The 68,056-nt window shown below is 46.6% G+C and overlaps 2 protein-coding genes, 1 long non-coding RNA gene and 1 other non-coding gene across 7 annotated transcripts in view; 1 reads left to right on the top strand and 3 right to left on the bottom strand.

Annotated features, from left to right (window-relative positions):
• The window catches only part of GRASP (general receptor for phosphoinositides 1 associated scaffold protein), an 8,578-nt gene extending 6,487 nt beyond the window's left edge, over positions 1-2,091 (bottom strand). Inside the window, exon 1 of one of the 2 annotated variants that reach the window (XM_003906397.3) lies at positions 1,789-2,091. In XM_003906397.3, the coding sequence (XP_003906446.1) occupies positions 1,789-2,034 (246 nt within the window). In that variant the 5' untranslated portion in view covers positions 2,035-2,091. The remainder of the gene's footprint in view (positions 1-1,788) is intronic. The other variant, XM_021922379.2, reaches the window with a different exon arrangement.
• A 10,470-nt stretch (positions 2,092-12,561) lies between these two features.
• ACVR1B (activin A receptor type 1B) lies at positions 12,562-57,666 on the bottom strand. Of its 3 annotated transcripts, XM_021922378.2 has the most exons (10): positions 57,151-57,312; positions 56,539-56,618; positions 33,862-34,101; positions 32,816-33,064; positions 28,159-28,389; positions 25,397-25,600; positions 24,218-24,374; positions 22,630-22,754; positions 17,610-17,740; positions 15,050-15,657 (listed from the first exon to the last, which is right to left on the bottom strand). In XM_021922378.2, the coding sequence occupies exons 3-10, from the start codon at positions 34,034-34,036 to the stop codon at positions 15,532-15,534; spliced, it is 1,398 nt and encodes a 465-aa protein (XP_021778070.1). In that variant the 5' UTR covers positions 34,037-34,101; positions 56,539-56,618; positions 57,151-57,312; the 3' UTR covers positions 15,050-15,531. The 3 variants fall into 3 exon arrangements, with proteins under 3 accessions (XP_003906444.1, XP_021778070.1, XP_009179030.1); XM_003906395.3 differs by lacking the exons at positions 56,539-56,618; positions 57,151-57,312 and adding an exon at positions 57,481-57,666 and having other exon boundaries at positions 12,562-15,657; positions 25,397-25,564; XM_009180766.2 differs by lacking the exons at positions 56,539-56,618; positions 57,151-57,312 and adding an exon at positions 57,481-57,666.
• LOC116269114 lies at positions 21,804-21,910 on the bottom strand. Its single transcript, XR_004176419.1, has one exon. It is a non-coding gene; the product is annotated as a U6 spliceosomal RNA (small nuclear RNA).
• A 308-nt stretch (positions 57,667-57,974) lies between the features above and the next one.
• LOC103875758 lies at positions 57,975-66,181 on the top strand. The gene is made up of 3 exons (XR_634690.4): positions 57,975-58,206; positions 60,423-60,534; positions 65,633-66,181. It is a non-coding gene; the product is annotated as an uncharacterized LOC103875758 (long non-coding RNA).
• The last annotated feature ends 1,875 nt before the right edge of the window (positions 66,182-68,056 follow it).

The raw sequence follows: 68,056 nt of genomic DNA, 5'->3' as shown, positions 1-68,056 counted from the left end.
CACTACTGGCACCACTCTCCAACTTTCTCTACAGCCTTACCTTCATACCTGAGATTGCAGGGACACAACCATCCTCCTGGTTGTGAGATCCATGAACCTGGGTTCCAGATCCATGAACCTCTAAGCCCTTGTTGGTTTCCACACTGGCAGTGGGTGGGGAGATCATCATTCTAGAATGGTCTCCACCCCGAGGGCCCATGTCTGTAGAGGCTCAGGCCATCCAGACTCCCAAAGCTGAGGCAGGGGCTCTTCCCCAGTGGGATTCAGAGGATAGGTGTCCCCTGGGCTCACCTATCAAGGTGCTCCAAGGACCTTCTGCCAGTTGGGTCTCTCCATCTAATTTCTCAGCTACAGACAGTGGCTTGGGAGGGCTAGGGTCAGGGACCCCGGCCTGAAGGGCTGGCAATCCCAGCCAGAATGTGGGGACATAGGTGCCAGGTCTCCTAAGGTACAGCCCGTTTCAGGGACCAGTTGTGGATCCCAGCTGCAGGTGACCAGCTGTGCCCAGCTACACCTGGGTCTCTCTCCATTGTCATACATTTTGTGCTTTCTCGGACAAAACATCTTAGATGTCAAACTTGTCAGTAAGTCTCACTAAAGGAGCGAGATCAGGAGTTCTTTTGGGGGAGGGGGGTGGGGGAAGGATGAGAGATGAAGGTTCCTGTCTCTTCAGGGTCCTTGATAAACTAGTTTCTTACCCTCCCTAACTTTTTGGTCCTTGGAGGAGGTCCAGTCCCAGAGCAGCCCTTTCCTTTGGAGCCTGCACAGCCCAGGGCCTTTCTGGTCTGTGCCTTTGCTAACCCTCCCCCCAAGCTGCCCAAGGCAAGGAAGGGAAGGGTCAGAACCAGATTGGCCTCAGGGGTGGGGACAGTTCCCAAATGGCCAGGGAGGAAGGACTGGGCAGCACAGAGAGACCCCTTTGTCTTTCAACATGATTTTCATAAAATGCAAATTCTCAACAAGCTGTTCATTGTGTGGGGGCTAGCTGGGGGCCAGGGGCAAAGGAGGGTGGCTGGGTGAGGAAAGGCCACCAGGCCCCTCTCCTTAACCTGGTGTTGTGTAGGTTCTGAGCCTCAGGTCCCCTGGGGCCAGAGGAAGAGGCTGGCGGAGGGCAGACTCCGAGGTGGGCGCGGCCCGCATCCTTCCTGCCCCGTGGGCTCCCTGCGACCCCTCCCACTACGTCCGGTTCCGGCAGAAGTCCAGGGAGCTGTGGCCCTCGCGCCCCGCACATCAGACGTGGGGCCAGGCGGCAGGCCCAGAGCCCAGGAATCGGGGAGTCCCCTCGGAAGGGTGTGCTCTCCGGCGTCAGCGGCGCCCCACGCACTTCCTCAGAGTGAGAACGCACGCGGCACGGCCACCGGCCCACCTCTCCCACCGGGGGCTCTCAGACCTTCAACTTGTCTAGGGCCGTCTCTGCCCCTGGGGCGAGGGGATCCTGGGGATTCAGGACACCTGGCCACGAGGAGGCGGGGCATGGGGAGCAGAAAGCCAGATGGAGCGAGTAGGATAAGGGGGGTGCCGGGAGGAGTCAAGGAGGGAGAGAGGGGGCGCGATGGGGCGGCGCGCATGGGGCGAGGAGTTGAGAGCCACCGAGCCTGGGCACGGTGTGCAGGCGAGGGCCACAGCCTTCGGAGCAGCGGGGAACGCGGGGGAGTCGAGGCACCCAGCGGGTAAGAAGATGGGTGGGGGACTCCGCGGACGCCGAGGAGAGGGCACTGCGGGGTCAGCAGGCCCTGTAGGGGGACGGAGTGGGGCTAAGCAGGTCCTGAAGGCGGGCGGGGGACGCACCTTTCGGCGAGGCAGGGTGCCCCCAGACACGGCGAGCGCGCGGTACAGCTCGGCAGGGTGATAGTCCTCCAGCGCTGCGTACAGCTCGTCCGCTGGGGGCCCAGGGGTGGCGGCTGCTGCAGGGGGTCCCGGGGTTGGGGCCGGAGCTGCGGGCGCGACTTCCGAGTCGGGAGCCCGGGCGGCGGGGTCCGGGGTGGCCGCCGCCTCCTCCTTCTGCTGCAGCTTCCTGAGTCGCCGGAGGGTCATGGCTTCGGCGCCGGGCGCCGGGTGGAGACGGCGCTGGCTCCGCTCGGGGATGCCAGCCGGGCGGGCCGCCCGTCACCTCCCTTTATAGGCTCCGAGAGAGGGGCGGGGTTGGGGGCGGGCGGGGAGCGGCCTCGGATGGCCTCGCCCCCAGCACGCAGGACCCTCCCCACGGGGCGCAGCCGCCCTGGAGCCCCGCCCACGGCGCTCGACGGCCAGGGAAACTGCGGGAGCTGGGCGCTCGGTGGGGGAAACCGAGCAGCGGACGCGAGGGGGCGGGATGAGGCCCCCAGGGCGGGGCTCGGGGCTGCGTCATACCTGGAGGGGTCTGTGAAGGGACATTGAGCAAGGTTTGACATTTAGGTAAGAATAGCTCTGGCGATTCATGGAGCGGGGCACGGTAAGAGGTCACTGTAGGAAGCCTGGGGAGTCAGGGAGGTGGGGAGAGTCAAGGAGATCCAGGGGGCTGCAGGAGACTCTAGGGCAGGGAGAGAGGCAGCGGGGCTGCGCAGCAGTAGGGGTGGAGGCCGGACAGAGGAGGGAGGAGACTCCCTGAACTCTGCACAGAAGCCCCCAGGGAGTGAGAGGGCCCAGGATTTTCCCTTGACACAGCTGCCCCAGAAGAGCTGAAAGAGGCTGCCCCCTGTTCCCACGTCTAGGAGAAAGGGAAGAGGTGGAAACCCTGAAAGCAGTAGGCTTAATTCTGGCCTATCCCCTCCGAGGGGCTTGAGTGATCCCTGCTGAACACACACCTTTCCTCAGCTCCTGATGCCAGGCCCAGATCCCCCTTCCCAGCAGACAGACGCTTACTATGGACTTGACTCAGGAGGTTGGGATGAGCCCAGGCCGAATCGGAGTTCAGGGCTGCGGGGGGGATGGCTATGCTCAGCCGTTCTCTGACCCCATGGTAGGGACCATCCCCCAGGCTGTTACCATGGCTGCCAGGCGGTAGGAGAGGCGGGAATGGCCCAGCCGAAGTCTCTGTCGTCAGTGGTGCCCGAATAAGAAGTGAGAGGAGGAAGTGGAAGGCAGCGTCTGGTGTCTAAAGAGCGGCTAGCCACCACAGGGCGTCAGCAGCACAAGCTGGGGACTCCATGTCCCAGCACCCATCGACCAAGAAGCAGAGGCGGCAATGCGGTGCCCCTGTCTGTCCCCTCCTCCCCCAGTCTTCCCAAATCTGTTATGCCTTCACAGTTAACATTTATTGAGCACTTACCATGTGCAATGCACACTGTTTGTTCTGTGTGTCCTTTTACATACATGCATTAACTCACTTGGTCTTCATAACAACCCTACGAAATAAGCACCATTATCCTCCCTTACAGATGAGGAAACTGAGGCCCGGAGAAGATAAGTAACTTGCCCTAAGTCACTCAGCGGCAGAGCTGAGATTCAAAGCCAGACAGCCTGGTTGCAGAGCCTGCAATCTAACCACTCTGTGCTGTTATCCAACATTTAAGCCCTGCTCTGTGCCAGGTACTGGCTGGGCACTGGGGTTACAGAGGCTCTTGGCCTGGTAGGGAGTGGTACCTTGCACATGTGCTGCGTTAGACACGTGGCATAAGGAGCACAGAGGGGCAATGGCCACGTCCACCTGCGAGGCCAGGAAAGGCTTTCTGCCTCCTGCCTGTCTCAGTTCTCGTGCCTGGCTCAGTCTTCTTTCTTCTTCCTTCTTCTCTAGTCTCCTTGACTCTGTGTTCTCCTCCCCACCCCCAGTCCTCTAGGCCCCCATCCCCTACAAGAGGTGTGGGTGGAAGAGGGTGCTTTTCCGCCCCTTAGTGATTGCACAAGTCCAGATGGCAGGATGCTTGTTGGGTGGGGGGCCGGGGTGGATTGAGGACTGCCAGGAGCTAAGAGGTAGCTCTCTTAGTGCCTTCTTCTCCCTCCTCCCACCTCCCGCCTTGGCACCACCAAGTGGCCATCAGCTGAGGGGCCGAGGGGGTGTCGGTGGGGAAACATGGGACTCTATTGTGAAGCATTAGCACAGATGGACCCCGGGACCGTCTGTTGCCTGCTCCTGACAGACGGCATCTGTGGGGGGTGGGAGGGGGGGGGGCGCAAAGTGGAAAGGCAGTGATATGTATTCCATTCATTCCATTGCTTATCCCCAAAGGGACCCAGCAAAAGGGCATCTTGCACAACCTCCTCTGTGAAGGAGCCACTCCAGCTATCACAGAGGGTTACCTACTGGACACATCTTCTTGCCTGAAACCTGGAGAAGTGGATGCCACAGGTGTGGCACAGCTCCTGTGTCTAACAGCCTGTGGAGCCAGTCATCCTTCAGCTGACGTGGAGGCAGACTTCCCCAGTTTATGCAGGACAGTCCACCTCCGGGCCTCCAAGTGAGCAAACACCACCAGAGGACTGAAATTTACGCCTTGTTTCCTCCTCTTGCTAGGCAGAAAGCCCTAGAGAACCCCAGAGTAAAGGTGGACCCAGGAAATGCAATTTTTACCAAGCCCTTTGTGTGATTCCTTAAATCCTGGGATTTCAGAGCCAGAAATGGCCTTATGGTCTGGAAAGGATACCGTGTGGTCCAAGCCCTCATTTAACAGAGGCAACTGAAGCCAGGGAGAGAAAGAATCATAACAGGGACTAGAACCCACTAGAACCCAGGTCTCTTGACTCCAAAGACTGTTTAATTCAGCTGCTGGTAGCTCCCTGAGAGCTCAGAGATCCCTGCTTGCTTCCCCCTCCCAATCTCCCCAGTTTCTCCAAGGAGGGGCCCCCGGAGCCCAGGATGCCACACTGTGGAGTGGTGATGCCCTCTGGTGGCCATGAGTCTCTTGGCGGAAAATCTTCAAGCCAGGCGGAAAGGCTGGAAGACTCCACCTGGAATCCCAGCCCTGTTTCAGGATCCCCCACGGCTCTTCTTCCTCCCAAGAGGATCTGGGCCAACTGGGATGCCAAGCTCCACTTTGGTCACTGAGTTCTGGAATCTCACAGCGTCAGTTAGGAAGTTTTTTGCATCAAAGCTGCTTCTGCTGCAGGTGAAATTCAGCAGGGAGAAGGCAGACTGCTGGCAGGCGTTCTTGGTGTACTAACCTTTGCATGCCAGGCAGTATATGTGAGGCCTCTAAAGCTTTGCCTTCTCCAACTCTCCACAGCTTTCTCCTAAGCCTAAGTCTCTTGGCTAGCATCTGTTCTCATCCTATCTTCTGCAGCCCTTTAAAGCTTGGGCGGTGGGGGAAGCGTTCTGCACACCACCTGCAGCTTCATACCAGGACACATCCCCTCCTCCTCCCTCCAGGAAGCCTCCCCACAAAACCTCCACCGCTCTGGCTCCTCAGACATCTGTACTCAATCTGGACCTTCTTCCCAAGCCAGCCTCTCTCAGAATGAGCTCTCAGTATCCCTCCCTTTGCTCTGCCTGCCCTGGCTCCTGACACTCCTGGCTGGCCTGGGGTGGGGGCTTAGACAGCGGGGGCCCAGCTAATGGACAAGGCCTAGGTAACATCCCTTCTCTTCAGGACAACCCCTCGCCTGGCTATGTAACAGTCAGCGGCCCCCCTGTGGAGGAAATTGGGAGAGCTGAGTCTTCCACTGAGCAGCTTAAGCTCTAGGGTACCATGAGGAAGTCAGAGCACCTGGGGCTAGTGCTGGCCCCTCTGGAGTCTGACCCAAGTCTCAGAGCTCTAACATGGGCCTTGTCCATCAGTGGGGCCCAGAACTGTCAGAAATGAATAGTTCACTGGGAGTTCCTCACTGGCTACTGTCACTGCTTCTAAGCTGGGGAGGTGGGAGGGAGAGGGCCTGGGGCCCTGGCTCTCTGGTCTGTCAGGAATGAGGGGCTGGGCCCCCAGTTGCATGACATCACCTCTTGTGGGCGGTGGACAGCTGGTGGGCAGCTGACTGGGCAGGGAGTCGCTGTTTTTCTTCGTGGCTCCTATTGCCCAACCATTTCCATGGGACAGTGTCTGTGTGTTCGGGGGCCTAGAAGAGAGAATCTAGCAGTATGGTTCATCTGGCACAGTCCAAAGATCTGATCCTGGGGGGTCTTGCAGTAGGATCAAGGTAGTTTATTTGCATTGAATGTAGGTGGTCTCTGGGTCTAGTCCTGTTCAAAGGCCAGGGACCATCTGGCCTCTTGGATGAAAATGGCAGGGCATCTCTGGCATGAACGGGTTGGAGTGGCAGAAGGAAGGAAGGTTAAGTCTCCAGGTTTCCTATAGCATCTGCACGCAACTCCTAAGACATAAGGTATGTGTTATCTTACCCTGCCTCATTTCAGAACAGGTGCACATAGTGAAGAAAGAAAATGGCAGTTCTTAGGGCCCCAGACTGCCCATATCTCTTTCCACTTGGCAAACCACTTGCTCAGCTGTTTCATCCCTGGTTCCCTCTCCCAGGGGACAGTGTTGTGTACCAACTTCCCTAACCCCCAAACACATATGCAAAACTGCCAGGCTAAGATTCTCTTTTTTTTTTTTTTTTTGAGATGGAGTCTTGCTCTGTTGCCCAGGCTGGAGTGCAGTGGCCGGATCTCAGCTCGCTGCAAGCTCTGCCTCCCGGGTTTACGCCATTCTCCTGCCTCAGCCTCCCGAGTAGCTGGGACTACAGGCGCCCACCACCTCGCCCGGCTAGTTTTTTGTATTTTTTAGTAGAGACGGGGTTTCACCATGTTAGCCAAGATGGTCTCGATCTCCTGACCTCGTGATCCGCCCGTCTCGGCCTCCCAAAGTGCTGGGATTACAGGCTTGAGCCACCGTGCCCGGCCAGATTCTCTCTTTTACTCCAAACTGAAGTCAGCTTTCCTCTTTCCCTCACCATTCATATCTGATTATTCAATACAAACCTGAGTATTCTACCCACTGTCTCTCCTGCTGTTCTTCCCAGCTTTTCTTTCTTTTTTTTTTTTTTGAGACGGAGTTTTGCTCTTGTTGCCCAGGCTGGAGTGCAATGGTGTGATCTTGGCTCACTGCAACCTCCACCTCCTGGTTTCAAGCGATTCTCCTGCCTCAGCCTCTCGCGTAGCCGGGGTTACAGGCATGTGCCCGGCTGATTTTGTATTTTTAGTTGAGACGAGGTTTCACTATGTTGGTCAGGCTGGTCTCAAACTCTCGACCTTGGGTGATCTGCCCACCTCTGCCTCTGATAGTGCTGGGATTACAGGCGTGAGCCATCAGTCATACCGCCCCTTCCCAGCTTTCTACTCTGCCACCACTGCACCTTTGAGACGGAGTCTCACTGTGTCAGCCCAGGCGGAAGAGTGCAGGCCGGATCTCTGGCTCACTGCAAGCCTCAGCCCCGGTTTACGCATTCTCCCCTGCCTCAGCTCTCCCGAGAAGGCTGGGACTACAGGGCGCCGGCCAGCCTGGCTAGTTTTTGTATTTTAGTAGAGACGGGTTTCACCGTATTAGCCAGGATGGTCTCGATCTCCTGACCTCGTGATCCGCCCGTCTCGGCCTCCCAAAGTGCTGGGATTACAGGCTTGAGCCACCGCGCCCAGCCTGCAATTCCTTTCTCAAGTCAGCACTGTGATTTTCCCAAAAGACAAACAGGATCACATCACTCCCTTTCTTAAAACCCTCTATAATGGTCTGAATGATGGTGTCCTTCCAAAATTCCTATGTTGGAACCTAATACCCAATGTGATATAGTATTGAGACATGGGATCTTTAGGGGCTGATTAGGTCATGAGGGCTCTGCCCTCATGAATGGAATTAATGCCCTAATAAAAGAGGCTTGAGGGAGCCTGTTTCCCCCTTCCACTATGTGAGGACACAGAAAGCGCCATCTAGGAGAACAGGCCCTCACCAGACACTCACTGAACCTGTTGATCCCTCGATCTGGGACTTCCTAGCCTCAAGAACTAGGAGCATTACATTTATATTGTTTATAAATTACCCAATCCAAGGATTTTTTTTTTTTTTTTTTTTTTTGAGATTGTGTCTCACTCTGTAACCCAGGCTAGGGTGCAGTGGCATGATCTTGGCTCACTGCAACCTCCACCTCCCGAGTTCAATCAATTCTCCTGCCTCAGCCTCTGGAGCAACTGGGATTACAGGTGTGCACCACCGTGCCTGGCTAATTTTTGTATTTTTAGTAGCAATGGGGTTTCGCCATGTTGGCCAGGCTGGTCTCGAACTTCTGACCTCAAGTGATCCACCCACCTTGGCCTCCCAAAGTGCTGGGATTACAGGCAGGAGCCACCATGCCCGGCCATCAATCTAAGGTACTTAGCAGCAGCAGCCAGAGCTGACCAAGACACCCTCCAATGGCCTATTCCCTACATCAAGAATGACAAATGTGTTTTAACTTATGGGACAGTAAGCACGCTGTTGAGAAAAATGTGGAGACCAACTCAAGAGGACAAATTACTGATAGATTAGTACAGTCTGAGGTACCTGTCACAGGGCAAGTGATGGCACTGGTGCTACCTATTTGCCATTTCTGGCCCCAGGATGAATTCCTGACCTTTCAGAACTCAGCAATGGGAACAGCTCCAGCAGGCTCCCTCATCACACCCCTGCCTCCGGTTCTGCAGCCATACTGAACATGTGTGGTTCTTGAGTGGCAATTATTTTTGACTAAAACCCCCTCCTCTCCTCAGTCAGCAGGCCAAAATAGATGTCTCTCTCTTGACCCCAACCTCCTGACTCTCTTGCGTTCCCACAGTATTCTATCCCTGTGGTAGTACTGATCTCATTCCATCCCAGCCGTTAACTCACCCATTCCACCAGGTAGGGAGCCGCTGGAGGCCAGGGATATGTTACTTCTTTCCTGAGACACCTCATCTGTGATCCCATGGTACTTTGCATACTGCTCTGTAATGAGATTTGCCCAAATCTGCCTTATTGTTGCCTGTACAAATCCTATCTGTCTAGATTATAAACTCCTTGAAAGGCAGGGACCATGGATTGTTTAGCTTTATTTTCTTTTTTCTTTTTCTTTTCTTTCTTAAGACAAATTCTCCCTCTGTTGCCCAGGCTGGAGTGCAGTGGTGCAATCTTGGCTCACCGCAACCTGCAACCTCCACCTCCCAGGTTCAAGTGGTTCTCATGCCTCAGCCTCCTGAGTAACTGGGATTACAGGTGTGTGCCACCACACCTAATTTTTGTATTTTCAGTAGAGATGGGGTTTCGCCATAGCTTTCTATTCTACCTACCACTCCATTCATTAAGGTTGCTTGACAAATACTTCTTACAAGAGCCCAAGCTAACCAATTGTTCCTTAAACCACCCTAAGCCCCCATTAATCCCCATTTTGGCTTCCAAGGAGAATTCTCAGAAGGACCCAGGGATATCTTCCATATTCCTTAAATCCCATCCTCTGACCATGGAATCCCCAATAACTTTCATGCCACAGTTGTCCAGTTTCGTCATATGCCATTCCAGATGTTGCTGTGAAGGTATTTTAGACATGATTAACATTTAAATCAGTAGACTTTGAGTAAAGCGTATTACCCTCCATAATGTGGGTGGATTTCATCCAACCAATTGAAGGCCTTAAGAGAAAAGGCTGAGGTGTTCTGAGAAAGGATTCTGCCCTCAGGACTGCAACATCAGTTCTTCCCTGGGTATCTGAGCCTGCTACCCTGACTTGCAGCCCACACAACCATGAGTCATCTCTCTTTCTAGTCTATCTGTCCATCCATCCTATCGATTCTATTTCTCTGGAGAACCCCGACTAGTAACGCCGTTCCTGGCCTGAGCCAGGGCTTCTCCTACTTCCCTCACCTGTGCTGTGCATTTCTCTTATGTTCCTGAGTCTCTTGAACTCCACCACTCCTCATTCTCGTTTGGTTGTGTTTAGCAAGCACGTTCTAAGGCCTGTAGAGGTCCGAAGACATATGGGCTGGGGGACAGAAATTTAAGCTATGTGAAACAATAACCCAAGTGACACAACATTCAAATGAAGTCAAGCCTCCTGTGTCACAGGCCTCACTAAGATGAAACATTGTTGGCAACCTTCAAAGGCATAGGAAGAGGCACTAGAATGGTTGCCATTCTGATTTTCAAAATGGTAGAGTTGAACCTGCAATCACAACCTAGTGAATTTTAGGTCCATGCCTGGCAAGATGACTGACTATTCACAGGATGGCCTGTAAGGAGACTCATTTGAACCAGGCCGAGATTCACCACAAACCACTGTCTTTCCTTCCAATGAACAGGTAGATCGATCAAAAAGGGCCACAATGATACTTTAACAAAGTACTTGGGCTTCTTCTGCTATCTCTGTCCATCTAAAAATTATGGGCCAAGTGAAGTGGTTCATGACTGTAATCCCAGCAACTTGGCAGGCTGAGGAGGAGGTATTCCCTGAAGCCAAGAGTTCAAAACCAGCCTGGGCAACAAAGGGAGACCCTGTCTCTGTTTAAAATAATAAATAGGCAGGGAGCAGTGGCTCACGCCTGTCATCCCAACACTTTGGGAGGCTGAGGTGGGCAGATCACCACCTGAGGTCAGGAGGAGGTGGGCAGATCACCTGAGGTCAGGAGGAGGCGGGCAGATCACCTGAGGTCAGGAGGAGGCGGGCAGATCACCTGAGGTCAGGAGTTCAAGACCTGCCTGGCCAACATGCTGAAACCCCGTCTCTACTAAAAATACAAAAATTAGGCCGCTGGCTCAAGCCTGTAATCCCAGCACTTTGGGAGGCCGAGGCGTGGATCACGAGTTCAGGAGATCGAGACCATCCTGGCTAACATGGGAAACCCCGCCTCTACTAAAAATAAAACTAGCCGGGCGAGGCGCTCGCAGTCCCATACCGGAGCCGAGCGGAGAATGGCGTGGAACTCGAGGCGGAGTCAATTGGCGCCCACCGCATTCCAGCCTGGCGATAAGAGCGACTGGCCTCAAAAAACAAAACAAAAAACAAAAAAAACAAAAATTAGCTGGGTGTGGTGGCGGGTGCCTATAATCTCAGCTTTTTGGGAGGCTGAGGCAGGAGAATCACTTTAACCCTGGAGGTTGCAGTGAGCCAAGATCGCGCCACTGTACTCCAGCCAGGGCGAGAGAGACTCTGTCCCAATAAATAAATGAACAAAAAATAAAAAATTATGGCCAGGACACAAGGACAATTTAATTAGCAGCTGATTAGGTTATTGGCATAGATGCCAAACTTAAAGCAAACTTTTAGGAGTAAGTTACTTGATTTTCTCAGCCCAGCAGAGTCTCAGACTGGGAAAACTCAGGACAATGGAAAACTCTGGGTAATAATCAGGATTTAAAAGTAGTGACAGGCTGGAGCAATGGGCATGGTCTATAGTGAAACTTAATAAAACTGTAAGGTCCTGCACTTGAGTTCAGAACACCAACTTCCCTTATACAGGAAGGAGAGGGTAGCTGGATTTTACTCAATCAAGAGATGAGATGCAGTCCTGGGATGTGATCTGCGGCATCAAGCACACAGTCTGTGGGGTTCTTATTCTAGTCTGTGATATCTGTTAATACCTGGATGCAACATGTACACATCCTTTGTGGCCCCAGACTCTAGCTAGGTTCAGAAGAACGCGGCCAGCCTGGGTGAGGAACATGGAACCAGAGCAGGACAGTGCAGTGGGGGAAGGGCTGTGCTCTGTGGTCAACATCCTGGACCCAAGGTCTTTCCACCCGTGAGCTACGTGATCTTGGGCCACTTATTTGACTTCTCCTATCCTGTTTCCTAATCCATAAAGAGAAGATAATAGTGCCCATCTCATATGGTTGCTCTGAGGATTAAAACAGTTAATATATATAAAGCAAATTTTGGCACATTGCTTAGCACGTGGTGAGTTTTCAATAAGTATTCGCTAATATTAACTGAAGAAACTCGAAGCTTTGCTAGAAGATTCATGACAGCTGCCTTTACATATTTTAAGGGACCTTATAAGGGAAGAGAGAGTAACTGCTTTGAAAACCCTGTAGAAGTCTCATGGAAGTTGCCCAGCTCTACAGAAGGAAGGGTTTTCCACTGAGCCATGGAGCCTACAGATGGAGCTGCGGTCCAGCATTAGCAGGAGGCCACACAGGCACCTGACAGGGACATAGCAGGGAAGTTGAGTGCCTGATGGTGAACCAGGGGATCTTGTGGGTCTCATCTAAACTGGAGACTATGATTCTAGGATTTGTTATTTTAGATCCCCTCAGCCTAGAGAGAGAGGACATTCACACCCACCACACGCTGAGAATACCAGAGGAGTAACCACTGAAGACTTCCTCTTCAAAGTCACCTAAGTATCCCAGAATTCACAATTTCACTTCAGCTTAGGAGGAGGACTGATGCCTCTGAGACATGAGAGAGTGTGACTAACCAGGAGCATGACCCTCTTTTGTAAACAGGAAAAAACGTGAGAAGACAAATTCACAGAAAGCCCAATAAAAGGGTGCTTGGTGTCTTCTGTCCCTTACACGCCAGACCCACCCTCTAGGAACCCAAAGCAACAATCTCAGGAAGACCCAGGATGTTGGGATCAGCATTCCTCTTGCTGGGGTCTGCTACAGCTGGTGTGAGCACCAGACCCCGACCTTAGAACATCCACCCCATTCCCAACTCCCCTGACTAAAGCTGGGTGGCCGCACTACGTATGTGGGACAGATGGCACCAGAGAAGCTCTGTGAATAAAACTTTTAATAATGTACAGCAGAAATTGGACAGGCTCATTCTTATATTAAAACAAAAGATTTCCTATATTACAATTTATTTACATTTGCATACTGAAGAGGTAAAGTGTCTAAGTGGCTATTTTACAGTCCTTTCTAATAAAATGTACAAAAACAAACAGAAGTACCGAGAATGCCGTTCGGGGGCCTTTACGGCGACGTGAGAACGGGCTTGGACTTGGTCTGTGAATCTGGAATCCAGAGGTGCAGGTAGCACTATGGATCAGGGTCAGCCTCGGGGGCCAAAAACACAGCTTCGGTTTCTCCCCAATTCTCGCTTAGTGTTAAAAGTGGCAGGAGTGGGTGTGGGAGCTTCACAAAGACCTGCTCCGTCTTCCCCAGAGGTGGAAGAGTTGGACTGTGTGTGGGGTCAGGGCAGAAGGGCCACCTGGGGAGTGGGCTAGTGGCTTGGGAGTGGACATGTGTTGGCAGATCCCAGAGGCTACCTGTGACTCTGGGCAGAGGAGTCTAAGTTCCATCATCACCTACAAACCGCCAAGGTTCTACTGCAGGCGGGGTAGGTGGGAGGTCAGCAGGGGTAAAGACGGTCCCCCCAATGACACCATGGTATTTAAACGAAATTAGTGGCCAGTAAATTGGCCCAAATGTTAAGGGAAGATCTCCTTTAATGCAAGGACAGAAGCAATAATCAGGCAAATAAATAGAAGGGCCAGGAGCACTGGGGAGCCTGAGGGCAGGGATAGGGCTCTCCTTCCTCCACAGGCTTTGGCAGAGAACTGCTGGGTTGGAGGCAGAGATGCTCCAAGGCTGCATACACAATACACCTCCCCTGGGGACAGGAAGGGGGCTCAGAATGAATGCAGTGATTTGGGGTCTCACCTGGGATTCTAAACCCCAGGTCTCATCACCCTCTGGTCTCTTTGTGGAGGGGGTTGTGGGGGTTCCTCTTTCTTCAGTGATCTTCTGTAAGAACAGTAATTCTAGGCTCAAAAGGGTCGTAGAACCAATTATGAAACCTTCTGGTCTCACAACAGGCATCTACTTACTTGAATCAGTTCTTTTTACAGTGCTCCAGGAGTAGGACCCAAGCATGTCTTGCTCACAGATGTATTCCCAGCACCTGGCACCCAGCAGGCACTTCATACACATTTGTCGAATAAATGCCTGGAGAGGGTGCAACCAGCTGGACAGTGCACGAAAGGGCCTTAGAGCAAAAACCACTCATGGAATTGAGGGTGGGGACAAAATGCGAGAGAGACTGAGCCCCAGGGCAGAGGAACTCTCACTGCTGAGTGGAACAGGCTCAGGTGCAAGGACAAACATTTCCAGTGTGATTGAGCTATGTGCGTTCAATTGGAGAATTTTTTTTTTTTTTTTTTTTTTTTTTAGGGATTTCTTTAAAAACAAATAGATTGAGAGGTAATCACAGAGATGGTTTTCCTTTTACAAAAACTTAATATTTAACAACATTAAAAAAAGTTAAAATCCAAACCCTCCCAATAAAATTAAAAAAAGAAATCAAACCACTCCAGTTAAAAGTTATGGCTTCAAAGTTGTTATATACCTAAGATATGCTGACCAAATCACCACCCACAGCCGCGCTTCCAGGCTTCGTTAAATACTATACTCAGATTAAATAACATGTTTGGCTCAGGCTGTTCCCTTCAGTAGGGCTCCTGAAGTGGATGCAAACCTCTCACCTTCCCTCCACCCTGATCAGACAGTCCAGTAAAAGAAGACCCATGCAGATGCCTCCCTCCCACCCCGGACTCCCTCCCCACTCCTTGCCCACCCTTCCCTTCCCCACCCCAAACCTACCACCACCAAAAATATACACTGCTGTTTCCAGGATCTGGGAGATGAAAGACAGATGTGACATTCCAATCTGAGTCCCGAGATCTGGCTTCACATTCCTCGGCCCTTCCTCGATGCTGCTGAGGATGATGCCCTTGGGCTGGCTCATTTCCCACGGCTGACACTAACACCCAAGACTTCTGCCAGGATTCCTTCCCTGCCCATCCCACCCACCTCCCTCATATTTTGGCCCAAAAGCCTCTTTTGTCATGGACAACTGGGCCAGCTTTGGTTCCACAGTCTGAGATGGAGGAGGAGAGCTGTGCTGACGCTGGGGTGGGCAGAGCAGCCTGCTGAACACAGTACCACTGTGGCATGAGGGGCTCTGGGGGAGGGAGAGACCTCCAGGGAAGGGCACCAGGGAAACTAGATGCTGCTCACTACTGAAAAGAGGCACCAGCACGCACGGACAGCATGACGACCACACCCCCGACCTGCACATGCACAGAAAGCTCAAGCAGGTAAGTGCGCACCTACAGACACACACACACACTCACGCGCACGTGTAAGGGCATGGCACGAACCAGGCACAACGGGGGACGCACCTCGGCACATGCACACACGGCTGGACAGACAAGCGGCAGATTCCGTCTCCACTGGCAGTCCCCCCCAGCGTCCATCCCAGGGAGGGGAGGAACGCGCGGCTCAGAGCTGCCTGTGAGAGGGGCTGCACTTCTGGTTCTTCCGGGCCACCTTGGTGTGCTGTGGGCTAATCCCCGAAGGAAACCCTCAGCGTAGTTTAGCTCTGGCAACACCTCGGCTCCTCCGGCCCCTCTCAGGCCCCTGTCACTGCTCCTGGCCATGTGCCAGATGCACCGGGTTTTGCGGGACTTCCCACTACAACCAGTTCGAGTTGTGGCATCGAGTTCTCCACACAATTCGCTCTCAAGAGTCTCCATGCCATTAGGAGGTAAATAGAAAAGGTGTCTGTCTCAAACCCAACATGGGAGTGAGCGAGTCTCCCGGGCTCTGTCCCTCTTGCGGGCCAGGGCTCCTGGCCACAGAGGGCTGGGCAGAAACGAGAGGTAGGCCTCCATCGTACACTCGACGCGGCAGCTGTACGTAGTTCTCGCTGCCAGGAGCTCCGTGTGGAGAGAGGGAGCAGTTAGATCTTCACGTCTTCCTGCACGCTGAGCTGGGAGAGTGTCTTCTTGATGCGCAGGGCCGTCAGGCGGGCCGCGCCGTTGGCATACCAACACTCTCGCATCATCTTCCCCATCACCCGCAGCGCCTGTGCAGAAAGACCCAGGAGCCATCAGCTCGGCCATGCCCTGGAGAAGCCTTTCTGGTCCCTAGGCTCTCATTCATTTCCCTGCCACCTCCCGCTCAGTGCAGAGTCTGGCAGATCCACCTCCACCCGCTGGCTACCTTAGGGAAATGCTCTGCAAGGCTCCCTTGTCTCCTTGGCTCTTCCTTTTTTTTTTTTTGAGAAGGGGTCTCGCTCTGTCGCCTGGGCTGGAGTGCAGTGGTGCAATTTTGGTTCATTGCAACCTCCGCCTCCCAGGTTCAAGTGATTCTCCTGCCTGAGTCTCCCCAGTAGCTGGGACTACAGGCACGGGCCACCACACCCAGCTAATTTTTGTATTTTTAGTAGAGACGGGGTTTCACCATGTTGGCTGACCAGGATGGTCTCGCTCTCTTGACCTTGTGATCCGCCCGCCTCAGCCTCCCAAAGTGCTAGGATTACAGGCATGAGCCACTGCGCCCGGCGGCTCTTCCTTTTTAAGGGACAGCTTGCACAAGTGAAAGGCAAACGCTGCAGCTAAAGGCCAGTTCTTCTGGTCTCACCTGCCCTCTGAAGCAAACCCTGCCCTGAAGGTTCCAAGGAGTGCGGTGAGAAATGCTGCTCTATGATGCAACACGAATGCATCAGCTAAGATGCAATTCTGTTCTGAAATGCAGAAATGCCCTCTAGTGGTTAGACCCTTTAAAGGCAGGGCCAACCTCTACTTCACTAGGTAAGTTCTGGGGCTCTAATGGACAGCAAGGTGACTAGAGTAACAATACTGTACACCTGAAATGTGCTAACAGTAGGTCTCAACTGCTCTCACTACACACACAGGCAACGACGTGAGGTGACAGATGTGCTCATTAACTTGAGTGTGGTAATCATGTCACAATACATACATGTATCAATTCAGCACCTTCATTACAATTTCATTTGTCAATCACACCTCAATAAAGTTGGGGAAAAAATAAAAGGAAATGCAGAGCCACAAATGAAAAGGAGGTCCATGAGCACTCAGCTAGGCAAAGCCTGTTCCCCTGAACACTCTTAAGACCCTAGAATTCCATGTTTATTAGGACGTATGTCACAAACATGTCCTCATACCAATTATTCCCACCAAATGTTGTTTCCTCCACACCCCGGATTTCATCTGCCAGCTCTTCCAAATTCACATTCTCCATCCCAATCCCAACCCTGTGAAACACATCACCTCCTCCCTTCTGAGTTTCTGGAAAGACCACTTTCCTCACAGGCATGTCCTCCTCCGTCTGGTCTCAGGGCTTCTCTTATGGACACCTCCTCCTCACTCTTCCACGAAGCTCAGCTCAGCCTGGGCTCCAGCACTGCTTTCCTAGCTTGGTGTCTAACAGCTCTGGGTTCAGTTGTCACTTGTTGACCACCTCCCTCATCTGTGTCTTGGGGACAAAGCCTTTTCCTTTTTCTTTTATGAGACAGGGTCTTGCTCTGTTGCCCAGGCTGAAATGCAATGGCCCAATCATGGCTCACTGCAGCCTTGACCTCCTGGGCTCAAGCAATCTTCCCACCGCAGCTTCCCAAGTACCTGGGACTACAGGTGGTGTGTCACCAAGCCTAATTTTTTATTTCTTGTAGGGGTGGGGTCTCCCCACATTGCCCAGGTTTGTCTCGAACTCCTGAGCTCAAGCTACCTTCCTGCCTCAGCCTCTCAAAGTGCTAGGATTACAGGCCTATGCCACCACACCAGGCCCAAAGCCTTTTCTTCTACTAGGCTGTGAACTCCAAATGGCACCCTACAGGGTCCAGGGAAAGACACTGTAGCTCCAAAGGGCTTGGTATATGTATAACAGCACCTAATAGTAAATAATAACTGACACTCTCAGGGGGCCCCTCTGGAGCCTGACCCCATTGTCAAGAAACCCTTTTCTAAGGTGGAGAAATCAGGCTGATGGGAAAGCCACAGGAGGCCAGCTGCTTACCTCATAACTCTGCCACCAGTTGGGGATGTTGGGACGCAGCTTCTGATCACATACGACCTTTCGCATTTCCTCAATGGAAGGGTCAGAGGGCACTAAGTCGTAATATGGCAGCTGATATTCTTCATGGACTCCTGGGAGAAAAGAAAATATCTACCTGAGTTATCAACAGCAGGAAGAGATTACTCAGAAGCCAGTGACAAAACCTACATTGTGCTCTGTAAATACCACTACCCCCTAAGGTTCCTTAGAAAAGTTAGTTAATTCTAAGTATGGAAAAATAAACATACAAGAGGGGCCGGGCGTGGTGGCTCATGCCTATAATCCCAGCACTATGGGAGGCTGAGGCAAGCGGATCACCTGAGGTCAGGAGTTTGAGACCAGCCTCACCAACACGGTAAAATCCCGTCTCTACTAAAAATACAAAAATTAACCAAGCATGGTGGCAAACACCTGTAGTCCCAGCTACTAAGGAGGCTGAGGCAGGAGAATCACTTGAACTCTGGAGGCAGAGGTTGCAGTAAGCAGAGATCGTGCCATTGCACTCTAGCCTGGGCAACAGTGCAAGACTCTGTCACAAACAAAACAAAACAAAACAAAACAACAAAAAGAAATACACAAGAGTAGCCAGGAACATTTCTTTCATAGCCAAAGCAAGGAATCTATCAAAGACTACTGGGGTCACAACAAAAGGCACCAACTTGATAAGCTCCCAACTGGCCAAAGATGGGGACCTTTAAGTGACAATAAGTTGAATAACTTCAATGGAAACAAACATGTTTAAAGTCTAAAAAAGGAAACCTCAGTCACCTCTGCAGGAGGCTAAGAACCACCTCATTATTTTGAAAAATGGTAAATAAGTGGAAAGAATCAAGTATTTTTTCTGTGTCTCCTATTCCAACTATATATCATGGGAACCAAATAGATATGCAGGGGAAGTAATCATTCTCTTAGTTTTGGACAATATCACCATGGCACGTTAACAACACAAAAATAGAGAACCAATACTACGCAACTTGTCACGGACGGAAGGACAGAGGGAACCCTGTGTCCCCGAACCCCCAGAAATGATTCTAGCTGCCAGAACTAACTACCAATTCATAAGAAATACCAGGAAGAGTAGAATATGTGAATTCTACCTAGGCAATCTGCAAAATCTAGCCTGGGAAACTCTACAGGACAAATGACCTGGATTCTCCAAAAAAAAAAAACAGAGTGGGAAGAAAAAATGAGGGGGAACATGTAGACAAGAAGAGATGTAAGAGCTGTATTCATCAACTGCAGGGGATAAAACTTACTGGAACCCTGATTTGAACAAACTGCTTTAAAAAATTAGGAGACGGGGGAAATCTCAACACTGACTAGATGTTAAGTGATATTAATGTTTGCCAGGCACGACGGCTCACGCCTGTAATCCTAGCACTCTGGGAGGCCGAGGTGGAAGGACTGCTTGAACACAGGAGTTCAAGACCAGCCTGAGCAACATGGCAAAACCCTGTCTCCACAAAAAATACAAAAATTAGTACGGCAGGGTGGTGCACCTGTAGTCCCAGGCTACTCGGGAGGCTGGAGTGGCAGGTTCACCTGAGCCTGGAGAAGTGGAGGCTACAGCGAGCTGAGATCGTGCCACTGCACTCCAGTCTGGATGACAGAGTAAGACTCTTGTCTCAAAAAAAAAAAGAATTTTTTTTTTGAGGGTTTCACTCATCACCCAGGCTGGAGTGCAGTGGCACGATCTCAGCTCAATGCAACTTCCACCTCCCAGGTTCAAGTGATTCTTCTGCCTCAGCCTCTGAGTAGCTGGGATTACAGGTGCTCACCATCATGCCCGGTTAATTTTTGTATTTTTAGTAGAGACGGGGTTTCACCATGTCAGCCAGGCTGGTCTTGAACTCCTGACCTCAGGTGATCTGCCCACCTCAGCCTCCCAAAGTGCTGGGATTACAGGTGTGAGCCATGGCACCTGGCCCCTAATGTTCTTTTTTTTTTTTAAGACAGAGTCTCCACTGTTGCACAGGCTGGAGTGCAGTGGCGTGATCTCGGCTTGCTGCAGCCTCCACTTCCTGGGTTCACGTGATTCTCCTTCCTCAGCCTCCCACGTAGCTGGGACTACAGGTACACACTACCACACCTGGCAATTTTTTTGTATTTTTAGTAGAGACGGGGTTTCATTATGTTGGCTAGACTGGTCGCAAACTCCTGACCTCGTGATCCGCCCACCTTGGCCTCCCAAAGTGCTGGGATTACAGGCATGAGCCACCGTGCCTGGCCTAATGTTCATTTTTTAAAAGTGTGGTAATAGCATTGCATTTTTTAAAGTCCTCATCTTTTAAAGCTACAAACTTAAAAGATTTTCCATAATAAAAAGATAATTTTAAAAAGCCAATTTAGGCCAGGCACAGTGGCTCACGCCTACAAACCTAGCACTTTGGGAGGCTAAGGCAGGTGGACCACCTGAGGTCAGGAGTTCGAGACCAGCCTGGCCAACACAGTGAAACCCCATCTCTACTAAAAATATAAAAATCAGCTGGGAGTGGTGGTGGGCGCCTGTAATCCCAGCAACTCGGGAGACTGAGGCAGGAAACTGGTTTGAACCCAGGAGGTGGAGGTTGCAGTGATCTAAGATTGTGCCACAGCACTACAGCCTGGGTGACAAAGAGAGACCCTGTCTCAAAAAAATAAAAATAAAAAGCCAATTAATTTTTCTCAAGCCCTTTTCCAGAAAAAGAAAAGCAAGCAAGCAAACAAACAAAACCTGCTGTCTTGAGCTAATAAGATTTTTTTTTTAAGTAGAGATGGAACCTCTCTTGCCTCAGCCTCCTGAGTAGCTGAGATTACAGGTGCCTGCCACTACACCCAGCTAATTTTTGTATTTTTAGTAGAGACAGGGTTTCACCACATTGGCCAGCCTGGCCTCGAACTCCTGACCTCAGGTGATCCACCCACCTTGGCCTCCCAAAGTGCTGGGATTACAGGTGTGAGCCACCATGCCTGGCCTTTATGTCTGGCTAATTTTTTTATTTTTGTAGAGATAGAGTTTCGCCACGTAGCCCAAGCAGGTCTCGAACTCCTGGCCTCAGACAATCTGCCCACCTTGGTCTCCCAAAGTGCTGGGATTACAGGTGTGACACAGTGCCCAGCCTGGGAAATATTTTTAAATAGAAAATTGGACTTGGTAATTATCTAAGGGGTAGTTACAGGCTTAAGTCCGAGATACTAAAATAGTTATGTGACCTTGGACAAATTTCCTAATTTCTCTGTGACTCATTTTCTTCATTTGTAAAATGGTGATGATAATAGCACCTACTTATTACTTACTTGTAGTAGTAAAGATTAAATGAGCTTATACATAGCAAGTGGTGAATAAATGTTAGTATTATATATTTAGCCTCAATCTCTGGATGTCATAAGAAGAAATAAACTTATTAACAGTTTAAGACCTGTGTGACCAGATTTTTCTTAGTCTGTTTTATTTGTTGTTGTTTTTTTTTATTTTGAGATGGAGTCTCGCTCTGTTGCAAAGGTGGAGTGCAGTGGCTCGATCTCGGCTCACTGCAACCTCCACCTCCAGGGTTTAAGAGTTCTCCTGCCTCAGCCTCCTGAGTAGCTGGGACTACAGGCGTGTGCCACCACGCCCTGCTAATTTTTGTATTTTTAGTACAGACAGGGTTTCACCATGTTGGCCAGGATGGTCTTGATCTCTTGACCTCGTGATCTGACCACCTTGGCCTCCCAAAGTGCTGGGGATTACAAGCGTGAGCCACTGTGCTTGGTCGCTTAGTCTGTTTTATCTGCATATACTGATCAAAATTTAAGAGGTCCAATTCCATGAATACTACCTGGGCACTATTTCCATAATTTGGATTTTACCAAACATGTCATAAACGGAAGCTGGAAAAGGGTATTAATATACAAAACAGTTCTGCTGGAAGACTTGCCAGATGTTTTCTAGATCAGATTTTTTTAATTTTTGTGGGTACACAGTAGATGTATATACTTATGGGGTACAACATGAGATGTTTTGATACAGGCATGCAATGCATAATAATCACATAATGGAAAATGGGATATCCATCCCTTCAAGCATTCACACTTTGTGTTACAAACAATCCAATTATATTCTTTCAGTTATTTAAAATGTACAATTACATTATTGACTATAGTCACCCTGTGGTGCTATCAAATAGTAGGTCTTTAAAAAATATGGAACACTTCAGGAATTTGCATGTCATCCTTGCGCAGGGGCCATGCTAACCTTCTCTGTATCGTTCCAATTTTAGTATATGTGCTGGCGACATGAGCACTACCAGTTTTTTTCCAACCACTTTCACTGCCCTGGAATCTCTTATATCACAGATAAATGGCTGAAGGTAGGGCTCTAGAGGTCCTGGAACTTGATCAAGTGGCAGAGTATGTGGAAATTATCATACAATACTGATATACTAAGTTGACAATAATAAGTGTTTCTGCTAAATCTGATACTATTTCTTACTGGATTCTGTCATGAATAAGAAGTTGTAAATGCCAACGATTTTTAACCATGGGAGAAAAAACTCACTTTAAGAAAAATCTATGCACTTTTACAAATTTAGAAACTAGCACTATTATTTTAACAACGAAACAGCAAGGTTTCCAATGAATGTGGCTTGGGAGCCAATGCATTAGAACATACTGCTTCTGACGTGAGAGACCCCTGCATGAATCCTGTGCTATTTGCACCTGGGGTACTCCCTGCCACAGACTAATAAAACAATGTTTGTTTGTTTATAAAGCCAAACGAGACTTCAGAAATGGTTACCCTAACACACAACACTATTCAACAAGCTGATCCCCGAAGAATAAACACATCCTAAGCACAGCTGCCTCCAAGGTTCCACACCTTTGATGGCAACTTTAAACGATGATTCAGGCTCTGGCAACAGGCATCCAACAGGTTGTAAAAAGAAAGGGGGCAGTAAAACAGCTTTGGGTGATCTAGTGTCCTGGAATGGGAGGTAGGAGCAAAGGCAAAAAAGAAAGGTACCTCCAGAATTGCATCTTCGAGCAATCTCCCAATATACAAGCCCGAGGGCATAAATATCAGCACATTTAAAGGAGTCAAAGTGTTTCATATTAATGGTTTCATCAAGTACTTCAGGGGCCATATATCTGCAATAGCAAAACAAACATGGTCACGCACAGAAAATGACAACTGCTCTCTTTAAATCAAACAATTGATTCAGGGGCCCTCTGAATGTGGAAGAATATCATCCTGATAAAGTCCCTTGGGGCAGAAGAAGTATACACATATCTTCATTGCAAACTCCCATGTTTTAGATTTGATTCTAAACACTTCAGCACAGATTTGGCAATACCAGGCTACTCTGATGTGTATCTCTATTTTTAACTATTAAGGTTTGTTTATTTGGCCAGGTGCAGTGGCTCACGCCTGTAATCCCAGCACTTTGGGAGGCTGAGGTGGGTGGATCACCTGAGGGCAGGAGTTGGAGACCAGCCTGGCCAACATCGCGAAATCCCATCTCTATTAAAAATACAAAAAATTAGCCAGGCATGGTGGCGGGCACCTGTAATCCCAGCTACTCGGGAGGCTGAGGCAGGAGAATCACTTGGACCCAGGAGGTGCAGGCTGCAGTGAGCTGCAATTGTGCCACTGCACTCCAGCTTGGGCAACAAGAGTGAAACTCCGTTTCAAAAAAACAGAGAGAAAAGATTTGTTTATTTGAAGCATGTTCTGACTTCTTGGCAGAAGTACTTGTAATGTGGGTCAGAGAGGCAGTAACAGTACATAATATTTGGTTAATACCAGAGTCTTTCACTTTATTGAATGTAGTCACAGTGATGGGTTGAGCTTAAGTTTCATTCTGAACTTCTTTTGTTATCTTACCTGACTATAGATACGTCAAAATTAATTCTAGAGGTGGTCAGCGGCACCCTTAATGACTCTGAGTAGTAATTATGAGTAATTACTAGGATTCCAGCCACCCCAGCCCCCACAATAAATCAGGGGATCATCTTAATGAAATTCATTTAGATTCAGCAAACAGATTTCCACCTCTTCCACTCTATTAAAAGGCGGTCCCATTTCCAACTCATGAAGTCAATTTGCAATCACAGCTCCTTACTTCTTACCTCACTTCTGCATGAAGTGGGAAGCCCATAATCTTGAAGGGTGCCCCAAATCTCCATCCTAGGTTACCTCTGCTATAGTTTGGCAAATCTGCTCTCCAGTCCCTAAGCACAACATGCTCCCTGCCTCCTTCACGGCTCTCTGCACAGGAGATGGCAGTGTTTTCCCTCTTTCCCTACCCACACCTGTTGCCTGCTATCCTTCTAAATCCTGCTCCAGATTGTCCTTCTCTCTGACCTTAATACCACCAACACCAATGTGCATACAGTTCATGGAGCTGTGCTCTCAGCACTTGTATCTGTTAGATGCAGTGGTGTAACTTTCCAATGTGGGGAGTGCATGTTCAATTCAACTTTCAGTGGGCTGAGAACAAGGTCCTCGCCTCCTTTTTCGACACCTCCTTCTCCTGTGCATAAGGGAAACGGCACACATGGGATACTCAGTAGAAGCTGCTTAGCAAGGGCAGAGGCCCAGGCTCTCCTACCGTTTGGTCCCCACCCTCTGATTTGGGGCAATGTCGATGGTATCAGTGACTGCATCGTGACGGACAGCCAGGCCCAGGTCTGCTATGGCACACATGCCATTTTTCTTCACCAGAATGTTCTTTGACTTTAAGTCTCGATGAGCAATTCCAGGCTTCCCTGGCAGAGAAAAAAACAGGGATCTTTACAGAGAGATGATATAAATGTTAAAAGCATAGACTCTCCAGCCAGACTGTATAGTTTTGAGTCCTGGCTTTGCCTCCTGCTAATCCAGTGACCCTGGAAAAGTGACTTTACCCCTCTGTACCTCAGTCTTCTCATCCATAAAATCAGAATGACAGTACTTATTTCATGGGACTGTTGTGAGGATTAAATGCATTCATGTAGCTGAGACCACAGAAGGACATGTGTATTTAGCTAATATTTGTATTAATATTTACTACTACTACTCGTCTTCCCTGAGCAAATATGCTCAGGTATAGAAGTGCTGAGGGACTGAAGGCAAGTTGCTACAATGCCTCCTAGTTCTCAGAAGGAAACAGGTCCGATGATGAGAACTGGCATTGCACAGGCTATAGGAATAGGACCCAACTTTCATGGGTGATTTTCCATTGTGGCACTGGTCAACCAGGCATCAGGGATCACACCTGCCTTTGGACAAGATCCAGGATGTCTCAAAGAGCTGACATGACAGTCAACAAGCAGCAGAGCTTCAGGTCTTCTTCCTCCAGGAAAACCTTCCCAGATTAGTAAGGCCCAGCATCTAATCCACCAAGTGGCCTTTAAGCCAGCTATCCCCATCTATGAACATGGAAATCACTAAACTGATGTTCCCAGTACACTGGTTTATCTTTTTACTTCCATTTTTTCTCATGTCTACTGTGGGATTCTAAGATGATTACTCCTTCATAACAAATGACTACGTCAAGCCATTGATTGACAAGTAGCTGAATATTGATATCATAGGATTCCTGAGGGAGTTCTAAAGACAGAGGTGAAGGTAACACCCTGTAGATACCTCACTTAAGTGAAGCTCAAACCTCCTTTCCTTTAAATTACACTAGAGTTCCTGAGGTCCAGCCCCAACTTCCTCAGTGAAAAGAAATTCTAGGAACTAAATCAGGATGGTGCGGACCTTTCATGCCTATGTCACTTTGCCGCTCCTGCGCTAGTCCACTCACCTTGGGTGCCCACAATCTCCATGTGCAGGTGTGCCAGCCCACTAGCAGCAGACAAGGCCAGCTTAATCATCCCCTCAATTGTCACTGTGTACCGGTTCAGATAATCAAACAGGGACCCATGCTCATGATAGTCAGAAACAAGCCACAGCTGTGTCCAGGTGCCATTATCTGCAGAGAACCACACGAGTTCCAGAAAATGCGTAACTATCAGCGAAACGGTGAAAGTTGGTAAGGATGAGTGTGTACAATACAAAATCCAGTTAGACTCCCAAATTCACATTTCCCACCTCCACGCCCCCAAACGCCCCATCTAGCGTCCTTTCATTTATAGTGGTCTACCAGTTTGGGACCTCAGTAAGGACAGGGGACACCATTTCTTTCTTAGGACGGCTCCTGATTTCTTTTAGGTGAGCTGTAGGATTCTGAACATTATGTCAAATTAGAAATATGAAATACTCAGGAAAGAGGAGGCATATGCCTAGGGAAAGTAACAGCTATCACCAGCTTTGTCTGCAGCACTGCTTTGATCCCGACCAAGACTTGCTCATGGGCACAGGAGAACCACAATGAGCTGGATCCACCACCACCAAGCAGGAAAGCCTTGGAGGGCCTCCTGTGTCCCAGCGATCCTCTGAACACAGCCCAAACACAGCACCTGTCTCATCTGTAATGTTTCTTTTCAGTCTGTTGTTCTTACCAGGCTATGGTATTTCTGTGAGAAGGAAAGATCTCCTTTATGCATTACTGGATTCCAGGCCAAAAAATGCTTTTCAGTGCATGAACAGCCCACTTCCAAGTATTCCCAGAGAGGCATCTCATCCTTCAGAGGAGCAATGGAAGGTAGAGTGCATACACTTTATTTTCTCTTTTACACTAGGGACAGCAAGGAGGAGGAAAGCAGGAGGAGGGAGAAAAAGAAACACCAAAGCCAGGAATCGAATTAAGCCACACCATTGTCAATAGGAAGATTGGAAATTGAGTTGAAATCTCCAAAATTCCAGGCTGGCGCTGATTCCAGGGCACCATACTATATACACACCATGTTAAAAAGGCAAGAACGAGGGAGTCCGATTGTTCCCCTTCCCTGGCCTTAATGTGGGTTTTGAAAGCCAGATCCCTACCCACACAAGCTGCCAGAATCAATAAAGGGAATGGATCCTGGAAACACACACATCTTCGCTTCTCTTATCACAAACAAGGGGCTCACCCAACACACTGCTTCTCGCACTCTAACCAGTCCCAAAGTCCTGACCGCCCTCCCAATACGTTTGAAGAGAAGACATGATTTGATCCTTTTAAAACATGTAAGATTTAAACTTTACCAAAAGGTGATAGTGTTTTAGACACTAACTTCTAAATTGCACTGTGCCACAGGAGCAAGCCATGTCACAACTGCTAGAGAGACCCTTCCACAATGTGAACCAGCCATTCATGGCATCCTCTCTGCACTCTGGGTGCCACTTCCCCTTCTTCCTGGGAGCTCTGTGAGGGGAGGGACTGTGTCTTGCTCTTATGCGTGATGGTCCAAGCAGCCAGCAGAGGTCTGGCCCACAGCAATCAATAAATGTTATAGAATTAAAGAAATTATAATTACTACCCACTATCTTCAGAACGGAATACAATCCTCTCAGAAAGGCCCCTCACAATCTGGCCTCTGCCTGTCTCTCCACCCACAGCCATCCAAGTTACTTGCAGGGCCCCAAACACCTCAACTTTGCACAGGTCTGCAGTGCCCTTCCCTGCAAGGAAGGTTTTTCTTCCTGAACTCTTGCCACCTTTGTCTCCATCGGGCTCAGGTGTGAGTCAGCCCCAATTTGTGCTCAACAGAACAACTCATGTTTACCTCCTCTAATCACCCTTACTTGTCGTGCTTTGCTAGTCAATGATGTCCTCAAACATAGGGAGGCGCCTGGCACATAAAAGACTCAAAAACTAAAGCAATAAAAGGGATAGGAAGAAGGAAAGAAGAATCCTCAGGGACAGGACTGACCAAGAGCGGAGTCTGAAGGCCACTAGGTGACACTTTGTGGACTACAGGCTTTTCTGTCGTTATCCTTCCCTGCCAGGGTTGAGGCCACAATTCCTCATCCTAGTGATTTTCTTTTTTCTTTTTGAGACAGAGTCTCACTCTGTCACGCAGGCTGGAGTGCAGTGGCGCGACCTCAGCTCACTGCAACCTCCAGCTCACTGCAACCTCCGCCTCCTGGGTTCAAGCAATTGGCCTGCCTCAGCCTCCTGAGTAGCTGGGATTACAGGTGCGTGTCACCATGCCCAGCTCATTTTTGTATTTTTAGTAGAGATGGGGTTTCAACACGTTGGCCAGGCTGGTCACGAACTCCTGACCTCAAGAGATCTGCCTGCCTCGGCCTCCCACAGTGCTGGGATTACATGCGTGAACCACTGTGCCCGGCCCATCACAGTGATTTTCAAAATAAGCTTACGGAACCCCCTGCAGGAACTACACTGGAGGTGGGTTTGGGAGAGTGGAGAAAGAGAAATTAAGCAGGTCGGGTGAGGGGATGTATCTTGTTTATCTGAGTAAGAACTCCTTGTTTATTTGCTTGATAACCTGGATTTCTGTATAAGCTTTTCATGGAATAAAAGGCTCCACGCCTTAAGAAAAGCGTGGAAACCTTGACCTTATTCAAGTTCTCTTTCTACGGGTTACAATGATGAAGGCAAACAGAGCTGTGCATCCCATAGCTATGCACTTTCTCTGGCATCCTCTATCTGGGAATGCTGTATCCAAGCCCGGCCCTTACCTTTATTGTCAGCGGCAATAAATCCAAGGATGTTTTCATGGCGCAGCATGACCGTCTGGTATATCTCCGCTTCCCGGAACCAAGACCGTTCTTCACGAGAAGAGAATATTTTCACAGCCACATCACCACCCCTCCAGCGGCCGCGCCATACTTCCCCAAACCGACCCTTGCCAATAATCTCTTGTAAAACGATGGTTCGGGCCACTGTGCGCTGGACAAAGAGAGGTAACCCTGTGGACCAAAGAATGGGAAGAAACCTGACACTGCAAATTTGACAAATTTTCCAACTCCCACACTAATTGGCAAAATGGAAAGACCCTTAACATGGTGTCTTCATCCTACACTGGTGCATTAACCAGGGAGAGCTGCTGCTGCTCCTGCACGTTTCCAGGTAATCTACCAGAGGGCTGAGCCAGGCGGAGAGATGGGCAAAGAGTGAACACAAATGGGAAACGTGTATGATTAGCTACTCCTTATCTACGCAATTTCTCCTCTCAGTAAGCACAGATGATAGATTTGAACGTAAATGTTTGACCAGATTTACCGACTCTTCAGCCAGCCACCTGTGGGCCGATCTACCCACATCTGCTTTATTTTGGTGCAGGAAGGAAAGAGGGCAGAGAACATGAAACTGGAGGCTCATGTGCTGGGGGCCACCTTCTGGCTGTTCTGCTTATTAGCCACTAGAGGGCAGTGCTGTGAGGCCCATGGGTTCCCACCTCCAAAGAGAGCAAAGCTCTGCTCGCAAGCACAACTCCAGAGGTAGAATGGAGGACTATGTTTAGTCTAAGATTAATTTTACTGTCTTTATAAAACTCAACATTGCTTCATGTGACTCATTCGATGTGTCTCTATGTATCTAATCACCCTTACCACCACAACTGACTCTTTAACTCTCTTACTCCCATCCCCAAATTAATAAATATATTCTTAATCCCTAGGTCTGGTAGATGGGAACTACCATTCACTGCATGCTTACTATGCATTAGGCTCCATGCTAAGGGCTTTACATAAATTATCTCACTTCCCCAAACCACCTGGAAGGTGAGGCACTGTTATCATCCCCATTTTATAAACAAGAAAACTAAGGCTCAAAGAGGAGGTTACGTAATATTCAAATTCATACAAGCAGTTAAGTGGCAAAGCAGGGCTTAAAATCTAGGACTGTCTGACTCTATAATCTATGCTTTTAATGACAACAGTATAGAACCACCAAAATGTTTCTCAAATTAGCCCCCGCCTCTCCATCTCTGTCCGCCTGTCCTACTTTTGGACCTTCTCTAAAAGACTTCCAACAGGTCTTTTGCCTCCCATCTCAGCCTGCTCTTGCCCTGTGCACCCACACACAACCCGCCTCACCGCACCCTTCCCAAAAGAAGGCTGGTAGTGAATGAATTCATCCTCCACACCACTGCCAGAATTCCTTCCAAAGGAAAAAATGAACATTCGTTTCCCACATGGAAACTTTCAGTAGAAGCCCCTTACCTATAAGATAAAGGTCAGCCCTCAAGGTCCTCTACACCCGGGCCAGCCTGACTTCCCCCTGCTTCCCTAGCACAAGCACATCATGCTGGTCTCCTTATCATAAAGGTTCTTTAAACATACAGTGGACTTTCATGTCTTTGTCTTTTTACTGAAGATATTTTCATTGGCCTGGAATGTTCTTTGTCCTCTTGCCTCTCTTAAATTTAAAATTCCAACTCATTCTTTAAGACTCCTTTTTTATTTTATTTTTTTTGAGATGGAATCTCACTCTGTCACTCAGGCTGGAATGCAATGGTATGATTTCGGCTCACTGCAACCTCCACCTCCTAGGTTCATGCAATTCTCCTGCCTCAGCCTTCCAAGAAGCTGGGATTACAGGCGCCCGCCGCCACACCCAGCTAATTTTTGTATTTTTAGTAGAGATGGGGGTTTCAACATGTTGCTCAGGCTGGTCTCGAACTCCTGACCTGAGGTGATCTACCCACCTCGGCCTCCCAAAGTGCTGGGATTACAGGTGTGAGTCACCGTGACCGGCCTTTTGTTTTGTTTTGTTTTTTGAGACGGAGCTTTGCTCTTGTTGCCCAGGCTGGAGTGCAATGGCATGATCTGGGCTCACTGAAGCCTCTGCCTCCCAGGTTCAAGAAATTCTCCTGCCTCAGTTTCCCGAGTAGCTGGAATTACAGGCATGCGCCACTACACCCAGTTAATATTTTGTATTTAGTAGAGACGAGGTTTCACCATGTTAGTCAGGCTGGTCTCGAACTTTTGACCTCATGTGATCTGCCCACCCCGGCCTCCCAAAGTGCTGGGATTATAGGTGTGGCTGCCCAGCCTCAAGACACCTTTAAATGTGCCCTCCTCTGTGAGACTCTTCCCAACAATTCCTGTCTCTCTGATCCAATCCTGGAGTCAGGCTTTTTTTTTTTTTTTTGAGACAGAGTCTCGCCTCTGTCACCCAGGCTGCAGTATAGTGGCGTGATTTCGGCTCACTGCAAGCTCCGCCTCCGAGGTTCACACCATTCTCCTCAGCCTCCCGAGTAGCTGGGACTACAGGCGCCCGTCACCACGCCCGGCTAATTTTTTGTATTTTTAGTAGAGACGGGGTTTCACCGTGTTAGCCAGGATGGTCTGGATCTCCAGACCTCGTGATCCGCCTGCCTCGGCCTCCCAAAGTGTTGGGATTACAGATGTGAGCCACTGTGCCCAGCCAGGTCAGCCTCTTTCTAATCTGTCTAAAACTATATCACCCAGAAGGTATTCAGTATATACTTATTTAAATGAATTGAAAGTCATATGAGCAGCATGGACTTACTACTTTAAAAACCACATCATTAGAAACCTAACACCTTGGAAGCTCTGCATATTCTGAATGAAGAATATACTAAACCACTCAGAGAGAAATAGTTATTAAACATTTTGCTACAGATGACTAAACAACTACCATGGCCCTTCCCTTGTTTCAGCTGGTCTGGGTCTTAAAAATACTTTGGAAAACCCAATTTACCCTCCTCTAGCAGCAAATCAATTCCCACAGTCAGCCAGGAGGTTCTAACCACTGCCCTACCTCTTTCAACAAGGAACGAGCCCTAGATTTTTACTGTTTCTAAAAATATGCAGCTTTTAAATACATCCATCATTTTGGTGCTCTCTACTGCAGAGCTTAATAAAAGCAAAGCCACTGAAATTCAGGAGATGTCACAGCTCAAAGTACTCCCGTGTCAAGCAGAATGTCTGGGCATGACTGACGGCATAATTTCCCCACAGAACAACAGTCTTGTCCCACGTCAAGGAAACATAAAAACATGCAAAAGTTCTCACAAATAAGATCCTCTGTGTTTTAGCTAGAATGGCAACAGTGATGTTTGTGGATGTTTTTTCTTTGATAAGAACGGACTTGAAGTCAAGAATTTGAGACTAGCCTGGGCAACAAAGTGAGACCTTCCACAAAAATTAAAAAAAAAAAATTGCCAGGCTTGGTGGCACATGCCTGACATCTCAGCTACTCAGGAGACTAAGGTGGAGGATCTCTTGAGCCCAGGAGGTTGAGGCTGCAGTGAGCTGTGATTGCACCATGGCACTGCAGCCTGGGCAACAACAGAGTGAGACCATATCTAAAAAAATAAAAATAAAAAATAAAAAAAAGGAACGCAATACCACTGTCACAAAAATAATGGTTTATCTTCATTAAAAAAATTCTTTGCGAGGTGGGTGGATCACTTGAGGTCAAGAACATATGACCAGCCTGGCCGACGTGGCGAAACCTTGTCTCTACTAAAAATACAAAAATTAGCTGGTGTAGTGGCGCATGCCTGTAATCCCAGCTACTCAGGAGGCTGAGGCAGGAGAATCACTTGAACCTGGCAGGCGGAGGTTTCAGTCAGCGGAGACTGTGCCACTGCACTGCTGCCTGAGAAACAGAGCAAGACTCTGTTTCTAAATAAATAAATAAGTAAGTAAGTAAAAAAATTCTTCTGCATTCATGTTCACATTTAACAACTAGCTGAGCTATACACCCTGAGACCTAAACAACTCCAAGCCCTTTTATCCTAAATTCTTGTCTTATGCCAAGGTCTAGTGTTTGGTTCATTTTCCACATCTGAGAAAGACTTGGTCAACAAAAGGCAGTACAGGAAATAGTGCTGATGCTATGCTGGAGGCCCACACTGCCTTTATTTTCACCCCCACCAAAAACCCTTGGGCAACTGGTACAAGTCAATGATTCACCAAATCCCAACTCTAAGCTTTACTGGATGTCCTTAAACTCCCCTTGTGGTTGCTCAGAGATCAATGATTAGCTGTCACCACCTCACAGGAATCTGGCACACTCCTGTTTCTCAAAAGGGGCCCTGAAATTGAGCACTCCACTGCTCAGGTGGAACCAGCTAAATTTTAATCGATGTACGTACAGTTGCAAAGCTTAGAGAGGCAGAACTTCTGTAGTGGATAATTGTGTACTAGAACTTGGGAATCCCAGGGAATGAGAGATTTTCTGTGAACCCATTATCTTATCTTATTACACGTCAGACTCCAAAAGAAGGGGAACTAGGAAACCAAATGACTCAATGCTGGCAGAAACAAATGCAGTGCCCCCAGCCTTCTCTATAAGCACTCTATCCTTCTGGGAAACTGATTAAAGTCAACCACAGACACGATGCCCTGGAGAACTCAGTACCTGAGCCAGACCCTGAGGTGGAGAGATCGTAGACAAGATCCTGGAGCGTCTTGTCTTTGGAGAGACACATCTCACATGAGGGATCTTCCATGTCCAGTCTCTGGCGGTTGTGATAGACACGCTGATGATAGTTAATGACAAGGAAAACAATGATGATGATGAGGAACAGGAGGAACACCGGGCCGGCGATGATGCCTACCAGCTCCACCGGGCCCCACATGGACGGGTGCTCAGGCTCCTTGAGGTGACCTGGGTCAAGTGAGAGAGGAGAGGGGAAGAATGAGAAGTAAAAACAAGGGAAAGAGTAAAAACACCTCCCTCAAAGTGAAGAGTGAAAAAGAACCCTTTCCCTGTTGACATGTTCAGGCTCCCTTGATCTCTCTGATCTTCCTGGGCTAGTCTGTCTGCCTAGATGCTCTCAAATGCCCAACTTCTTTAGTTAAGGCACCTCTTTCCAGTCAAAGCCACAACCCACTTTGTAATCTCACGCATTTCATGATACTATCCCCGCCTCAGGCCCCTACACAGATGCCTGTTTCTGCTCTTTAACTTTCCACAGCTCCCCTAAGCTCCACTCTAGTTTCTCTCCTTCTCCTGAATGGAAGACTTGCAAAAGGGTGGTATGTGGTGCTTCTCAGCTTTGGTTACCGGCCTTTTTCTATTCTGGTCCCTTCTCACATCTGACCACCATCCTCTCTTGAGGAGTCACCTTTGCTCAGCTCTAGGGCCATCTCTTTCCGGATCAGTCCCACATCCTCCCGCGGGGATCCCTGCCTGGTTCTTCCACTCCTCACCACTGCCTATGGCTGCTCAGCCACTACTCAAAACACTGCTGGCACCTCTGGGACTAACTTGAAAATCTGCTTCCTCCCCCTCTAATCCACAAAAGCAACTCCTGAGAAACCCCAGCCTTTGTCACCTTGGGGAGCATCCAAAAGGCATCTTTATCATCAAACCAAGCGAGTGGGCAAGAGTAGAAAAAAATGAAGCGACGGGGTGCCCTACCTCCAAGCTGAGCCACTAGTCCAACAAGGGCATGCACTCACCACTGGGCACCCTCAAGTCGATCCTGTTGCAGTAGTCAGTGTAGCAGCAGTGGGTGTTGCGCAGGTCCTCTGAGCTCAGGCAGTAGAAGGGCTTCCCGGCAGGGACCAGCTCCACTTTGGGGATGCAGGTGCGCACATGGTGCTCCATCCCATCCAGATTGAAAATGGAAACCATGCAGGCCCCATCTGTCTCACACGTGTAGTTGGCCTGGAGGCAGCTGGTGCACGCACACAGCAGAGCTGCAGGAAATTGGGGAGCAGACATTGACATCAATGGTGAGATCCTTTGCAGGTCCTTTTCCAAACTTAGAATATAATCCGTTAGCATACTTGATGTTCCAAAACAGTTTTTATAGAGATGGGGCCAAACAGATACCCTTAACTGAGCACAACTTCACCTGTTTATTGAGCTTTTGAGGCTCCGCTATTATCCTCTAAGTGCTCTACTTTATGCCTGTGAGAGACAGAGGAACTACCTTTTCTTCAAATTGAGATGCCTGACAAGAGGAAAGCATCTTCCTTTTGGAGAATGTGGGGCTGCCCCCCACTTCATGCAGAGCCACCTAGGGTTCCTGGAGCTATCACCAGCCCTATCTCCCCCAGCAGGAACCAAGCACGCCCACGGCTTCCTGCAGCATGCATGCTCTCACACATTCTTTTGCTGCAATGCTTTTTTCCTGCCTAATTCTTACATATCCTTCAAAATTCAACTCAAATGTCACTTCTTTTGAAAAGCTTTCCCTGACCACTCCATTATCGTCCTCCTGCCTTTAGTAGTCCAAGTCAGGTGCCCCTCATTCACGAGGGCACAAAGGATATCCTCCAAAGAGGAGAACTTGAGTGCCTCCCTTGTGAAGTTATTGTGACGACTAAGTGAGATAATGCATTAAAAGTGCTCAATACATTTAACCCATCCTGAAAGGCCCCTGGATAGCATGCACATGCGTTCATGTATGCCAGTGTGTGCACACACAATTTTTTTGAAACAGGCAGTGTACACAATCACCTCTGGGATTAATGAGTTTTGCTGGGTAAGTATCATACATAAGTGTGTCCCATTTGACAGGAAATTACTGCAAATGAATTTGGCGCCTCTGAAAGCCTCTTCAGCAGCCCTGGAATCTGAAATCCTTTATTTATTCAACTAACAAGAATAGCACAGACAGCAGCAGTTGGTTCTCCCCAACACTGTCTCCCAAGAGACTAACCTAGCTCTGACCTCTTGGCATGGGCAGGAGTGTTGCTTTGCCCACTAGAACACTGAGGTCGGGGCTCGGAAGTGCTGAAGGAGGCACTCACACATTGAGGGGTGAAGGTGGTGGGGGCCCAAGCGAGTTCCAGATCACACAGTCAGTCAATACTATCTGGATAACAAGTGGCAATGCATTCACACTGTGGCCTCTGGAGATGAGACACTTATGGGCAGTCCCATGAAAAGCTACCCTGTCATAACTCACTGATTTAGGCTATACATAGTCTATCTTCGTCTCTTCCTCCAATATTCTGAAAGTCATCTCTTGGCTTTTCAAATCCAAAGACAGATTCTAAATATCTCAGTGCCCAACCCCTCCTTCCTCAGGCTTTCTATAAATGAGCCGATTCCTTGCTAGTCCCACCCAAGGAAACCAAGGAGGCAGTCCTGGCAGGTGGACAGACAGTGTAGACAGTGCAGATCTTCACTTATGGCCTGTTGTATTTTTTCACGTTTCATCAGATCCCTTTCTTCTGGGAGAAATTCCAAAACATGCAGCCTCTTGCTTAAGAGTTTGGGTAGTGGTATTTCTTAAAGTCAGAACATTTAAAGTAGGTGCCCATTAGACTAGGATCTAAATCATAAAAGGGATTTTAAAAAGTAAATTTCTCCTGAATTTTTATTCTAACCCGTTTAGACACAAAAAAGACTAAGGAATCTCTTCATTTTCTCTTCCAAATACCTTTGTTTGCTCCCTCTCTTATTCTTTCTGCTTTTACATTTACTTCTGAAAGTCTCAGAATACTTGATCCAAACCTCTTTTACTCATGCTGGAATCTTGTTAACTCAAGAAAGCTAACTCCCATTCCCCTTTGTGGCAGTGGGGACATTCAGGCACTTTAAAAGGGGTTCCCTATGGAAAGCACACCTCTCAATATTTGTGTTGTGGTGTCCAACAAAGAGAACAACATTGGTTCTATTTTGGGAAGCAAGAAGGGAAAAGTAACAACTTCAAGAGAGGACTATTCTGAGCACAGTGAGACACAAGCCCAAACCCACAGTTGCCTTTTAGAAAAACACTCACTCCAGAGCCCACCAATTAGAGGGACTGAAGAGTCAGGAGCCTCTGCTTCCAGATACTTATGCTCCTTTCCTTAGTTCACAACCTCTTTCACAGTGATTCATTCTGGAGAACGAACACACCCACACGTGGCTCATTATTTTTGGGAAGTACTTAAACAATCTTGGTGTAAGACAGGAAAGAACAAAAGTGGTGAAATCTATGCTAGACAGGACGAAGAACGGAACTGGGGGCTGGGCCATGTGGGTTTGTGATAAGGCGCTGAGTGAGTCCCTGAGCCTATCTGGGCCTCAACTACCCAACCAGAAAACGCTGTTTATCTTACAGAGATGGTATGAAGATTAGCCAAGCAACTGCTAAGAGCTATGGGTCTTCTGAGAAAGGCCACTCTACACATATCTGTGTCTAATTACATATTTTACAGAGTGAGAAGTCTGAAAAAGATACATTTCAAAGATAACTACCACCACTGCCCATACCCCTGAAAAGATCAGAATTACCATCACTAGGAGTCACAGTGGGAATCATAGCAGGAACAGGTCAGAAAGGCTCAAATGCCAGCTTTAATATTAACCACATGACCTTGAGCAAGGTATTAACTTTCTTGCACTCTGTTTCCTAATCTGTAAAGTGGGGCTGTTAATATGCAGCATTAGGCAATTTTGTTGCTGTGTGAACCTCACAGCATGTACTTACACAAACCTAGATGGCATAGTCTAAGTGGTGTAGCCTCTTGCTCCTAGGCTAGAAAACTATACAGTATGTAACTTTACTGGATACTGTAGGCAACTGTAACACAATAAGTATTTGTATCTAACATAGAAAAGGTGAAGTAAAAATACAGTATTATCTTATGGGACTACCATCATATAACAACAGTGTGGTCCATCACTGACCAAAATGCTGTTATGCGGCACATGACTGTATTTCATACGGCTACGTAAGAATTACATGAAGAAATATATATCTGTTTTTTAGAGACAAGGTTTTGCTATGTTGCCCAAGTTGGACTTGAACTCCTGGGCTCAAGGGAACCTCCAGCCTCAGTTTCCTAAGGAGATGGAACTACAAGCATGTGCCACCACACCCAGCTAATGTATTTTTTAAAGTACTTAACAACTAGTAGAGATTCAATAAATATCAATCCCCCCCTCAATGTAAAACCTAAAAACAAAACAAAAAAACACCACCCAAGTAAAAATGTGTCTGCTTAACCACTAATTAGGAAGTGGCAAGTTTCAGTAAGAAACTGCTGTTCAAGTTTCAGCTCTGTCAGGAACTGGCTGCGTGGCTCTGGGCAAGTCATTTAACCTCTTTGAACCTCATTTTTCTCATGATTAACCAGAAAGAAGGGACTGAACTATATGACCTCTAAAATCCTTTCCAGCTATGTTTGAATCTAGTTTTGTTTTTAAGTTTACATTGTTTGATCACTGACCCAACACTGGACAATTGTTTTGTTTTATATGCCTTTTCCTAAACATCTTTTAAATACAGACATTTTGGCTAGCCTTCTGTTAACATTCATTTTCCACTGAAACAAAAGTGACAATTATAAAAGCATCTGAATTTACTGTAAATCTCAGTTCATTAAATCACACACACTAAATTAAATTCTCTCTGAAAAGCTAAATCTGGACTAATGATAACAGCCCCTTAGAATCTGTTTCATAGTGACTCATCAGGTTAAAAATTTTACACACCGTGTATGTAAACAATACATACCTAAAACTCTCCTTATTCACGGAAGAATTACGTAGTAGAAATAACACAAATCAGAAAACCAAATCACAGGAGTAACAAAATCACTCTACACATAAACCAGTTAGGAAGTGGTCAGAACAAAAGCCCGACTAGCATAGACTTTTGTCATTAACAAGTTAGTCAAATTTAAACTAAAGACAAAACCACCTTGGCAGGGTTTGAACATGGTTCCAAAGTATGATTGGAAGGTGGTTTGTGGTAGGATGTAAATGCAAATTTGATTCATGAGACAGGCTGTGTTTCGAGTAAGGCTGACAAGTTCCAACCTGGGCAGACTGTCTAGCTCCGTGTTACAGAGGCGCCTAACACAGCTGGGCCTCAGAAAATACAGGCCACTCAGTGACACCATAGCCCAGCTAAGAATTCTCAAAAACTGCCACACAGGGTCAGACTCACAGCCATTTAGCCCAACATCCCGCCTCAGACCCTCACCAGGAGCAGTGTGGGAGAGTGCAGTGCGATGGCGCCCCCTGTGAAAGGAAGAGGCACGGCACCCAACATCTAAGTTTGTCCTAACAGATGAAGGTCCAGGAGCGCATCTAAAACTCTTTTGAAGCTACAGTAATTATGAATTTTAACTTAATTACTACTTGTGGATAATTAATTTCATAAATTTAGTACTGGTTGTGGAGCACTGTCCTGTTTAGGTACCCTAGACTTGACTCTTCCAAATTTCACCAGGCAACCTTCTAGTTCTGCCCTTTCACTTCGTGATTTTATGACTTGATCATAAACTGATTCTCAGCACTCTTTCCGGATGAGAAATTCACCAGATAGGCCAAAGCGATAAGAATAGCCTAATACAACCATGATTACTTTAATTATTCTTCCCTGGCCCTTATCCCAATCCCCTCCAGTTTCTTTGGGATAGAACAAAGACCACAACTCTACCCAACTATGATTGCAGGATCAGAGACACCAGTTTTACATTCAGGTAGGGTGTTTTCAGTTTGTTTCCCGTAAGAAAACACTGTGTAGAGCTACGCTGTGTTATTGTATCAAGAGTTTTCACTTTCATCCTCTCCTGTGATCCCCACAGGAACTCAGGAGCTGAGGCAGGTATAGCTGCCTTACTTTATGGATAGTAAAGCCTCGGAGAAGTTAAGGGGCTCACAAGTGGTAAACCAGAACAACGATGGGGCACATCTCCAACTCAGGTCTCTAGGGTCTAAGTCCCATCTTTTCCCTACAACACCACACAGCATTCTACCACACTCTTTCTGACAACACAGAGTCAGCAGGGCCATGGCCACACTAGGAACACCTTCATGTGATCAGATTCAGCACCCTGCAAATATCATTCACATCACTCTGAACACATTCTTACCCTCCCCGTATCAAATGCACTGTTGGTTTTCTGACCAAAGAGCCACACCATGTCTTCCTGCAGTTCATCTCCAGGGATTTAGTGTGTTACAGCCTGGGATAACAATGCCACTGGAAACCTCAAGGTTTCACCATGAATTCCTTACTTCTTATTGGTGACTCTACCAATATTATAGAAGTGGTGCTTTATCCCTACTTTATTTTTTAAGACAGTTTTTTTTTTTTTTTTTTTTTTTAAATTTTCTTAGAGACAGGGTCTCGCTATGTCATCCAGGCTGGAAGTGCAGTGGCTATTTACAGGTGTAGTCATAGCTCACTGTAGCCTCAAATTCATGGCCACACACGATCCCTTCCGCCTCAGCCTCCTTAGTAGTTAGGACTACAAGTGTACTCCACCACACTGGCTAAGATAGTTCTTTATACACGGTGTAAATCCCTTTAATTCCTTTGTGACTTTAAAATAACTACCTGTACAGATTTTATTAGGGTCGTTGAAAGTCCAGATAAAGTCTTTCTCTTTATTCACATGCATGCTTACCTCTATAAAAAAATTTCAAATTATTAGCCTGCCTGGGCTTTAGAGAAACCATACTGCCACCTTCTCTCGAGTGCGTAATATAATGTTTTCTTAGATTCAGTGGCCCTAACTTTTATTAGGTCTCACCAGCATAGCAACGAGGGTCTCTCTGGAAATATCTTTACACATATAAGAGTAACAGGTCAATTTAACAGTCTTCTGGCTGTGGTGCCATTTAAAGAAACAGATTATGTTCCATTCACCTTTGCATCTCCAGGGCTGAATTCTAGTAGGTCCACACTAAACATCTGCTCAAAAATGGCCATTTATGAAGACAACATTAAAGTCCTTTGAGATGGGAGGAAAAATAATATTGTCCCAGTTACTATGGCCATATAACAAATTACCCCAAAAACTTGTGGCATCAAACAACCATTTAATCTATGCATGGATTCTATAAGCCAGCAACTTGGGCAGGGCAGCAGGAACAGCTTATCTCTACTCCACAATATCTGGGGCTTCAGGTGGAAGACTCCAAGGCCGGGGGCTAGAACCATCTGAAGGTTTATTCACGCTTACATCTGGCGCATGATGCTGGCTGTTGGCTAGGGGCCTTTGTTCTTCTTGATGTGGTCCTCTTCAACTACAGGATGAGCATCCTTTATCCAAAATGTTCGGACCGGAAAGTATTGCAGATTTCTGATTTTGGGGGATTTTAGAATATTTTCATATACATCTGACTGGGCATCCCTAATTTGAAAATCTGAAATCCAACATGCTCCAACGAGCATTTCCTTTGAGCACGTTGGTGCTCAAAAATTTTTGGATTTTGGAGCATTTTGGATTAGGGATGTTCAACCTGTAGTCCCTTTGTGTGGGTTAGCTTAGGCTCCTCAAAGCATGACAGCTGCCCTTCCCCAGAGCAAGACACCAAAAGGAAATGAACCTGGCAGAAACTGTATTATTCTAGCAGCCTAGCCTTAGATACCACAGAGCATCACATCCACGATAGACCATACATCAAAGCAGTCAAACCTCCGCCCAAATTCAAGGAAGGGACATGGGTAGACCCTGCCTGTTGGAAGGAGTATCAAAGTCACATTGTAAGAAAAATATGTGGGATGGGAAATATAGTTGCAGTCATTTAGGAAATACAATTTGCCACAAAGACCCACTTCTTTAGGTCTAAAACATCCCATATATTTATCACTACTTAAATTCAGAATAAAATAACATTTATTACAAACCAACTATGAATGTAAGATTGGTTTTATACCTTTACCTTGAGAGGTATCTAACATCTACAACTTGTCCACTTCGAAATAATTTGGGCTTGTGTGTTTCCATAGCATGCTTCTCAGTACAAATGGAAGAAATCATTCTTTTTTGAGATGGAGTTTTGCTCTTGTTGCCCAGGCTGGAAAGCAATGGCGCAATCTCGGCTCACTGCAACCTTTGCTTCCTGGGTTCAAGCAATTCTCCTGCCTCAACCTCCCAAGTTGCTGGGATTACAGGCGCCTGCCACGGCGTCTGGCTAATTTTTTGTATTTGTAGTAGAGATGGGGTTTTGCCACGTTGGCCAGGCTGGTCTCGAACTCCTGACCTCAGGTGATCCACCCAACTTGGCCTCCCAAAGTGCTGGGATTACAGACGTAAGCCACCATGCCCAGCCAGAAATAATTCTTTTAGTTTCTCTGCTACCTCCTCTATCACTGAGAGCACCTTCAGGGAGATATAATTACATAGGGATTAACAGCCTGGGCTCTGAGGTCCGACAGCCTAAGCTTAAATCCTGGTTCACTTGTTAGCTGAGCAACATGAGGCAAGTTTCTTAGGCTCACAGGACTCGGGCTGCCCAATTAGAAAATGGAGAAAACTAAGAGAATCAACTTCATAGGATGGCTCTGCGGAATAAGATAATCAGTATATAAAGCTCTTAGCCAAGTGCCTATACAGTTAAGTGTACAAGCAAATGCTAGACATTCCCACTAGCACCAGCCACTGATTCTCTAGCAGGTTTCCCCCAACCTTTAATTTTTTTTGTTTGTTTGTTTGTTTGAGACGGAGTCTTGCTGTGTCGCCCAGGTTGGAGTGCAGTGGGGCGATCTCGGCTCACTGCAAGCTCCGCCTCCCGGGTTCACGCCATTCTCCCACCTCAGCCTCCTGAGTAGCTGGGACTACAGGCGCCCACCACCACGCCCGGCTAATTTTTTATATTTTCAGTAGAGATGGGGTTTCACCGTGTTAGCCAGGATGGTCTCGATCTCCTGACCTCGTGATCGGCCCGCCTCGGCCCCTCAAAGTGCTGGGTTTTAGTTTTTAAGATGGAGTCTTGCTCTTGTCACCCAGGCTGGAGTGCAATGGCACGATTTCGGCTCACTGCAACCGTTGCCTCCTAGGTTCAAGATATTCTCCTGTCTCAGCCTCCCGAGTAGCTGGGATTACAGGTGCCCACCACCACACCCAGCTAATTTTTGTATTTTTAGTAGAGACAGGGTTTCACCACGTCGGCCAGGCTAGTCTCAAACTCCTGACCTCAGGTGATCCACTGGCCTCAGCCTCCCAAAAGTGCGGGGATTACAGGCGTGAGCCACCATGCCTGGCCACGTTTAATGTTTTTAAGTGCCTTTAATTTTTTGTCATTGATATTGGAATCTTCTGCAAGTTACATTTTAAATTGCAGTTTCCCACAATATCATTATCATACCTAAAATAACTGACAATAGCCTTAATGTAATCAAATATCCAGTGTTCAAAAATCCTTTATTATCTTGAAAAAATTAACAGGTGGCTCAAATCCAGATCCAGGAAGGGAATGCTGGCTCACACCTGTAATCCCAGCACTTTGGGAGGCTGAAGTGGGAGGATCTCTTAAACTCAGAAGTTCAAGATCAGCCTGGGCAACATAGTGAGACCATCTCTACAAAAAGTAAAAAAATGAGCTAGGTGTGATGGCATGTGCCTGTCATCCCAGCTATTCAGGAGGCTGAGGTGGAAGGATTGCTTGAGCCCAGGAGATTGAAGCTGAAGTGAGCTGTGACTGCATCACTGCATTCCAGCCTGGGTGACAGAGCTAAATATAAAATATTTAGCCTCAAAAATAAAATAAAATAAAATGAAAATCCAGATCTAAATGAGGTTCTTTCACTGCACTTGGCTGAGAGATCTCCTAAAACCTTTTATAATCTATAGGTTCCCCCTTAGATTATAGGTGCTGTTATTTTTCCTTGCAAGTTATCTGTTGAAGAATCTAGGCCATTTGTCCTGTAGTTTCCTACATTCTGGATTTTTTGGGTTGACTCTCCAAGGTGTCATTTAACATGTTCCTCTCTCCTCTGTATTTTCTATAAGCTATTAGCTAGATGTAGAGGTTTGATCTGATTCAGGTGCAAATTTCTGGCTAGAATACTAACAAGTGATGAATACCATCCCTACCATACCTCGCAAGGCACAGAACTTCCAGTTGTCTTTTTGTGATGTTAATGATTTCTTTTTTTTTTTTAGTAGTGTTTTCCTCTTCTACTTTTCCAGGTCCTGTGTAGGCATTCCCCTACCTCCACACTCCCCTCCTCCAACCCCAACAACATCAGCTACACAGATTTTGGCATACACACATTTTTAGTCTAGAAAAGACTACGTTCCAGACTACTTGAAATTTACTCTGTAATCGATTTCATCCAATACGCAAGATTAAATTCAGTGTATTTCCTTAAGTAGTTCTAAGACTGCCTATCCTAAGGATGGGTTCTTAACCAAAACTGCTATATCCCTCTCTTGTTCGTGTTTGGATAACCAGTCTGTAATCACTGACGTCGCCTAATTCTGTGGTTTCTCCAAGCTCATTATCCCAGTCAGGTGGTCTGCATCATATCTCTCCTAGCCCAACTATACCATCCACATAAGGAAAGGACCCTGAGTGATGTCACATGGTACTGTTTTTATCTAGTAAAGCTTCTACCTCCCATTGTGCTTTAATGTGGCCGCATCCTCCCCACAGGTCTGTACTCTAATATCTCCAACCTACTGGTTGTCCTCCCACCCAGGTGCTGACACTGAATCAAATACATCAAAAGCTCTTACTTGCTACTAAGCATTTCAATTCCAATATTTCATTTTGAGGAATTCTACTTGGTAGGGGGGTCCAAAACTATAAATGTTAGTTGTGCTATTATGAATATCATATATCAGGTTTTTTAAAAATATATTTTATTTTTACTACCTTTTTTTCCCTGCTTGCCAAAGTAACTAACCCGTGTTTCCTTGTTTAACAAGAATTTCAACCACTACAGAAATATACAATGTAGAGGTTGAGCGCCCCTTTAATTCCTGCCCCAGAGACAATTACTACTACATGTTTGATGTATATTCCTTCAGGGTTTCTTAGGCATACTATTTTTCAAGAGGAATTTTTTTTTGCAAATTGATACTGAAAAACTGAGAACTGAACTTGTCCACCAACATAAATTAAATTACACTAAAAATGTGAATATATGATCACATATTATATGTAAATTATATACATCAGATGAGAGTCAATACAATCCCTATCAGAATCTCAGTGGCCTATATGTAAATTATATACATCAGATGAGACTCAATGCAATCCCTTTCAGAATCTCAGTGGCCTTTTTTTTTTTTTTTTTTTCCGGAAATGAAAAAGCCGATCCCAAAATTCATATGGAATTGCAAGTGACCCTGAATAGTTCAATCTTGGGAGAAAAAAAATAACAAAGTTGGAGGACTCATACTTCTTGATTTCAAGCTTACAACAAAGCTACAGTTATCAAACAGAATGGTGCTAAGTATAGACACACAAATCAACAGAACAGAATTGAGAATCCAGAAATAAACCCATACATCTATGGTTAACTGATTTTCAACAAGAGTGCTTAGAACATACAGGGGAAAGGAAAAGTCTCTTCAAAAAATGGTGATGAACAAATGGATAACCACATGCAAAAGAATGAAGTCAGACCCTTACCTAACACCACGTGCAAAAATTAACTCAAAATAGATCAAAGACCTAAATGTATCAGCTAAAACTTAAAATATCTAAAACTCGGAAGAGGGGTAAAACATCATGACCTTGGATTTGGCAATGGTCTGTCAGATATGACACCAAAGCACAAGCAACAAAAGTAAAATGGATAAACTGGACTTCATCAAAATTAAAAACCTTTGTGTACAAAGGGCAATATCAAAAGAGTAAAAAGAAAATGGACAGGAGAAAATATATGCAAATCTTATATCTGAAAATGGCCTAGAATCCAGAATATATAAAGAACTTTTCAAACTCAACAACAACCAGATTAAAAACTGAACAGGAGCCATGCATGGTGGTGCATGCCTGAGGTCCCAACTATTTAGGAGTCTGAGGCAAGAAGATCATTTAAGCCCAGGAGTTCAAGGCTGCGATGAGCTATGAATACACCATTGCACTCCAGCCTGGGTGACAGAGAAAGACCCGTTCTCTAAAAAACATAATAATTTTTAAAAAACCAACAAAACTGGACAAAAGACCTGAACCAGACATTTCTCCGAAGATATACAAATGGCCTGCAAACACATGAAAAGATGTTCAACATCGACTCTAATGTATTGCAAATTCAAATGAAAACCAAAACCATAATGAGACACCACTTCATATCCACTAGGAAGGCCATAAGAATATGAAAAAGAAATTTAATAAGTGTTGGTGAAGATTTAGAGAAACTGGAACCCTTCGTGCATTGCTGGGACATAAAAGGGTACAACTGCTGTGGAAAACAGTTTGATGTTTCCTTATTAAGTTAAACCTAGAACTACCCTATAACCCAGCAATTCTACTCTAAGGCATACGCACAAAATAACTGAAACAAATGTTTAAACACAAACTTGTACATGAATTATTCTCAACAGTACTATTCACAATAGCCAAAAGGTGGAAACCATCCACATGTCCATCAAACGATGAATGAACAAAATGTGGTATATTTATTATGGAATATTATTCAGCCATAAAAAGAAACTATTGATACATGCTATAATATAGATGAAACTTGAAAGCATTATATTACATGAAAGAAGCCACATATTAAGATTCCATATGGGCGTGGTGGCTCATGCCTATAATCCCAGCACATAGGGAGGCTGAGGTGGGTGGATTACTTATAGTCGGGAGTTTGAGACCAGTCTGGCCAATATGGCGAAACCCCATCTCTACTAAAAATACAAAAAATTAACTGGGCGTGGTGGTGCATGTCTGTAATCCCAGCTACTCAGAAGGCTGAGACAGGAGAATTGCTTGAACCTGGGAGGCAGAGGTTGCAGTGAGCTGAGATCAGCTATGGCACTCCAGCCTGGGTGACGGAGCAAGACTTCATCTCAAAAATAAATAAATAAATAAAAATTAAATAAATATTAAACTTTAAAATTAGGGGTGATGGTTTGCACGACATTATGAAGGTACTTAACACTACTGAATTGTACAATTAAAATAGTACATTTTCTGTTACACGTATTTTGCCACAATTTAAAACTACTACCATATATCCCTATTTGCCAAACAACATACACAATATAATCTCAATAACAAAAACAAAAACCTTACAGTGTTTTTCAAACTGTCTTCTTCCTGAATCTCTAGACTCTCCACCATGTCCAGGAATCTCTGAACTCACAAAGAGGAAACCAGTGTCCTTTTCACCAGTTTCTCACCAGTGTCTAGTACAGCACCTGGCAAATAGCACTGTGCCCAATAAATGTCACTCAACAGATCTCAGCCTAATAATTTCAGGGGCAGAGGGGGCCTCTGCCAGAGTTGCTCAGCTTTTACTCACTTTATAACTTCATATACATTTCTACGTTTTCATTTTTAAGAGTTCCACTGTCTTAAAAAGAAAGACAACTGTTGATAGCTACTGATCTAGACAACTGCCAAAATGTTTATGAAAATCTGAATCAGGTTAAAAAATGTCTGGCACTAAACTGTTCACAAAATAGAGGCAATGTTTGGCTTTCTTGGGGGGCGGGAAGGCAATAACTAGGAACTGATACTGTACTAGCAAGGTTCTAACTAGCCTAAATAGAAAAATCTTGCAGCAGTAAAGCAATCACATGCTATTTGGTTAAAAGAAAACAAGACCCAAGTTACATTTTCACCTTTTACAATTATCAGAATTAGATTTTAAAAATACATTAAAACAAAAAGCTTTCAAGTACCCAAGAGCCATAATAAAGTCAAATTTTACAGGTGCCAATGGTGGTATATAGAAAAACACAAAAACAAAATGTACTGGTAAAAAGCACTTACAAAAAAAATATAACTGACTTAATAAAGGAAGCTATTTGTACGGTGGGGGGTGGGGAGAACCACAGATTTAACAATAAGACACTTGATAAGCTTGGTATTTAATTCCAATCTGGGAAAAAGTCTTGGAATGGGTTTGCATAAGAGAAAGGTGTTTGGAAAGCCAGCTCCACACTATATCCATTCTACAAGCTGCCTTTCTGACATTCTACTTGGAGACAAACCCAGCCCTAGAGAGCTGTTTAAACAAGTTCAACCTTAAGTCTCTGTTAGAGAATGAAAGCTTTGTTCTCACTCAAAAGAGACGTTTGATGTTTATCCTAAGGAGACCTGTCATTGCAACTTAATTTATGGCTGACTGTAAATACCTGAACATCTAGCAAGGGCCCACCTGCTGCTCAGGAGAATGTCAAGGTAAAACTGAAATGAGCGAGCATCATTATGAGGCAGTATGTCCAATGTTCCTGGGACCTATGTGTACAGACTCAGTTGTCATATTTAGACAATCAGGAAATTGCATTTCTCCTTTGGTTTCAGTTTATGATGAACATGTAAAACCACTGTTTTCTTTGTTGAGTCTGAATAAACATACTTCTGGCTCAATAGAGCAGGGAAGGATATTTATCTCTGGTATTTTCTTCCTGACCTATTTATTATAATATGGACAAATGGAGAGGAGACAGTGTATGTCACAGTTTTGAGTGAGAGGAGGGATAGGAATGATTGTTTCAGGCAACTGGGACAATGAAAAAGGAAAAAAGAAATCAGACAAACTGAGAATAAAACTAATGAGGTTGAGAGATCAAGTTAATTTGGCTGGAATAAAATGGGTAGGCGTAGGATAAATAGAGATGAAAGAGGTGAGATAGAAAGAGAGATTATGATGTTCCAAGTAACTCACAAATGTTCATGGCATTTTTTGAGTAGGATTAAAATTCTATATACACGAGATGATAATAAAATTAGAGCAAAACAGAATTGGAATTATTTGCCTAGGATTTTACTGAGAGGATGGAAAAGAAATGAATGAATTAAATTAAACAAACTTATTAAGTACTTAAAACATGCAAGGCTCTGTGTAGGCCAAAGCCATATAATGAATAAGCCAGCTCCCCGCACCAACTCTTTGGGCATAGAGAGTGGGAGGAGAAGACAACTATAAACAGTGCAACTCCAACTACCAATACAGGCCAAGGGGAAAAGCAGAGAGGATGGAATCACTGACCCGGAGAACACAAGAGGATGAAGGTCCACACTGGAGGACACTGGGTTTGGCCAGGAGGAGAAGTGGGGAGAAGCATTCCAGAGAAAAAGAAAGGGGAAGTCAAAGGGCTGTGAAAAAATATTAGCTATATTGGGTTCACAGTAAATTGACATTTACAACAATGCCAAGGTTCCAGCCAAAGACAAGAACAGTCAGGAAGACTAAGACCAGATGAAACTGATTGCAATGCTAAGCTAAGAGGTCTAGAGTTGATCCTAGAAGCCATAAAATCTATAGGTCAGACAGATAGGGTGCATTTCCAAAGTTAAATCCAGCAGTAGGATGGAAAACAAATAGGAGATTGAAGGCAGAGAGCCTGGTTAGAAGGTCACTTTTACAGTACTCACAGTTTATAGTACAGTACAATATTTAGACCACATGTTTTGGACTTGGATAGACTTTGGACCCACTGCTTAACTTCTCTATGCCCTGGTTTTCTCATCTGTAAATTGGGAATAAGAGCCCCAGCCCCTCAAAGAATAACTACATAGAGTAAATGATACAACACAGGTGCTTAGCATAATACTTTAGTATATAGTAAACATTCAGCAAATCAGATGCTTTTATTACAACTGTCACCTGAACTCCTCATAGTTTGTGGTAGTTCCAACAAGCAGGAAAAAAGTCCATTTGTGTGTAAACTTTTGAGACAGGATCTCACTCTGTCACCCAGGCTGAAGTGCAGTGGTGCAATCATGGTTTGCTGTAGCCTCAATTTCCTGGGCTCAAGCTATCCTCCCACCTCAGCCTCCCAAGTAGCTGGGACCACAGGCACGTGCCACCACGCCCGTGTAATTTTTAAAAATGTTTTGTAGAGACGAGGTCTCGCTATGTTGCCCAGGCTAGTCTCAAACTTCTGGACTGAAGTGATCCCCCACACCTCAGTCTCCAAAGTGTTGGGATTATAGGCGTGAGCCACTGCGGTCAGTCTGTGTGTCTAAACTTGTAAAGGGCAAGGACAGACTCTTTCCTCAGGATCCCTCTCAGCATTCAGCTTGATGCTAGGCACATCCTGGATATCAGAAATGAACACTGACTGATTACAATTCAATCTTACCTTCTACAGGTATAAAAGGTAACATGCAAACATATACCAAGACAATATATGAGGATGTGGGGCAAGGTGAGTCCTCTACTACCCCCCCAAAAAAAAAAACCAAACCCAGAAAATACTTCAATTCCCAGATTCCTCACCTCAAACATCCCAAGCACCTAAAAAACATTTCCAAAGCATCCACAATTCCTCTCCCCTCCACTCACAAATATCTAGAAAAAAGTTATAGGCAGATGAAAGCCACCTGTGGTCAAAGGATTTGTTTTTATATGTGAGCGATGGGATGGCTGGGCACCAGGTCTCAAGTACCCCCATGACTGTTTTGGGGTATTTCTCATTATTCCCCTCTCTTGCTTTACCTATTTTCACCATCACCATTTGACTCACCCCCACCCAATGCATACATTTTTTAAACCACCACCTAGTTACTATTTCACAGTTCCTACAGGTCAGAAGTCCAGGCACAGCATGGACAGTGCCAGTTAGGGCTGCCTTCTCATCTATGATTGGGTCCTCTCCCAAGCCTACTGGTTGTTGGCAAGATCCATAGCCTTGCAGATGAAGGACTGAGGTCCCCATGTTCCTCCTAGCTGTCAGCTGGGAACCACTCTCAGCTGCTAGAGTTTGCCTGCAGTTCCTTGCCATGTGGCTGTTGGGATCGGCAGTTCACAACATGGATGTCTGCTTGCTTCCAAGCCAGCTGGAACATCTGATTTCCTCTTGTGCAATCAGCTGAGAAATCTCTCTGCTTTGAAAGGGCTAGTTCAATCAGGACAGACCCACCATGATAACCTCCTTTAGACGGCTAAAGGTCAACCGACTAAGACCTTAATTCTATCGACAAAGACTAGCATTTGACTGAATACCTGAAGCAGGTGTGTGGACACCAAAGATGGGGAATCTTTGGGGAGGGAGGAGCAGAAGGTGGACTGTGGTAGGCACAATTGCCTTACATTTCATGCTTTTGTTTATTGTTCACCTCACCTGGCCGAAGGTAAGCAGAGAGAGGGCAATTTTTTCTCCTTTGGTTTACTGCTGTATTCCTAACACCTGTGATAATGCCTAGTATATGACAAGTGCTCAATAAATACGTGTCAAAGGACCCTTTGGATCAGGGGTCCGCAACCCCTGGGGCCACAGACTGGTACTGGTCCACAGCCTGTTAGGAACCAGGCCACACAGCAGGAGGTAAGTGGCAGGCATGTACTTGAGCTCTGCCTGCTGTCACATCAGCGGCAGCATTAGATTCTCATAGAAGTGGGAAACCTACTGTGAACCACGCATGCGAGCCATCTAGCTTGCATGCACCTTATGAGAATCTAACACGCTTGACATGCCTGATGATCCTTTTTTTTTTCTTTTTTTTGAGGAGTCTCATTCTGCTCCCCAGGCTGGAGTGCAGTGGCGTGATCTCAGCTGACCGTAACCTCCACCTCCCGGATTCAAGCGATTCTCCTGCCTCAGCCTCCCGAGTAGCTGGGATTACAGGCATATGCTGCCACCACTATGCCTGGCTAGTTTTGTATTTCCAGTAGAGATGGGGTTTCACCATGTTGGCCAGGCTGGTCTTGAACTCCTGATCAGGTGATCCACCCACCTCGGCTTGATGTGCCTGATGATCTAAGGTGGAATAGTTTCATTCCGAAACCGTATCTCCCCCACTTCCCATGCGGAAAAATTATTTTCCACGAAACCAGTCCCTGATGTCAAAAAGGTTGGGGACCACCGTGCTAGATCACCATGGTAGGTACTCAACATGCATATGTTTAGTTTGCAGTCTGGAAATGGGACTTCTAACTATATGTATTAAAATTAAAATTCTGGTTCAGTGAAATTCTACAATTTTATTTCTACCACTTTTGTATACAGTTCTAACAAAATACGGTTAATGCAAATTTATGTGTAACCCCAATATCAACATTTATGGTACCTTCCTGCTCACTGACAGCCACACACAGAATAGTGAAACATTTGAAACACCCACCACATGCATTCCCAACTGAGGTCAAACAAGGCAACCCTGCCTTCTTGTTTCAGCTGGCATACTGTAAACAAGTTATCTTTTCTGCAGCATATTTAGTGTCATGCTTTTCATTGATGATTTTGCTGTATAAAATGGTCCCCCACAAGAAGTGCTGAAGTGCTGTCTAGTGTTCCTAGGCGCAAGAAGATAGTGATATGCCTCGTGGAGAAAATACATGTTAGAGAAGCTTGGTTCAGGCATGAGTTAATAGTGCTATTGTCAGTAAAGTTCAATGTTAATGAACCAACAATACGTATTAAATAAGATGTCTTTAAACAGAAACAAAGCCAGGCATGGTATCTCACGTCGGTAATCCCAGCCCCTTGGGAGGCCAAGGCAGAAGGATCATTTGAGCCCAGGAATTAAAGAGACCAGCCTGGGCAATGAGTGAGACCCCATCTCTACAAAAAATTTAAAAATTGGCCAGGTATGGTGGCATGTGCGTGTGATCCTAGCCACTTGGGAGGCTGACATAGGAGGACTGCTTGAGCCCAGGAGTTCCAGGCTGTAGTGAACTATGATGCATTTTTTTTTTTTTTTGAGATGGAGTCTCACTCTGTCACCCAGGCTGGAGTGCAGTGGCGCAGTCTCGGCTCACTGCAACCTCTGCCTACCGGGTTCAAGCGATTTTCCTGCCTCAGCCTCCTGAGTAGCTGGGATTACAGATACACACTACCACGCCTGGCTAATTTTTGTATTTTTAATAGAGACGGGGTTTCACCATGTTAGGCTGGTCTCAAACTCCTGACCTCATGATCCACCTGCCTCGGCCTCCCAAAGTGTTGGCATTACAGGCATGAGCCACTGTGCCCAACCTGTGATGCACTGTTGTACTATACAGCCTGGGTGACAGAGCAGGACACTGTCTCAAAAAAATAAAAATTAAAATTAAACAGAAACACATAAAACAGGCCAGGTTCAGTGGCTCATACCTGCATTCTCAGCAGGCGAGGCCCAGGTGAGTGGACTGCTTGAGCCCAGGAGTTCAAGACCAGCCTGGGCAACATGTTGAAACCCTGTCTCTACCAAAAAGTAAATAAATACACAAATTAGCCAGGTGAGGTGGTGTACACTTGAGGTCCCAGCTACTCAGGAGGCTGAGGTAGAAGGATTGCTTGAGCCCAGGAGGCAGAAACTGCAGTGAGTGAGATCATATCACTGCACTCTAACCTGGGCAACAGAGCGACACCCTGTCTCAAAAAAAGAAAAAAAAAAAAAAAAAGAAACACATAAAATAAGGTTATGTATTGACAGGTTGAAAAAGTGACCAGAGGCTTGCAGGAACCTAACCCTGTATTTCCCCTAGGAGCAATGGTTGAAGATTTGGTAATTCAGTTCTACAATTCAACTTTATAGAACTACCACGAGTAACAAGACTGTATTAGCCCCATTTTACAGATAAAACAATGAAGCTGAGAGACAGGTGAAATGGCAGCTCCAGGCACACTATGGCAGAGCATCCTGTTTTATTTTCTTCACAGTACTCATGGACTGATTAATTGAGTTTACTTATTTATTTTCAGTCTAAGCTATTGCAAGTTCCATAGTAGTAGAGATTTAGGGACTTTTGTTCATCTTGTTGTTATTTAAATCCCCATGCTAAAAACTGTTCCAGGCACATACCCAACCCAATGAATAAAGAAATCTCCTATATGTTAACTGTGTAAATATTAGGGGTGATGTGATGGTTTAAAGGGAAAGGCAGTTACTTTCATTATGCTAAATTCAAAATATTTAGGGAGACAAATGCAGGCTTAAGATTGGGTGGAGACTAAAGAAAACCAAAAAGCCCAGAGTTGCGTAAAGTGGCACTGTCTCTGAACCCTAGAGAGCAGATAAAGATTGCCTGGGATGGAAACGTCACAGCTAAACCAAACTCTGGCAACTCTACAGAGTAAAGGAAAGAAAGATACTCTCTGAAATCGTATTTTTGCTTAGCATACCATTTCTCCATAACAGAGGAGAGAGAAAAGACATGGACAAAAATGGTGCCTCTGAAGCCAAAGCTCAAGTTAAACCATGCATAAGAGTGAAAAACTGAGAAGAACAGAAACTCAGAGCAGGTATCTGAACCTGGCCCTGAGGCAGTGCCTGCAGAGTGAAAGAAATGCAAGTTGGACTTAAAAGGTTCCCGCATTCCCAGTCCAGGTGGAACTGATGGGCTGTGGCTGCCTGCAGTATGTCCAGCATCAGAAGCACTGGTGAGAAAGGACTCTAGAATTTCCTTTTTATGAATACAGAGAGGAAAACGAGATTAAGACCCTCTTACAAGAACTGAAGACAAAGAGGCGAGATCCCAGAATTAATGTTCACTGCTACTCTGAGCAAAAATTGAACAGTAAACAATAAAGATTTCAAAATTATAAAGAGCCACTTCAGTATTCTGTATTTAACCTTCAAAAATTAAGGTGACCTAAAGCACCACGAACTGAGAATTTCATTCCACCTCAACACCCTGTGCTCCTCAGTTATTATGAGAACAGACTGCAACCCAATTCAACTCATGTTCCAAAATGCAACAAGCAGCTTCAACAGGACATGCTGGAAGAAGCAGCACGTCTCATCGTTTACTGATTCATATTTTGGTAGCAAGGTTACAATTAGCTCACCGGTGGAGAATAAACCTATTTATAACACAGCAGTCCACCTGAAAGACATAATCACCTAAAAAGGTTCTTAGAGGAAAATAAAGTGCAGGTTCTTCCTGTACTGATTGCAGATTCCCAAGGTCCTTTTGGATAAAGTCCTCAGTCTAACCTTCCTGTGTTCACAGTCACCATTCTGGCCACTTCTCAGCCTCCATGTTCTTATGTAACATTTACATAGTGCCATAAACATACCCAGAGTTGCGTAAGAATTAAAACATTGCCAAACCAATAAAGCCTAAAGCAGGTCACTCCCTCCAGACTGTCTTTGATTAGCACAGGTATGCTGCCTAGTCAACGATGTAGGAGCCTGCCAGAGACAGAAATTAACTTGAGGAAATCTGAAAGGGGTCTACAAAAAAGCACAAAAAGAAATTAACCACACTGTGACATGCTGTACGTCTATCAATCACAGAGTATGTTTTTCTGCTCCATAAGATAAAAAAGTAACCCAGCATTGCTTATTCACTGAAGTCAGAAACGTGTCTAAAAATACCTCCCCGCCAACTGGCTATCAGTAAGTCAGACTCACAAATGTCCCAATAAGAGTGACACAAAATATTTCCTTATTTTACAGAGGGAAAACTGAGCCAGTCACAGAAAGGTTAAGTTACTTGTTCAAGGACAACTTGTAAGAGAGCTAAGTTCTAGGGCTGAAAACCAGCCTCCTCCCTCCATCTGGCTTTAACCTTTAACCAGAGTAGCCATTTTAATATGTTTTATCACATCTGTTCCAGGAGCTGTTTAAACAAAACTAATCAGAGGTCCTCTACAAGACTGCACTTCCACTGTACTTAAAATCCATGTCCACTCAACAAAATTACAAGGGTTGGCTTGAAATTAGATTTTCAGTCCGCTCACAAAATTTCAAAATGTTCCTATGAGAATGTCAAATATCTCTCTTGTTGCTTTTGTCTTAAGAAATGAATGTCATGTTCTCCTGCTACTAACTCAATTTTACATTTTTAAATGTGAAAATTCCAAAGCCAGGCCTTAAAACATGTACACCTATCAAACGGATGCTATTTCTAACTGAAACTCACTCTCCTTATCACTGGCCTTTTACTAAGTCCTAGTTAATTCATTAATAGAAATGCCTATCCCTTACTGCCCTCACATCATGTCCAAGTACCAGGCATCTTCAGGCATCAGAGCTGCCTGGCTCTGTCACTCCTCCAGCCCACGTAGGGGAGCACTATATAGGAAATGCAGGGGAGGGGAAAAAATCAACTTCTTGTTATCCCACAGCCTCTATTTTCCCAGAACTGACGTTTTACTTTAAGCCTTTTGCAGCAGTGGTCTCCATAGCATGCACTACTGGCAACTAGACGTGTCCCGGAAAAAACTGTAGTGTCTGGCCAAGAAGTTTAAAGGCCCTGGAGAATGTTTGCTGGACACACAACCTAATTTCCAATTTACCAAAAAAAGAAACGAACTCCCTATTTTACCCACCCACCTTAACCCCCACAAACATCCATTTTAGGAAGATTACAAAAAAATGAACTCTGCCCCAATCAGAACCAATTGGATTATCAAACATTCTTAACTAGGCTCACAACCAGAAAAACCCCACAAACACTACATCAAATCAGCAGGGAAATGACTGTTAAAAATCCTGGATAAGGGGCAGGATAAAAATTCCTATACGAGGAATTTAAAGATTTATACATACACAAATAACATGGCAAACCTAGAGGTTCAATCTCCCCCCTTTTTTTTTCTACCCCAGTAGAGAACATTATGTTACACATTCCAAAAAATGGTCCTTAATAAGGCCCGATGAACATCCTTATTCATGCAAATCATTATCTCACCACAAATGTCAAGCTCGGTTCATACACCTTCACCATGTTTCTCAAACCCCTCAGCCACAGAGCAGTGAGGCCGAAGAACACACACGAGGTGCTTAGCAGAAGCATTAGCCCGTGAACAAAGACCCCGCTGCACAGGCTCCACCACTGGGAACAAATATCAAAGCCGGAGATAATGAACTTGTTTTTGAGACTCCAAAGTGGCATGGTGTCTTTTCTTGACTGTCTGATTTATTAAAGACGACTGAACCCACCTGAGAATCATTATTTTTAGGGGAGAAGAGAGCCACAGAACACACTTGATCTCCCATTGCTGGAAGGTTAGGGGCTGCTGAGAAGTCAAAGCAGCAGGCTTTGTACATTGGGAGCGAATACAATCCTGATCATCTCTCCCAGATCCATCTGTGGGTCAATAATCGCTTCAATATAACTGCCAAATATAACCTTCATCTACTACCTCAAGGCCAAAACACATTCGCCAGGACTCTCTTAAATGAAATATTTTAGGGTTTCATCTGCTCTTCTCAGCCCCCAAAGCCTCAAAAACAACACAGCCAGCGGAGTGTCCCGCAAAAAGGTACCCGCTTCTACAGAGGGGAGAGTGGGGGTGGTATAAGGCGAGCCGCAGACTGTGGGAATTGGAAGGTAAGGGGTGTGTGAGGGTGGGCGGGCTGGGAAGAGGCATCGTGTAGGAAGGTAAATAAGTACTGACCAAGGGCCGGGGATACAGTCCGGTGGTGGGATCTTTAAATAATCTTGGGGGGTTGGAGACACGTTCACCTAAGATTTCACCTGAAAGGCATCCACAAAGTGATTAACTGAACGGGCCCCCCGGGGTAGGGTAGGGGAAGCGAGGAGGAAAGCAAATACACCTAGATTCAGATCAACCCTTGGGGAACTCGGTTCCATAGGGTTAGGGATTCCAAAGCTAGGCTCCAAAAAGGTTTAGGGGCCTGTTCGTCCCACTTCCTCCAAATAGCCTCCACGGGGCATGTGTGCCGGAGGGCGGAGGGGGGGATTGCCCCACTGAACTCAAGGGATTGAGTGAAGGGGAAATGTGACTCCCTTTCCCAGAACATTAGGGAGGCAGGGGAGGGAGGGGAAGAAACACGCCAAGTGCAGGACCTGAAGGAAAGGTTAGAGACCCCTTCCCCTACAGTCTCGAGGTGCGCGGGCTCTCAACATCAGGATCCCTCGGAGAGGCTAAGACCCCACCGCCCGAACCCCACAATCTTGGCGGGAGAAAGATGCCCCCCAGGAGCATCTGGAGGGAGGGAAGAAAGCCCCCCGCCCCTGGACACGGTGAAGGACAGAAACCATGGACCTCCAAATCTTGAGGCTGGAAGCTCGGGCTCCCCTCTATGGAACATGAGGGCGCTGGGAGCGCGACCCCCGAGAGCTGCCCGAATCCAGTTCCGCCTGGAACAGGGCTCGGGTCCCAAGGGGCCCGGCGTGAGCTCCGCAGCCGAAGGGCAGCCGCGCCTCCGAGGTCTGGGAAGCTGACTGGGGGTCACCCCGACTCCTCCGCGCCCCCCACCCGGCCATATTGTGCGCGTGGGGAGGGGGCGCGCTGTAGCCCAGCGGCCGCGGCTCGAGGCCTCGCCCTCGCCCAGCCCTCTCCATCCCGGCCCCCGCCCCCCGCCCCAGGACTCACCCTGGATCCCCCGGGGCCCGGACCCGCCGCTGCCGGCGAGCAGGAGGACAACAAGGGGGAAGAAGGAGGAGGCTCTGGCCGACTCCGCCATAGTAACCGCCGCCGCCGCCGCCGCCGCCGCAGCCCAGCAGCGCCCAGCGCGCGCGCGCGCCCCCGGCGCCTCCCCTCCTCCCGCTGCCCGGCTCCCGCCTCCCTCTCCTCCGCCCGGCGCCGGCACGTGCACTCCCGGCGGAGCCGGCGCCGCGGCCGCCGCGCGCGCCCCCGAAGGGCGGGGCCGGGGCGCGCGCGGGCGCCCGCCTTAAAGGGGAGTGTCCCTGTTAAAGGGGTGGGCGGGGCTCACGCCTCGGCCAACCTCGCGCATCGGTGCCGAGCCCGGCGCGGAGGAGGCCGGAGCCGAACGTGCAGTCTCCTCCCTCTCCTGCACCCCACGCAACGCAGAATTATCTTATCAGAGTCGATCCCCCGCCCCTGTCGAATATTCTACGAATCCCGTGCGTGTTCCAGTTCCTCCATCCCTGCGCCTAGCCGCAAGCCCCCAGCGCGTCCCCTGGGATAATCGCCACGGTCTCCTAACTGGTTTCCCTGCTTGATCTTGCCCCATGCTATCCTCTGGACGCGGTAGCCTGTGTGATGGAATTGCAGCATGCTCCTTTTCAGAACACAGCAAAGATCTTTACTGATGACAGTATGGGTAAGGGTGCCGTGTCAGGCACTCTGACTGGGCGGGTAGGTAGAACCCTTTTGGTAAACAATTGTCATTATGCATCAAATGCCTTAGAATATTCATATCCATTTACCCAGTATGATCCCCTGTCTTCAAGAAATAATAAGAGGACAGATGTTTATTAAAAATGTTAACTTGTATATTTATTATTGTAAAAAGGTGGAAACTAAGTAGACAATAATAGAAAATGTTAAATTATGGCCCATCCATATGATGAAACATTATTTAGTAATTTAAAATCCTGTCTACAAAAACTTATGACATGAGAAAATGCTTACAAGATAATGTTAAATTAAAACAAAATGCAAAACTGTTCACAGCATTATTCAAATTGTATTGATAATATGTATTTATAGGAAAAAAAGACTGGAAGGATATTTACCCAGTAGTAACAGTAGTTATTGCCTTTTTTTTTTTTTACTTTTTATTTTACCATTTCAATAATTTTTAAATATTTTTCAAATAAATGTTACTTTCAAATCTAGAAAAAATGCTTAAGAAAGTAAACAAATCACTCCATATCTTTCTGAAAAGAGGTCAGTTTCTTTAGCTTGAGAAAGAACTTGATATAATGGAAAGGGCAGAATTTTTGCAGTCAGATAATTCTGGATCTGAATTCTGCTTCTTACTAACTGAAAACTTGGGCAAGGTTTGAACCTCTTTAAGCACAGTTTCACCATCTGAGATCTAGGGGTGGTAAGGACAGCCAAGAGGTAGGGGGAACAATTTATTATATGGAATTCTCACCTTCTAAGTTTCACCAACGTGAAGAACTCCCATTATCATATCCGGAAAAAATAAAGCTGAAAACACACTCGCCAGACACAGTGTACACACAATCACATAAAGTCATGGGGAGGCATTGTCTACAAGTTGGTCAGTGTAGCTGAATGAGTAAATAACTTATTCTCCTCTCCCTCATCTGCCACAAATAGGCTTACCCCACCTAGTCCATCTAGGTGGTTTCCAATCCATGCTCTGTCCACCCAGCTGTGGTGCACACAGTGCTAGGTTACTGTGTTAGTTTCCTACTACCAAACTGGGTAACTTAAAATAACAAATGTATTCTCTCACTGTTCTGGAGGCTAGAAATCTGAAACCATGGTGTTGGCAGGGCCATGTGCTCTCTGAATGCTCTAGGGAAGAATCCTTCCTTGCCTCTTCTAGCTTCTGGTGGTTCCCAGGATCCTTGGTGTTGTTTGGTTTGCGGAAGCATAACCCCATGTCTTCACATGGTTATCTTCCCTCTACATCTACATCTCAGTCCACATTTCTCTCTTCTTATAAGGATACCAGTCGTTGGATTAGGGCCCACCCTAATCCAGTATGAGTACAAATGATCTTAATTGGTTACATCTGCTAAGATCCTCCTTCCAAGTAAGATTACATTCACAGGTTCCTGGTAGTTACGAATTTTGGGTGGACACTATTCAACCCAGTACAGTCACCAACCCCTGTAGTTAGGAAGGGAAAGCCAACTCCTCAGGAGCACATCTCTGAAGCCAAGGGGGAAAGAGGTGTCTTTCCTTATTCTTCGCTAAGTGCTGCCACTGTGGCTGCGAGGCCAGGGGTCCCAGAGGGGACCTGTGGTTGCTTCACTCCTAGACAGTAAAGTCAGCCACACAGCTAAATATACAGATCAGGGAACCAGAATGCTGGCTCCACAGACGAAATGCCGCCTCTGTCAGCTCCATCAGCTCACTTGATAGCATTGGACTTTGGGCAGATACTTTACCTCGCTAAACCTCAATTTACTCATCTTGTAAAATGCAGCTAATGATAGTTCTATGTCATAGAGATGTTGTTAGTATTGATAAAATATGGTAAAGTGTTTAGCATAATCTCTGACACATAGGAAGTGATCTAAAAAGAATAGCTATCATCATCATTATGAGTTGACCTTCACTACAATCCTAGGAAGTGGTTGAGGCATGTCAGAGTGTGCCCTGATGAAGCAACTGAGACTTAGAGAAGGTAAGCGATTTACCCAGGCTCACATACAATCCATCATTAAAGCCACGGCCTACTGGTCCCGTGCTTTCTTCAACACCATAGCATCTCCTGCTTTTCTGGGGACTAGTCTTCAGGACCCAGCTGAAGGTGGGACATGAGGTGGAGCGGGGGAGGGGTGAATCATATGCCTCACATCCCATTTGTGAGAGTTTGGGGCATCTCCAAACTAGAGCTTTCCTAGGTGATGTGTCTACCTTCCTTTTAGGTCCTGCACTACATAGAGACTGCCTAATTCCTACCTGTGCCCTTCGCTCCTTCCCACAGCCTGGCCCAAGGATGCTTCCTCCTAGCTCTCCTCACCCTCCCTGAAGGCCTCAGTAAGTGTCCATTTTCATAAGCCTTCTTTCTTTTTTTTTCTTTTTCTTTTTCTTTTTTTAAATTTCTTTTCTTTTCTTTTTTCTTTTTTTTTTTTTTGAGATGGAGTCTTGCTGTGTCACCCAGGCTGGAGTATAGCGGCATGATCTTGGCTCACCGCAACCTCCGCCTCCTGGGCTCAAGCAATTCTTCTGCCTCAGCCTCCCAGGTAGCTGGGACTACAGGCACATGCCACCATGCCTGGCTAATTTTTGTATTTTTAGTAGAGACAGGGTTTCACCACATTGGCCAGGCTGCTCTCGAACTCCTGATCTCATGATCCGCCTGCCTCGGCCTCCCAAAGTGTTGGGATTACAGGCATAAGTCACCGTGCCCGGCCTTGTAAACCTTCTTAATCTTAGGGCTGGACCCACATCATAGTCTATGAACTGCTTTTCCCCTCTGCTCTCTTTGTCATGAGAGTCCCTAGAGCTAGCAGGAGCCACTTCTCTAGGAGAAAGTCTTACACCTTAGTCCCACTGACTAGAGTGACAAGTCAGTGTGACAGCTGCCACGCTGGTCACAACGCACAGAAACACCACTACCTAGGGGATCATTTGCCTTGCTGAGCAGCAGGGTCATTCATTCCAAGAAGGCAATAGCTCATCTTCACTCATCCATGCCACAAGCACTTACTGAGTACCTACAGTATACCAGTCACGACATATAGACGTGAATAAGTCATAGTCCTTGCCTTCATGGAACTTAAAATCTAATAGAGAAAAGCATGAGAAAAAGAGCAGCAACAGGTTATCTCTGCGAGGACACAAGCCTGTAAAGAGCCAATGGAGGCCACTCAGGGGACATGAATGATTCAGCTGTGAGGGGACAGGCTGAGGAGCTGGGAAAGGTTTCACAAAGAGACAGGCTACGCTGATTCTTGGAAGATCAAAGAGTCCTCCCCAGATAGGCCTGTGTCGGGAGGGCAGGAGATGGCAGGAGACTGTTTTGCCTGGCGTTTAGAACCGTGAGCAGCCTAGCGGCACACCCAGGAAGATGCAGGTTGAAGATGGTGGAGAGTGGAAAGGTAATGTTGGTGAGCTAGGCAGACATGGAAGTCTACTTGGAAATGGAGCACACTGGATCGGGAGTCTAATAAGAGACCCTCTTCAGTACACTTGGACCTCTAAGTGTAAATTGATAATGTTTGTGTTTTAGGAAAGGCTAAACTGATCATATTTGTAATCTGATCATATTGTGTTTTAGGAAGATCACTTTGCTGAACCAAGTGAATTTGAACTTTTTACAGAGGCTGGCTGGAGGAGGACAAGAATGGTTGTAAGGAAACCAAAGAGGAGGCAAAGCCCGTAGCCCGGGCAAGATAGGAGGTGGACCCGACCCCAGGCAGCCGCAATGTGAAGGTGGAAAAGAGAAATAGATTCAAGAGTTCAAAGAGGTAGAAATGACAAGATTGATTAGATACAGGACATGAGGAAAGGGGATGGCACCATATGACTCCAGGATAATCTTAGGTGACTAGCTGCCTGGCAGTTTCATTCAGCAGACTAGAATGGGCAGGTTTGGGAAAAAGAAAATGAGTTCCTTGGCTGGGCACGGTGACTCGCACCTGTAATCCCAGAACTTTGGGAGGCCAAGGCAGGTGGATCATCTGAGGTCAGGAGTTCAAGACCAGCCTGGCCAACATGGCGAAACCCCTAAAAATACAAAAATTAGCTGGGCATGGTTGTGGGCACCTATAATCCCAGCTACTCGGGAGGCTGAGGCGGGAGAATCACTTGAACTCAGGAGGCAGAGATTGCAGTGAGCCAAGATTGCACCACTGCACTCCAGCCTAGGCAACAAAGACTCCGTCTCCAAAAAATTAAAAAATTAAAAAGTGTAAAAAATGAGTTCCTTGTCAGGCATACTGAGTTTGAAGGTACCTGGAGCCACAGAGATGTGGATTTGGAAGTTAGCAGCATATCATAGTTATTCAAACAGCTCAAGGGAGCAAGAGAATCTGGAAATACAGCAATACCAGGAAAAAGGAAGAGAGAAGGAACAGTGATGGAAGTAGGAAGAGAACCTGGGAAAAATAGAATAATAGAAACCAAGGCAATAGAAGCTTTCAAGAGGTCCATAGTTTGTAATGTTGAGAAGCGGTCAAGTAAGATGAGGAACAAGTCTCTTAGGATTTTGGTAACTTCTGATTGGTGACGTTTGCCTGAGCAGGCTCAGTGGAGGATGGGGTGAAGGCCTAACTTCAGGAGGCTACAAATGGGAGTGAAGGCTTAGAAACACTGAGTATCATCTATTATTTCAAATAACTTGGCTATGATGGGAGGGGGAAATTTGGATTTCCTTTGGAATGGTAAACCAGGTTCCTTGAGCAAATCTGCTGAAAACAACTCAAAATGCTCAGTAAACTAGCAAGAAAGTGAATACTCAAGTAAAAAACTAAAAATCAAAGAGGAAAGCTGATCACCAAAGCTGGCTTTTCTGTTCAGAGCCTTTGCATACGGGCGAGCTTGAACTTCGATTTTCACAGGCAAGCAGGATATAGGGGATAGGAGACAGAGCTCAAGCTCATCCAAAGTGGGGTATCTAATAACAGATCCTGTGCACAAGCTGTGACCCACAAAGGGTAATACACTTCATCTAAGGAAGTACTAGAAATAATTCACTCCTCAGACTGGGCACGGTGGCTCACACCTGCAATCTCAGCACTGTGGGAGGCCAAGGCAGGTGGATCACCTGAGGTCAGGAGTTCGACACCAGCCTGGCCAACATGACGAAACCCCGTCTCTACTAAAAAGAAAAAATACAAAAATTGACCAGGCGTGGTGGCGTGTGCCTGTAGTCCCAGCTGCTGGGGAAGCTGAGGCAGGAGAATCACTTGAACCTGGGAGGTGGAAGTTTCAGTGAGCCGAAATCACACCATTGCACTCCAGCCTGGGCAACAAGAGCACAACTCTGTCTCAAAAAGAAAAGAAAAAGAAAAAAGAAAAATAAATAATTCACTCTTCCAGGAGACTGCAAGGAAAACTGTCTGACTCAAACCTTGGCTCTTGAGATCGCACCACTGCACTCCAGCCTGGGCGACAGAGTGAGACTCTGTCTCAAAAGAAAACAAAAAACAAAACCTTGGCTCCGAGTGAGAATGGGAGAAAATATCCCCTGAGAATTCATAACGGCAAGCTGGCCTCCATGATGTGATTTTATTCAAAATTCACCCAATCTAGGCGGTCTGAAAAACTACACACTATTTAGATTCAAGTGGTCTGAGGCCCGTTGTACTTCCTGGTAGTACGTGGAAGAAATAAGAGCAAATCATCTGTAGAGGAACCCAAATTCAATTCAGGCTACAGGGAATTCTCACAGACCAAATTTTAAGAAAAATAATCTACATAGACAAAAATCCAAAATAGGCCCAAGAGAAAAATAACAGTCAACTTAAAATTGTATACTCAAAGAAATGGCTTTAAAGATCAAGGGCTAAATAAAAAATATATGTTATGTATGAATTCATGCATACTTTACTAACAGGTATTCACTAATAGAAGAGAAACAGAGTGTATAACTTACAGGTTAAGAGAATGAAGAAATACAATTATACAAAATAATCCAAAAGGAACTGATAAAGGAAATAAAAAGGACAATATAGGTTGAGCATTCCTAATCCAAAAATCCACAATCCAAAATGCTCCAAAATCTGAAACCTTCTGAGCACTGACATGATGCTCAAAGGAAATGCTCATTGCAGCATTTCAGATTTTTTATTTTTGGATTATGAATGCTTAACAGGTGAGTACCATGCAAATATTTCAAAATCTTAAAAACTCTGAAATCCAAAACACTCTGGTCTCAAGACAAGTGATACTGAATCTATGGTAAAGTGGGATAAATAGAAAGAAGAAAATAAGATGGTAAAAATAAATCCAAATATATCTGTGATTACAATAAATGTAAATGAACTAAATAATCCAATTTAAAAATAAAGATTTCCAGACTGGACAAGAGAAAAAGAAAAGGGGATTTCAGAAGGATACACAAGGTGAAGGGAGTGTTTACTCCCTTTTGTTGCTTTAATAAGAACAGAAAGACTGCAGCTTAGACTGCAGTAAAAGAGCCAAGAAGAGTTCAAAGATACAGGAAGAAGAAGTAGTAAGTAATCGAGCCAGTACCCAGGGTAGATGAGAAGCACAGGATAAAGATCCAGAGGTACAATGATTAGCCTTGGCCTGGAGGAGATTGCTAGACCTGAAGGAATGAGGTAAACCAAGAGAAAGTTTATAGGCATGAAGGGTCATCCTGATGTTCTCAGTCAGGCCCTCTGTTTTGGTACAGTATGCTCAGGGCGCATGGTGGCATATGATGGTAGATGTGCTTGAGGAAGGTGGTAAGGATTTGTAAAAAGCCACTGTGGAGAATGGGTGTGGTGTCCAGGAACATAGAAAAGCAGAAAGGGATTGTCAGAGTGGTACTGGGGCCCAGGCAGGATTACAGAACATAAAGTTGAGGTCATAACAAGCCTCTACCATTTCTTTGGGAAATGCTTAGCAGTCCAGGCTGGGAGCAGAAGAGGGACCATTTGGAGGTTGAAGGTGTAGGGGTGGGGCCATAGCAGCTGGTGAAGGGACAAATGAGCCAGGGTGGTGAGGGAAGCAGAGGGAGGGCAGGTTAGGCAATGGAAAGAACTTGGATGGGATATGCCTGGTGGCTGAGGATGGGGGCTAATTAGAGGGATTGCTCTGGGCCCGAGAAGCCCAGAGGCCAGAGTCAGTGTTAGGGTCTTGCTGTGGTCAGCAGCCTGTAGTCTGTGCTTAGCAGTCCCATGGGATGATGTGGAGCTGTGATGTACTTGGAGAAAACCCTCTCAGGCTTTTATTGCTCACTTTCTACTCCAGAGGCAACTGCATGATTTTTAGAAGCAAGCCTTCTTTCGTTCTTTTAACCCTCACACTGACCTCATCCTCCCCCTACCCCATCCATCCCCCAGTGCCTCCTTGGAAATAGGCCCTGTGCCCTCAGCCTTGATGATTAATACATCAGTTTCTATCTATCTGGGATGCCCAGTGGCCAAACAGGATTGCTCTCCTGATCATTTTCCTTTTGTTGTAGACCTCACAGCTTTTGCCTATCTGGCCAGTCCCCTCCTGCGATGCTACAGTCCAGAACCTTACACAACACATCTCTGGGACTACTGGTGCTGTAACCTCCCTGCCTCCTGGTCACCCTCCTTCCAGTCTACAAGGCACCCTGCGACATAACTGTATTCTAAGAAAGCCTCCTTCATTTTGTCTGTCATCTGCCTTCTTCAGAATCCACAGGCTCCCTATGGCCAAGCCAAAAGCATGGCTTTCTAAACTAAGAGGGGATTTGAGAAATGATTCAGCTGGACTCCCTTGTTTCACAGATGAAGAATCTGATGCTCAGAAAAGATGCGTGACTTGCCCAGGGCGGAGCCAAAACTGTAGTGAGGACTCTACGTGATGAGAACTTACTATCCAGTCTAACTCTCCTGCACATCACAATACATGCAGAGACTGCATATACATGCTTAACTTCTCTGGCCTTTGGGTTCCTCATCTGTAACATGGGAATAATAATCTTTAATTTGGGGAAAATGTTGTGAGGATAGAATGAAACTGTCGTTTATCAATTGCTAAAGGCTGTAGAGAACATTGACTCCTGAGAACTTGACACAGATTATTTACTCAATCTTCACAGCAACCACATGAGAGTAGTAGTATTCACCCCATAGTAGAGACAAGGAACTGAGGCATAGGGGTCACCTGGCTCACCCCTGTCCTGACAGCTCCTCTTTTGCCCTGGCTTCCCCCATCCACCCCTTCACACACACACACTACACAACCAAGTGCCTCATGTAGTTTTCTTCCTATCTGGATCACCAGAGTCTGTCGCTGTCACCTGCTACACCCACTTCTCCTAGGGGAGTTTGCATGGTCTGCCCTCTGGCCATAGGTGATTGCACCAGGGCTGGGCATTGAACCAAGGGAAAGCAAGAAATAAACTGGCTGAGCGATGCAAGTCCTTTCTCATGAGCATTTGAATTAAGGAGTTATGAAAACTGAGTTACTTAGGTGGGGGCGGGCAATGGAGACTAGCTGGAAGCTACCCTGGGCCAGGGTGAGCCAGGAGAGGAGAGTGGAGCAGAGGCCCAGGGAAAGGAGAGACCAGAGACCCCCATTGTTTACCCCAGGTGTGCTGGGAATGTGTCCATGCACACACACCCTCTGGCCTCGCCCACTCTAACGGAGTCCCCAACATACAACCAGCCCAGCGTCTTCTCAGATCCCATGAGATCTGACTGTATTTTCCACTGCTGAGTTCTCTGAGATTCCCATCTATCTTCCCAGGAAATCCTCTTTTCGCTTCCACTGGTTTGAGCATGTTTGTCCTCATAGCCTGTGAGCCCTGGCTACAACATCAGCTCAAGTAATTCGACCAGCTCAGGGCCTGACTCCTCTGGGAAGCCTTCTGCCTACCTCTCTGTGTTCGTCTCATCTTCCCCAGAGAGATCCCAAACCCTACCACAGTGGCGGTCACTTCCCTTTCCTTCTCAACATCCAGTACGTACTTGTGGATTGGCCACATCTTCTAACTTTGCAGTGCCCGTTTCCAATTTTGCCCTTTGAAATTGTACTGTCCTTATGGTTACCACTTAATGTTCTAGCAAATCCATGTATCCATCCATCATCTATTTATTCTTGGAACATGTATTTAGTGTCTGTGTCAGGCAGTGGGCTAGGCCCTGGGAATGATGAGGATAAAGTTCTTAGTTCTTGGCCCATAGGAGTTCACAGTCCAGGAGGGAAATCCAGCTTCCCCTTGCCAAACTGGTCACACCAACATAGCCTTTGCTTTCATGATCCCAGCTACACATAAACACACAGTCCAGACATGACTGTTAGCCCTGTCACGTTGTCACACACACCCAAAAACAGGCTCTATCTTGTTTTCTCCTCCCCATTCCCCTTCTTCACACTGAGTGCCACCCCTGTTTCCTGCCTGGTCTCTCACTGCTCTCAGCTCTGGAAGATGCCCTGAAGTCCTCGCTCCACCCTCTACTCTCCCTCCTTTTTGATCTTCATTCTGTGGTATGGGAATTGACACTATAGTCTAAATGTGTGTGTGCGTGTGCATGCATGTGTGTGTGTGTGCTTGCGCGGGCCTTTATGCTATTTTAAGACCCCAGCACTTTGCAAAAACCTGATGGAGAATCCTGCCAAAGCCCAAGGGTGGGGGAGGGGAGGCTGGGCAATCTGAGCCTGGGGCAGACTGGGCGTCTGGGGAGCCAGGTTAGCAGCTGCCAGCTGCAAAGCCTGGGCTCAAACCGCCGCCGTCGACTGCTGGTTTCCTGGCCTGCACCAGCCCAGCCTGACCCGGTCTGTCCACCTCCTCTTTGCCATGCCCAAGTCCTCATTCCTCTCCATGGTTTGCTTAGGAGTTTGCACACCAGGCATCATGTAAAATTGTTGTGTTTCTGGAAACACATACACACACAGAGAAGCCTTGAAATTC

Source organism: Papio anubis, chromosome 9 (genome assembly GCF_008728515.1).
Source record: "Papio anubis isolate 15944 chromosome 9, Panubis1.0, whole genome shotgun sequence".
In the NCBI taxonomy this organism is placed as follows: domain Eukaryota; kingdom Metazoa; phylum Chordata; class Mammalia; order Primates; family Cercopithecidae; genus Papio; species Papio anubis.
Note: the sequence above shows the minus strand (reverse complement) of the source record. Positions and strands in the feature narration are given on the sequence as shown.

Bases quoted from the DNA above. Each gene is read 5' to 3' on its own strand.
- ACVR1B (XM_009180766.2), bottom strand. From the start codon at position 57,571: ATGGCGGAGTCGGCCAGAGCCTCCTCCTTCTTCCCCCTTGTTGTCCTC. The intron at 28,390-32,815 runs GTACTGAGTTCT...TTTGGTCCACAG, and splicing joins CACCTCAGGGTCTGGCTCAG to GGTTACCTCTCTTTGTCCAG. The intron at 17,741-22,629 runs GTACCTTTCTTT...CTTTTCTCCCAG, and splicing joins TCGAAGATGCAATTCTGGAG to GAGTCCATGAAGAATATCAG.